The sequence below is a fragment of the Hibiscus syriacus genome, unplaced genomic scaffold (genome assembly GCF_006381635.1).
Source record: "Hibiscus syriacus cultivar Baekdansim isolate YM2019G1 unplaced genomic scaffold, ASM638163v2 tig00002237_pilon, whole genome shotgun sequence".
NCBI classification, from domain to species: Eukaryota; Viridiplantae; Streptophyta; class Magnoliopsida; order Malvales; family Malvaceae; genus Hibiscus; species Hibiscus syriacus.
Window position 1 is genome coordinate 19,659,614 of NW_024061918.1, and position 72,089 is coordinate 19,731,702.

Sequence of the window (72,089 nt, forward strand, 5' to 3'; positions counted from 1 at the left end):
TCAACGGTCTAAACATATTCATAGATCGAGGAGATATGGAGATATGCAGAGTACACACTGATGGCAACATTGTTGATCCCTTGACAAAGCCTCTGGCACAACAGAAGCATGATCGTCACATTGAGTCACTCAGTATTAGATATTTGAGTGATTGGTCTTAGTCCTAGTGGTAGATTGTTAGAGTATGCCCAAGACCAATCATATGATGATTGTATTGACATATTTTATTTATCGTATTTATCAAATAAATCATTATCGTTGTTCACATTTATTGTATTTATGTGCATCAAATAAACTAAAAAATAATAATGTATGTATATTATTGTGATTATTATTAAAAGATCCTTAGTCCAGTATTACTATGGGCATGGATAGTAATAATATGACTAAGGCTAACATGTTATTGATTGATGACAATGAGTTGTCATTGACATAGAGATGCCAAAATTAATACATGAATATATTGTTAGAAAATAATATATTGGATTGACATGCTATGAGCATATGTCTTGGATTATTATGTCATGGTCGCGATATTGCTCATAGTGACAACTATATGTATAATACAAAGACTTGAGATCATTACAATATTATTGTATTTTTTGATACATTTAAACATGCTCCGTAACAGGAAGCACTATAAAGATTGACATTAAACATATCACAATATATGCAGTGGGGTGTGAATGATCGAGATAGGATTTGTCCTTCCAGCATAATAATAAATATATCACAAGCAACTTGATTGAGTGAGACTAGAAATGGATGGCCATGCTCGAATAAGTTGATATGAGATATCACAAATTATTTTCTTATTATAGTCTACTATAGATATCAATAAATAATAGTTGGGCTACACAAGTGTGACTATTCAAACACTTGTGCCTAATCTAGATATAAAAGAAAAAATGATATAATACTTTAAAAGATTTAGTCATAAACATGCTATGTGGAATCATGACTTCCCGTAACTTAGGTAATAATGACATATTGGTAGATTTCACTCATTGCTTGTAATATTAGAATAGTTATATTATTACTACTAATGCTACAGGAACCTACATGGTCACACCCAATGGTTAAAAAAAGAGAGAAACTTATAAATGTGCCACATATGTAAAATTTGATTGTAAATGAATAAAATGTGTATTTAATATTAACACGCATATATATATGTGTGTGTGTGTGAGTAATTTTAATTACACATGAATACAAAATTTAATTAAAATAATGTAATTATATTCTTAACTAAATTGAAATTTAAAAACCCTAATAGCTAGTGCAACACACATATATAAGGGATATGTTAGTCTAGCTGCCATTAATCCCTTTTGAAAATTCTGAAACTCCTAGAACAATTTTAGAGAAAGGTTTTGCACTCGACTGCTTTTCAATCGGGTGAGATGAGTAGAGGTTGAGATAATATTTTGTGGAGGCTAGGATTCAAACCGTTCGTGATCACCATTAGCCACTGTTGTTTTTGTTGATTTTCAAGGAACCCAATGTAAGTAATCGCATCCCTTTCTCCAGATTTCGGATTTAATGTACTTGGATCACTGTTGAGACCATCGTGTTTCCTTTTCGCTACGCCATGGGGGGTGTCGACGGTCCCAACAATAAATTACCCAATGCACTCTGTTATATTTTACTAAATAGTTTATGAATGATTTTAGGTATGAACTGCCCAATGAATTTGTATATGATATTTTGATATGTTAGTATATGTTGATACTTTTGGATAAATGAAAAGTATATGACAATGTTTTTAAAAGCTCGTTGTATGCATATTGAGATTCTTGGTATAATTGGAATACCATGAGTTGGAGTACTAGTACGTAGCACAACATAGTTCATGGTGCATAATGTATTCCTTATTATTAATACAATGATTTGCTCTACAATATGTTTATATGGAACTTTATGTGCAATAGATGGTTACTCAACATAGACTCGTATATCATGCATTCTCATTTATAATACATTGGGTTGTAAATTGAATATGTGAACAATACATTTATATGATTCAAATAAACTAAATATTTTTGTTGAGTATTTGATTTGGCATTGTATGCCTTATATATGAAATGTTGATTCTATAGGTTTTTATGATGAAAGGTTGACTTTAAAATAAGTCACTTTTATATGTTCATATATTCTTATATGACATTTATAGTAGTTTGACTATTTTAAAATTTTATATTTTAAAATGCTCTAATTTTTTATATATGTCTCACTAAGTGTATACTTAGTGTGTGATTGTTTCACGCATGGGTAAAAAAAGGAAAAACTAGAAATGTAAGGAGCGTAGTCGGCATCATGTTTTAAGGATCAGATTGCTCCCACTATCAATATGACATCCCTTGATGTTTTAACTTTAGTAGTTGGCATTTATATTATATGTGTGTTAATTTTTCTCTTATATGGTAATTATAAATTGGTTTGTCCATGTCAAAAAAAATTATAAATTCGTTTGTCGAATATAAAATATACTGACTAATATTATTAGGTATAATTAGAAGTTTACATGAATAGTGATTTACAAAATTATATTTCAAATGCTATCTAAATAAATTTTAAGGTAAGCCATTTTTAGGCAGATTGACTTAGGATATAAAACAGTATTGAACTGCCAAGTTTCCACCTGAAACGAACTCGATTTGAATGTTGAAATATTATATATTGATTTTACGCGATTAAGAAATTTTGGTGAAAAATGTTAAATTGAATAAATTTTAAAAGAAACTAAAATTTTACCCATTTTCGAATATATAATGTTTTGTAAATGTTATGTGACATCTTTGACTCGTATTCGGGGATGGATATGGGAAATGAGTGTTACATAAACCATAACGTGTCGAAAAAGGGAGCCTTCTTGTTTGTAAAACTTTTTTATTGCTTTATAATATTTTTATCATGTGGGTTTTAGAACATTGAGAACAATTTTTGGTTTAAGTGTGGGGGAGATGAATGAATTTTGTTGCTTACTTGTTGAACAGAGGAATGTAAAATATTAATTTAATTCTTGTTGATGATTATGTGACATCTTTGACTCGTATTCGGGGATGGATATGGGAAATGAGTGTTACATAAACCATAACGTGTCGAAAAAGGGAGCCTTCTTGTTTGTAAAACTTTTTTATTGCTTTATAATATTTTTATCATGTGGGTTTTAGAACATTGAGAACAATTTTTGGTTTAAGTGTGGGGGAGATGAATGAATTTTGTTGCTTACTTGTTGAACAGAGGAATGTAAAATATTAATTTAATTCTTGTTGATGACTTAGAAATATCCTTTTCACATTAAAAAATTTATTTGGAATAAAAATTTTCAGTTGTTGAGACTTAGATACCCCAAATTAAAGTTGAGATTGATTTAGGTATTAACTTGGACTTGATTGAAGTTTGAACTTTGTAACCTCGTAAGTGATTTCTTTAATTAATTGCTTGAAGCAAGACTACGTTAGTCATTTGATGAATTTTTAGCCTAATAAGCATACATATTTTATGTTTCATATTTTTTTCATTGAGTGATTATCAAGCATGATTTGATTATTTTTAGAACTTGCTTTGTTATTCATATCAAGACCTCAATGTATAGTCGAATGAATTGAGATGATAAAGGCACTTAGGGATGAGCCATGAACCAAAAAAGTAAACTTTGTTACATAACCACTTTTGAGCGTAAACCTATTGTTTGGAAATTAACCATATTACAAGCCGATAAAATCCTTTTTGTTGATTTCCATGGTTTGAAACCAAATTTGGAGAACTAATTGTTTTCTTTACTTGACTATGCAGAAAAACCTCAAGCAAACAAAAAGAAAATGGAGAAAAAAATGAAAGGAAAGTAATGAATTTGTCTTACTTTCTTAAAATTGTACAAAATAAAAATTAAAAAAGAAAGACAGAGAAAAAAAAGTGTGAAAAAAGGAAAAAAAGAAATCTTTGTTTTTTTCTTCCAAATACAAACAAATGAAAGTTTGATAAAAATAGAACAACAAAGGAAAATGTTATTGTAAGGAAAGCAAGAAGTTATTCAATTCAAAAAGCTCGAAGTCCTTCTCATTATATCTTGTCTCAAGCCCTGCTAAAATTGATTTAAAGACCTTTTGATCTAGGTATTCAACATAATTAAGTGGTGGAGATATGATATATTTGCAAGCCTATGATAATATTTTCTTCATGCTTTGATTTGAGAGTTGTTGTCCCTTAAATACCTTCGAGAAAAATTGAGTGAATCCCTTGTAGGTGTGTTTAATTTGAATCCATCGTAACTTTATGAAAATTTATTGGATGATGATATACTTGTGTTAAGCTCTAAAAATTGAAATGTTAAACTTAAACATTCGCAATTTTTTTTATTTTACCAAAAGAATCTCGGATTTCGAATCTTAATATGCTTGAGGACATGCATAATCTAAGGATGAGGGGAAGTCACATATTTGCATGATTTTATATTTAAATTCCTATATTTTTAGTATTCTAATATATTTCAAAGTCTTTGTTTCGGTTTGTTTCGGTAAGTATTTGATATTTTAGGTATTTGAATGGCTAAATGATAATTCATGTATTAAAGTAGAGTTTTATCCAAATTTGGATACTTCAAAATTTTGACAAGCCTTAACAAGAATTCAAAAAAGAAGAATCCTACTTAAACAATTTTTTTTTACTATGATTAGACTTTGAGTTGTATTTTAATGTAAACACCTTTTCGTTATTGATGTAAATGGCTTATCTTATAAATAGAGCCACGAGAGAGAATATATCAATTCAGATTCATACATTTTTTATTTTTATCTCTCTCCTTGAGTTGTTAACCTCTTTTGTTTCTAGTTAGGGTTTCTCAAGGTTTATTAATACAAGTTCTGAGTGAGATCTTTCAATCTTCAACTTATTTATTTATTTCAAGTATCTTTAATATCTTCAAGGCTTACTGAGTAAGTTTATAATGATTTATAAGATTTGTTTATTTTTCTTCAATTTATTCATATTTATATACAATAATCAATCAGGGTGTTGTTGAAGCAAGTGATAAGTAACCTAGAAAATTGCTTTGAAGGTATGAATTCATATTCTTGATAAGTTAATGGAATAGTACTTTGATAGAGCTATTATTCAGTTTATTTGTCTTTATATACAAGAATCAATCATGACATTCTTGAAGTAAGTGGTAAGTAACATAGAAAATAGGTTTGAAGGTATGTATTCATCTTTTAAATTATTTTTGTTACTTTTTTAATCTACACAAGCACAAACCCCCTCTTATTTATTTATATTGTTAATTTGTAACACCCATCTCTCGTATACCTTTCCGTACACGAGATACAGATGTCACATCACTTTTAAAACAATTTCGCATTTTAAAACTCGTAAAATTTTGTTTTAATTTTTTTAAAAATCACACAATTTAACACAATGATAAAACATTGATTGGAACATATTACTAATACTATCACTTTAAATACATTATAAAATATTTTCTTAAATTCAATTACATTTCAACTAAGTTTCAAAATGAGTATGATTGTACCGGTGTTACTGACGAGTCAACCTTTAATTCATGATAATTGTTGTTGTTGCACTCCTTACTCGGCAAATCTTTGATTATTACCTATGCGTGAAATCAATACACATTATATATTTACTTAGTACTGCATAATCTTGTAAAAGAACTACAATTTATTCATAAGCATGTCCTGACTATCAAAACCATGATAAATCGTCTACTTCTTGAGACTCCTTCACAATCTTTTTAGTCAAATCAATGAATGACGCCGTTTTAGGTCAAAATGCACTGTTAAAAATTTATCCTTTCCTCTAAAGGAATTTAACCTTTCGTCTAACTTATATTATTAGCACATTTCTGCCAAATACACAGTTAGGCATTTAATCTTTTACCCAAAGGCATTTAACCTTTCATCTAGCTAGCATGATTGGCACATTTCTGCTAAATGCACAATTAGGGAATTTAATCTTTTACCCAAAGGCATTTAACCTTTCATCTAACTAGCATGATTGGCATCTTTCTACAAAATGCACAGTTGGCATGTAATCTTTTACTCAAAGACATTTAACATTTTATCTAACTAACATGATTGGCATCTTTCTGCCAAATGCACAGTTAGGCATTTAATATTTTACTCAAAGGCATTTAACCTTTCATCTAACTAGCATGATTGGCAACTTTCTGCCCAATGTACAGTTAGGTATTTAAATCTTTTACTCATAATATCAATTCCACACACATTATAAACATATATCATACATGGTAAAACATACAATAATTTAAACATTTGAGGTGGACTTATTATGAGTTTTCCTCAATCCATATAATTACAATATATGCACTCACCTGATATGCTTCCCAAATATGCTGTAGTGATGTTCAACTACTCGGTAACGTTATCCTTGCCCTTTTTCTTGCTTGATTCGGGAGATTGGTTATAATCTACACAAGCACCCATTTAGTACACATACCATACAAATGTTAGTATATTCTCTAACATTTATACTTTAATAATACTCAAAAGTAAAATTATTTTCAATTTCTATAACATTTTCGTCCTATCTTATAATTCTTGGCTCAATAGTATCGATAGCCATACTATGGTATCGATACTTCTATACTATGGTACCGATACTCCCTTTCAGTATCGATACCATTTCGGCATTCTGGAATCCATGGTATTAATACTTTTCTTTTAGTATTGATCCCCATCAGTATCAATACTAATTGCATCAGTACCGATACCGTTCATCACATTTATACCCATATAAACCTATGGTATCGATACTGTTCTATCAGTACTGATACCCTTACCCAGATTTTCCATTTTCCGCTCGATTTTTTACCCAAATTGGGTCAAATTCCCTTACTTTAACCTCCAACAATACTATTACACTATTCCTTACTTATCTCAACTAACTTTCCTTCATTTAGCTTCTTATAACATCTAAAATCTCCCATGAACATTTCAAACAAGAATCATACCACTTTTTCCAACATGTTTTTTTATCATACCTGGAGCTTCTAATCTCTTATTTACTTATTTGGCAAGTCAAATATACTAATACACATCAATAAAAACTCATATTCCAACCCATCATTCAAAAACCCATTTCCTTCAATCTCAAATAAAACATTCATATCTTAGTTTTAATTTTCTTTAACCCTTCCTTAAGCTTACACATCACTTAAGGTTTTAATACAAACCATAATCGAAAGGAAAAACTAGTTAGATGAAGCTTAGCTTTGGCTATGCAGGAGAGCACAAAGCCACGGGAAGAAGAAAAAGAGAAGTAAATAACTTACTTCTTTCTTTACTTTCCCCTTTCTTAAATCCCTATTTTTTTTAAAAAAATATTTTAAATTCATTTCATTCTAAAGGTCTAAAATGCCCTTTCAATAATCCATTTCTTACTAATTGATCTTACTCAAATCATTCCTTATACTTTAACATCTATTAAATTAAATCCTTAAAATTTTAAGTTCTTTCAAAATAGTCACTGACCTACCATTTGGGGTATTACAATTCTCCCCCTTAAGATAATTCGTCCTCAAATTTAAAGAAGTACCTAAAACGAAAAGGTGTGGAAATTGCTTCCTCATGTCCTCGTCTTTTTCCCAAGTAGCTTCTTATACCTTATGATTCTGCATGTTCACTTTAACTAACGAAATCCTTTTGTTACGCAATTCCTTGTTTTACTTAGCCAAGATTCGTATTGGTTCTTCCTCATAAGTCAAATATGGTCGGATTTCTATCTTTTCAGGCATGATGATATAGGATGGATCTTATTTTTACCTTCTAAACATCGATACGTGAAAAACATTATTGTTCTTGTCTATATCCGGAGGCAAAGCTAATTGGTAAGCTACGAGTCCGACCCTTTTCAAGATCTCATAAGGTCCAATGAATCTCGGACTCAGCTTTCCCTTTCGTCCAAATAGTAATACTTTTTTCCAAGGTGATACCTTCAAAAATACTTTGTCTCCCATTTGAAATTCAATTTCTTTTGTTTTCAAATCAGCATAAGATTTTTGTCGATCGGAGGCTATCTTCAAATTATCTAGATAATTTTTACTTTCTCCTCTATTTCTTTCATCAAATCCGGGCCAACTAGATTTCAATCTTTAAGTTCAAACCAATTTAATGGTGTTCGGCATTTCCTCCCATACAAAGCTTCATACGGGGCCATCTTAATACTCTATTGGTAACTGTTGTTTTAAGCAAAATTCAGCTAAAGCTAAATACATTTCTCATGATCCTTTAAACTCAATCACACATGCCCTTAGCATATCCTCCAATATCTATATAGTTCACTCAGACTGCCCATCTGTCTGCAGATGAAAATCTGTGCTGATATAAAATTGAGTACCCAATGCCTCGTGCAAGGACTTTCAGAATCTTGAAGTAAATCTTGGGTCTCGATAGAAACTATTGATATTGGTACTTCATGCAGCCGAACTATTTCTTTTACATACAATTCCACATATTTATCCATCTAGTAATCTACTCGAACTAAAACAAAGTGAGCTGTCTCTGTTAATCTATCTACAATTACCCATATCGAGTCTTTTTTACCTGGTATCAAAGGTAGCCCTAAAACAAAATCCATTGTAACTCACTCTCACTTCCACTCAAGAATGAATATTGGTTGTAACAATCCAGAGGGTACTTGATGTTCAGCTTTAACTTGTTGACATGTCAAATATTTTACAACAAACTCCGATACAACTCTTTTCATACCAGGCCACCAATAACGACTCTTTAAATCGTGATACATCTTATTCTTGCCTGGATGCATTTCCAAAGGACTATAGTGTTCCTCGTAAAGAATTTATTTCTTCAATTCCTCATTATCGGGAATGCAAAGTCTTCCCGATAATATAAACATCTATCAGCCCTCATTTCAAAGTCTTTGGTCTTTTCTACTTGTACCATCCTCGCCAAATAGTTCTCATCTTGACCTTGCAGCTCTTTTACCCGATCCAAAAGCATCGATTTTAATTTAAGTTCAGTAATCAAGGAACCATCTTTATTTAAAGATATATGCACATCTAAAGCCGTAAAGCTGCAAAAGTCTTTTGACTGAGTGCACCAGCTACCACATTAGCTATTACTGGATGGTAATCAATGATCAAATCATAATCTTTGAAAAGCTCAATCCATCTTCTCTGTCTCAAATTCAGCTCTTTCTAAGTTAGCAAGTACTTTAGACTCTTGTGATCCGTGTAAACATGGCAACGCTCACCGTACAGATAATGACACCAAATTTTCAAAGCAAACACTACCGCTGCCAATTCCAAGTCATGTGTCGAGTAATTTCCCTCATGATTCTTCAACTTTCTTGAGCATAAGCCACTACTTTTCCATCTTGCATGAGTACATATCCCATCATATTATGTGAAGCATCACTATATACTACATAATCTTTACTCGACTCAGGTTGTACAAGCACTGGGACCTCTGTTACTATTCTCTTTAGCATTTCAAAACTTTCTTAGCATTTCTCTGTCCAAACAAAAGGTACATCTTTCAGCAACAACTTAGTTAGCGATAAAGCTAAGATTGAGAAGTTCTTCACGAACCGTATATAATAACCAGCAAGCCCCAAGAAACTTCTAACCTCAGAAACATTCTTTGGGGGTTTCCAATCCAATATAGCTCAGATCTTTTTAAGATCTACTCTTATGCCTTTTGCGGAGACTATATGACCAAGGAAAGAAATCTCAAATAACCAAAATTCGCACTTGGATAATTTGGCATACATCTTAATCTTTCAAAGTATCTGTAGAACTACCTGAAGATGGTCATCAAGTTCTTATCTTAACTTAGAATACACAAAAATATCATCTATGAATACCACCACAAATTGATCTAAGTAAGGTTGGAATACTTGGTTCATCAAGTCCATAAATGTTGTAGGAGCATTAGTCAGCCCAAATGGCATTACCACAAACTTGTAATGTCTGTACCGAATCTGAAAAGCTATCTTGGAAATATCCTCCTTTTCGATCTTCAATTATTGGTACCCTAACATCAAGTCTTTCATAGAGAAAACTATTGCACCTTTTAGTTGATCAAACAGATCATCAATCCTCGGAAGAGGATACTTGTTCTTTACAGTTACTTTGGTCAACTGACGATAGTTAATACATAACTGTATGGACCCATCATTCTTTTTCACAAATAAAGTCGGTGCTCCCCAAGGAGAAACATTGGGTCTGATAAATCCCTTATCAAGTAGCTATTGCAACTAAGCTTTTAATTCTCCTAACTCCGTTGGAGCCATTCGATATGGGGCCATAGAAATAGTTCGGTACCTTGATAAAACTCAATCCTGAATTCCACTTCATGATCTGTAGGTAAATCTGGTAATTCTTGTAACACCCATCTCCAATGTAACTTTACGTATACGAGATACATATGTCACATCACTTTTAAAAAAGTTTCCCATTTGAAAATCCGTTCAATTTTGTTTTATTTTATAAACCATTACCATTTATGTATAATTAAAGCATACTTTAACTTACATTTACAAATAAAAAGAGATGTTCCACATTTTACCATTTATAGTAGTTTAATTCAAAAGTTTTACATAGCGATTTAATAAACCTATTACTTGCCAACTAAAATATATCAAAAGTAGACAGGTATGTCATACTGATACTGATTAGGCGACTCTGACTTAAGGTTCAGTGATCTCCTTACTCAGCTGATATTCAACCTACGCGTGAAATGAACACACGTTAAGTATTACTTAGTGAGGCATACCTAGTCATAAGCAACTTATAAACATACATATAGGGTAACAATTCTAATATCGAGCAACTCTTTACAATTTATTGTAAACCTTATAACTTTTCACCGTTGACGCTACTTAGTCATTTACCCACTTTCTATTCATGTTCATTTATTAGAATGCATAAGTAGTGCCTATACAGAAATTCATCTACTCATGATGAATTCTGTGAGTTTCACACATAGTGCCTGTACGGTGATTCATCAACTCATGATGAATTTCGTGGATTTGCACACAAAGTGCTTGTACGATGATTCATCAACCCATGATGAATTCTGTGGATTACACATATAGTGCATGTACGGTCATTCATCAACTCATAATGAATTTCGTGGATTACACATATAGTGCAGGAACGGTGATTCATCAACTCATTATGAATTATGTGGATTTTCACACAAAGTGTCTGTACGATGATTCATCAACTCATGATGAATTTCGTGGATTGCACATATAGTGTATGTAGTACACATAATACTGATATTAATGCAATATATATATATATTAACAACATATCTTTATAACTTTTAATGTACAACATAAATGCACTCACATGACTTTCCTCGCTATGTAACTAAATATAGTCTTGATTACTTCGACACTTTGCATTTGCCTTTAGTTTTTCTTATTTCGGGAGCTTGGTTCTGATCTAATCAAGCATCCATAAAAACATGTATCATACCCAAAGTTAGAATATTTCCTAACCATTATACTTAAACAATACTCAAAAGAACATATCATTAACTTTCTATACTTTAATCAGTCTATTTTAACATTTCTGGCTCCATAGTATCGATACTACTACCCTAGTACCGATACTTCTATACTATGGTACCGATACCCCCTTCGGGTATCGATACCAAAATAGGTTCAATGTTGCCTAGTATTGATACCCTTACCATGGTATAAAAACATGTATCATACCCAAAGTTAGAATATTTCCTAACCATTATACTTAAACAATACTCAAAAGAACATATCATTAACTTTCTATACTTTAATCAGTCTATTTTAACATTTCTGGCTCCATAGTATCGATACTACTACCCTAGTACCGATACTTCTATACTATGGTACCGATACCCCCTTCGGGTATCGATACCAAAAATAGGTTCAATGTTGCCTAGTATTGATACCCTTACCATGGTATCAATACTACCCTACTATGGTACTAATACCCCCAATCAATATCGATGCCAAAATTAGATTCGATGTTTCTTGGTATCGATACCCTTACAATGGTATCGATACTACCTCGTCGATATCGATATTGATTGAATCAGTATCGATAATACTCAGTAAAGTTTATCCCATTTTAGCCTATAATATCGGTTTTGTTCTAGCAGTACCGATACCCTTGCCCATAATTTTCAGTTTTCAACTCGATTTTCACCCAAATGGTGTCAATTGTTATTATATTTACCCATACCATACTATTAAACTCTTCCTTAATTATCCATACTGGCATTCCTTCATTTAGCCTCTTATAACATCTAAAATCTTTCAAGAACATTCAAATATAAGAATTAAACCACTTTTTCTAATATGTTCTTAATTTCATCTTATACTTCTAATCTTTCATTTACCACTTTGGCAAGTCAAATCTACCAACTAAATAAACACCAATATACTAACATATCATTTCAAAACCCATTTTTTAAAATATCCAATATTTTCTTGATTTTATGGCTTTAATCTCATTTAATACTTCCTTAAGCTTATATATCACTTAAGGTTGTAAAAACAACCCACAATCAAAAGGAAAAACTGATTTAATTGAAGTTTTCCTTTGTAGCTATGGAGAAGACTTCACCCATGTGAAAGAAGAATAAAAAGAAATAACTTTTTGGTGTTTACTTTCCCTTTTCCCCTTAAATTAACACCTTAATAAATAATAATTTTAAATTCATTTTCTTGTAAATGACCAAACTACCCTCTTAATAGTCTATTATCACAATTTAGTGTAAACCATTAATCCTTATAATTCTCATATTTTTAATCGAATCAATCCTCCTAATTTTAAATTCTTTCAATAAAGTCCTTAATTCACTATTTGGGGCACTACAATTCTCCCCCTTAATAAAATTCATCCTCGAATTTTAAAGAAGTACCTGAACCGAAGAGATGTGGAAGTTGCCTTTTCATATCCTCCTATCTTTCCTAGGTAGCCTCTTCAACCTGATGATTCTGCAAAAGCAGTTTAACCAATGAAATCCTTTTGTTACGTAATTCCTTGGTTTCCTTACCCAAGATCTGTACAGGTTCTTCCTCACACGTCAAATCTGGTTGGATCTCTATTTTCTCAGGAGTGATAACATACGAGGGATCTGATTTATATCTTCTAAGCATCAATACATGGAAAACATTGTGAATCTTGTCCATGTCAAGAGGTAAAGCTAACTGATAAGCTACTGGTCCAACCTTTTTTAATATTTCATACGGTCCAATGAACCTCTGACTCAGCTTTCCTTTCGGCCCAAAACATAATACCTTCTTTCAAGGAGATACTTTCAAAAATACTTTGTCTCCCAATTAATATTCTATTTCCTTTCTTTGTAAATCTAAATAGGACTTCTGGCGATCTGAGGTTATATTAAGATTGCTCTGGATAATTTTCAGTTTATTTTCCATATATTTCATCAAATCTGGCCCGATCAGGTCTCGATCTTTCAGTTCAAACCAATTTAATGGTGTTCTACACTTTCTCCCATACAGAGCTTCATACGGGGCCATTTTAATACTCGATTGATAACTATTATTATGCGTGAATTCCGCCAACGGCAAAAACTTATCCCATGATCCCTTAAATTCAATCACACATGCCCTCAATATATCTTCCAATATTTGGTTAGTTCGTTCTGATTGTCCATCTGTTTGCGGATGAAAATTTGTACTAAGTTCAATCGAGTACCCAACAACTCATGTAAAGACTTTCAGAATCTTGAAGTAAACCTTGGGTCTCTATTAGAAACTATTGATATCGGTACTCCATGCAGTCTCACTATTTCTTTTATATACAACTCCGCAAATTTATTCATCGAGTAGTCTACTTGAACTAGAATAAAATGAGCTGATTTGGTCAATCTGTCCACTATTACCCAAATCAAGTCCTTTTTACCTGGTGACAACGGTATCCCCGAAACAAGTCCATTATTACTCTCTCCAACTTCTACTCAGGAATAGATATAGGTTGCAATAAACCGGATAACACCTGATGTTCAGCTTTTACTTGCTGACATGTCAAACATTTGGCAACAAACTCTGTGATAACTATTCTAATGCCAGACCACCAATAACGACTCTTCAAGTCTTGATACATCTTATTCCCACCTGGGTGCATAGTCAAATGGCTATAATGGGATTTTTAACGCGATCCAAAAACATCAGCTTAACTTTAATTTGGAAATTAAAGCACCATCTTCTTTTAAATACAAACGTGCATATAAAGCCCTTAAAGCTGCAAAAGTCTTTCTACTGAGCGCATCTGCTACCACATTAGCTTTTCTCGTATGATAGTCAATAACCAAATCATAATCCTTTAGGAGCTAATCCATCTTCTATGCCTTAAGTTCGGTTCTTTCTGAGTCAATAAATACTTTAGACTTTTATGGCCCGTGTAAACATGGCAACGCTCACTGTATAGATAATGGTACCAGATTTTCAAAGCAAACACTACGACTGCCAATTCAAAATCATGTGTAGGGTAATTTCTTTCATGATTCTTCAGTTATCTTGAGGCATAAGCCATAACTTTCCCCTCTTGCATCAGCACACATCCCAATCCGTTATGAGATGCATCACTGAAAATGACATAATCCTTACCCGACTCAGGTTGCACAAGAACGGGAGCCTCCGTTACTATTCTCTTGAGCATATCAAAACTTTCCTAGCATCTTTCCGTCCAAACAAAAGATACATCTTTCTGTAATAATTTAGTTAACGGCAGAGTTAGCATTGAAAAATTCTTCCCAAATCTCCCTATAATAACCAGCGAGCCCCAAAAAACTCTGAACTTGAGAAACATTCTTTGGGGGTTGCCAATCCACTATAGCTTGAATCTTTTTAGGATCCACTCTTATGCCCACTGCAGTTACTATACGACCAAGGAAATCAATCTCAGCTAACCAAAATTCGCATTTGGGCAGCTTCATATACAACTTCGTTTCATGAAGTATCTGAAGAACCACCCGAAGATGAGCATCATGTTCATCCCTTGAATATACCAAAATATCATCTATAAATAGTACCACAAACTAATCCAAGAACGGTTGGAAAACTCTGTTCATTAAATCCATAAATACAGCATGAGCATTTGCTAATCCAAATGGCATTACTACAAATTCATAGTGTTCGTACCGAGTCCGAAAAGTCATCTTGGAAATATCCTCCTTTTCGATCCTTAACTGATGGTACCCTGACCTCAGATATATCTTAGAGAATACTGTTGCGCCTTTCAACTAGTCAAACAGATCATCAATCCTCGGAAGAAGATATATGTTCTTTATCATTACCTTGTTCAATTGACGATAATCAATACATAACTGCATAGATTCATCATTCTTTTTCACAAATAGCACAGGCGCTCCCCAAGGAGAAATATTAGGTCAGATAAATCCTTTATCAAGCAGGTCCTGTAATTGTGCTTTTAGTTCCCTTAACTCTGTTGGAGCCATTCTATACGGAGCCATAAAAATGGGTTTGGTACCCGGGTAAACCTAAATTCTGAAATTCTACTTCACGGTCGGGAGGAAAACCCGATAACTCTTCCGGAAAAAACTCTGGAAACTCCCTAATTGTAGGGATATCCTACAATCTCACTTCCAGAACTCTAGTGTCTATTACATTAGCTAGAAAAGCTACGCATCCTTTTGACATCATTTTTGTTGTTGTCATGGCTGATATCACATTGGAGGGTGACTTCACTTTATCACCAATCACTATAATCTCGGTGCCTTTCGTATCCTTTAAAAATAGTCATTTCTGGTGACAATCTACCCATCCAGGACGTGGAGACAACCAATCCATGCCCAAAATGATTTCAAACTCATCAAAGGGTAACTCTATTAAGTTTACCAAGAAGACAACCTCATGAATCCTAATTGGACACTTTCTACACACCCGTTTTACACTTGCACTATGACCCATATGGTTTACCACTACCATTTCACAACAAATTTGTTCTAAGGGAATTCCCCTAGTTCTAACCAACTTTTTACTAATATAAGAGTGCGTAGAAACTGGGTCAACTATAACAAAAACAGGCTTATCAAATAGGTGAAATGTACCTGTTATGATCTCCAGATTATCCCTGTCTTCACAAGTCTTTATATTATAAACTCGGGCCACTCCCCGAGTCTATTATCTTTAACTAGACTCATGTTGACCTCTTGAACTCCCTCTTCCTCTATTTCTACTTGGTGAAGCTACCGATCTTTCAGTTTGTACTAGTATATCCCTAGACTTTTACGGACAATTCCGAGTATAATGACCCGCTTCGCCACAAATAAAACAAGTGACAGAAAGTAGTCTACATATTCCCCGATGAAATCTAACATATATTTGACATTGATTACTCCTTTCTTCAAAAGCTCTATCGAAGCTCGTAGTAAAAGAATGGGACTGCTTAGACTTTTTTGCAGATGCAACATCCGTTCTATCAGTATATCGGGAACCCGAGCCTTTCCCTCTCTTAGCATGAGATGTAGATGAAAACATCAAAATTTTTTTCCTATCTGCACACTCTGCTCTACTTCCAATGTTTTCTCTTGAGCTCTTTCAATCGCCTTAGCTCTATTTATCACTTCCTGTAAACAAGGCAAATTCAAGGCCAACATCATCTCTTTCAACTTTGGCCTTAGTCCCTCAATAAACCAATCCCAGAGAGATTTGTCATTAGGGACCACTTCAATAGCGTAACAACTAAGCTTGTTGTATTCAACTTCATTTTCATGCACCACTCGATCTCCTTGTTTTAAATTGAGAAACTTCAACTACATTGATCTCATGAACTGCTGCCCAATATACTTATTTTTAAACTCCTCTTGAAAGAACTTCCAGTTCACTTGCTGGGGCAATGCATACATTTTCGTGTTTGCCCATCATATCTGAGCCGATCCTCTAAGTAACGATACAGATCCACTTAACTTCTTATGATCGATCGGAGCACTGAAGGCTTTCCAACATCATCATCACATCGTTTAACCATAAGTATGCATCTATTGGACTTTCACTTTCTTCTCCTATGAGCTCAAGAGCTACCAAACTTCTTAACTCCTTCGGAATTAGCATTCGCAGTACTGGAGGAGCAAGGGGAGGCGGAGGAGGTTGAAACCTTGTCAAAAGAGCATCAAGAGCTTACATAAAAGCTCCAAACTATGGCAAGGCATACCTTGGGGTGCCCGTGCACTAGCGTTGTCCAACGAAATCAAATGTTCATTATTCTCTTTATAACTTTCACTACCCGATTCGACTATACTCTCTTGACCATCTGCTCTTCTCGAATTCATAGAATCTGACATCTATCATCATATTCATAAAATAGTAATTACGTTAGTAAGGAGAGACATCTTTTATATCCATTCTATATCCTATCAGTAGCCTTGACATCTTAGTGGCATGTAAACTCTTTTTATATTAAAAAAATTACACTTGATTCAGATGAGAATCGACTAAACCTATAGCTCTTATACTAATAAATGTAACACCCATATCCCGTATACCTTTACGTATACGAGCTACATTGTCACATCACTTTTAAAATAGTTTACCATTTGAAAATCCATAAAATTTTGTTTCATTTTATAAACCATTACCATTTATGTATAATTAAAGCATAATTTAACTTACATTTACAAATAAAAAGAGATGTTCCACATATCACCGTTTTACAGTAGTTTAATTCAAAAGTTTTACAGAGCGTTTTAATAAATCTATTACATGCCAACTAAAATATACCAAAAGTATAAAGGTATGTCATACTGTTAATGATTAGGTGACTCTGACTTGATGTCCAGTGATCTCCTTACTCAGTTGGTATTCAACCTACGCGTGAAATGAAGACATGTTAAGTATTATTTAGTGAGGCATACTTAATCATAAGCAACTTATAAACATACATATAGAGTAACAATTCTAATATTAGGTAACTCTTTACAATTAATTGTAAACCTTATAACTTTGCACCGTTGGCGCTACTATGGACATTTACCCACTTTCTATTCATGTTCATTTATTAGAATGCACAAGTAGTGCCTATATGGAAATGCATCAACTCATGATGAATTCCGTGGGTTTCACACACAGTGCCTGTACGGTGATTCATCAACTCATGATGAATTCTGTGGATTTGCACACAAAGTGCTTGTACGGTGATTCATCAACCCATGATGAATTCTGTGGATTGCACATATAGTGCCTGTACGGTAATTCATCAACTCATGATGAATTCCGTGGATTGCACATATAGTACATGTACGGTAATTCATCAACTCATGATGAATTCTGTGTATTTGCACACAAAGTGTCTGTATGGTGATTCATCAACTCATGATGAATTCCATTGATTGCACATATAGTGCATGTAGTACACATAGTATTGATATATCAATGCAATATGTATATACTGATAGTATTTATATTGTTCTTAAGGTGTCAATAACACAGTTAAGAGAAGTATCAATAATATACTGATAGTATCGATGCTACCTATTGTTTTCCAAAGTGATTAAATTTTAGCAAGAAAAATTGGTACTGATACTCAAAGAGTATCAATACTACTTTACACAATAGTATTGATACCATGAAACCCTAGTGTTGATACTGCTTAGGCTAACTGTCTTTAACGACTACTTTATTTAAATATTACAAAGGTAATACCGATAGTCCTAGCCCGAGTATTGATGCTACATGTTTTGTGATGTACATGTGCCCACAGACTACATAATGATGCTTACTTGTTATGGAATGCTTGATGCATCTATATTGTTCATGACTATACATGTTGGCATGCTCATATTATGGATGCATATAGTATAGTAAAGTTATTTATGTGGAACTAAGTTTGTTATCTCATTATTTAGAATGTGTTTTCGTTTGTAGGTTCTTAGGCAGACGTTCAAGAAGATTATCGTCAAGTACAATATTTCATATTGATTGAGCTATTAGAGTACATCTTAAGTATTATTAGTGGACATGTATTATTCATTAACCTTATGTGTATTTTTGTCATAACTCTACTTTGATATGCTTACTACTATTTTGGAATGTATTATTGGGAGCTCCTTTTGTAAAACTCTATATATTTATGTTGTAGACTTACGCATTTATTAATGACTATTGTGGGTATGGTTATTCAGATTGGATTATCGATTTAGAAAAATGATTAGTCACATTGGTGGTTCTATGTTACACTTTATTTCTCCTATTTTTGGTTGGATCATATTAAGGTGTTATAGTTAGGCTATCGATGGTCAGGGTTGGGAGGGTGAGACTGTCGTGAGGTTGAGTAGATGAGGTTGTCCATACTACAACCCTATCGATGAGTCATTATTCATTAATTGGTGAGTAAGGGAGGGTTAAGAATTGTAATTTTGGGTTTAAGATCCAATGAATAGGTTAGGGTATGATTTGGGGGTTTAGGGTTTAGGTTTAAATTTGAAGGATATAATTTAAGGTTTTTAAATTTATTTATTTATATTATATTCTTACATGGAATTAAAATATTAATAAAATATGCCACATCGTGTGAAGATAATGATAAAATAATTCATGTCATCATAGAATGATTAAAATATGAGTAATTTGAAAGTTTAATGATTAAATTAAAAAAGTTTAAAATTTTAGTGACTATTATAAGAGAGAAGATTGAGTGATGAATGGTGTAGTTTACCCTAATAGATATAATTAATTTAGGGAAAATATATTATATTAGTTTTGCCTTTCCATTTAAATCAATAAAATATTCTCATTTTCTAACCAAGTGTGCCACATATGTCAAAAGCACATCTAATTTATTAAATAATTTAAAAAATACTATAATTTTTATAAAAAAAAACTAGATTTCTATCACTAGATAAATAAAAGTTTCTCTCCCGTTATGACTAATGACTTTGATTATTCTTCAATAAGAAGAGGAGGCCCTTACTTTCCATGTTGTCATAAAGTGGCTAATATATGAGTAATTTAAAAGTTGAGTTATTAAATTAAAATTTTTAAAATTCAATGACTAAAATGGGAATGAAAAGATTTTTGTGATCAATGGTGTACTTTACCCTAATAGATATAACTAATATCGGACAAAATAATCTATATTTAAATCGATAAATATTCTCATTTTCTAACCCAATGTGTCACATAGTTCAAAAGTGCATCTAATATATTAAAATAACTGAAGAAATAATATTATTTTTGTAAAAATGTCCGATTTCTATCACAAAATGAATAAAAGCTTGTCACATGATACTCGTGGTTTTAATTGTCTTTTAGTGTAATAATTTTTAGCTTGGAAAAACGAAAAAGAATATAAACTTTATTGTCATAAAAATATCAACAATCAACACTTTAAGAGAAGAATTAAACATATAAATTTCTAAAGATGAAAATAAATTATTAATGAAAATACAAAAAAATCTAAAATATATAAACTCTGATTTCTGAAATGACAAGGATAAATGACCAACTGCTAAGCAATGACCAATCATACCTAGGATATGGAGATCCTTTGAAGTGTTTTTTTTCCCATATTTTCTCCAAGAATGATTATATTCCGGAGGAATATCAGATTGTTTGTTGGTTACAAATGATGGAACTCTAATAGTTTTCTTTATTCCTAGTTTCCTGCAGATATAAGAAACCAAGAAATGAGCCAATAAAAAATAAAGAAACTGGACAAATTTTTCCTTGTAGATTTCAGACTTTTAGACAACTTAACAGGATTTACCTTCTCTTTGAACAATGGCATCCCCAGGTTGAGGCTGCACATTTTGTACTAGCTTCTTCACTCTCCATCCCAACCTCTCTTTGAAGGAAACATACAAGGCTCATCTTGAGTGAACAAATTTCAGATTTTATGTAGTCATTCAATACTGTAATCAGTTTTCTGTCACCAAGACTCGATAACGTACAGTTCAGGGGATACGGTCAATTTATGAAATACCCGACATTTTCGTATTAATATGTTAATGAAATAGAATTATACTTGTGGGCCATGTGAAAATCACAGAAGACGACACACACAACACAAGGATTCAAGGTTTTAGGTGAAGAATATGGGCATTTTTCCAGTTGCCTATGAATCTAATCTACTAAAGCTATTTTTATATTTTAATATTGTATTGTTTGGTTGATTTTTTTGTATATATTATATACAATACAAAAAGGTATGGATATTGATCCAACTCATCTCATTAATATTTGTAGTACAATCCTTCAGTCGATTTCGCTTCATTTAGTTCAGTTTTAATTTCGGTTTATAAAATTTCAATTAAATTCAAATTAATAAGGAGTTCTTATGTCACGTTACCGAGGGCCTCGTTTCAAAAAATACGCCGTATGGGGGCTTTACCGGGGCTAACTAGTAAAAGGCCTAGAGCCGGAAGCGATCTTAGAAATTAATCGCGCACTGGTAAAAAATCTCAATACCGTATTCGTTTAGAAAAATACAAAAATTACGTTTTCATTATGGCCTTACAGAACGACAATTACTTAAATATGTTCGTATTGCCAGTAAAGCCAAAGGGTCGCTAACCAATCAACATTCTCGCTCAAGCAACTTGAACCATCGGTATTTATCCTTTGGGAGACATGATTCAACCATGCCTTTTCGTAAAGGTTGTTCATTAGTGGCTTTGCTTCCACTCCTCATTATTTCTTGCCAAAGAAAAATAATATAAGGAACTCATTCAGTGACCTCAGTGGTCAAAGGAAATGGTGTTTTTTCAAGAAATCCTGGATTCAAGCAGTTGTGTCTGTAGAGTGTGCATTGTCAATGACTAACAAATATTATTAACAGATATTACTTTGTAATCACATCCAGACTATTCAAAAAAAAAATACCATAAGATGGACCAATCGTCCAATAAATATGTTGTTCATCTATTAGGCAAGGCTGTAGATTTCATCTCGTGTATCATTCTCTCAATTCTATTCTCATATTTTGATTGCTGGAAGAGCTGAAGTGCCATACTAAATATCCCCTCTAAATCAACGAATGAGCTTAAAGATTTTTGCAGTTAAACAGATGTCGAACTAAACAACAAGTTTATGTTAAAATATGACCAAGTTTCCAACGTCAACTTGAAAATCATCTAGAAGTTTTTCCTGCAACATAATTGAGTCTTGACCGTCTGCTTCTCACCGGTTTGCACCAGCTCTCTCCATTGGCCATCTTAGCTCTCATTTTCTTGTACTCCCTTGATCTTAGAACTCCCTCTAGAATGTTTATATCTTCACGGATTTCATGTCTAAAAGGAGACGCGAGGCCCAGAAGTATGTCCTGGAAATCCTTCAGTCTCCTTCCTCTTCTCAACTTGATACCAAAATCTTTCGTCAGCGTGCACTTGCTTTGAACAGATTTGATGATACAGAATAATCATCTGCAATGCTTTCTGCCAGTTCCAAAGTCATTAACTCGAATGAATCATAGGAACATTGTGGCCACTCCTTGGATGCCGTCTGATTTGAAGATTCCTGATAGCATGCTGAGTTCTTCGAGGTGAAATGCATAAGTGATTCCGCTGCTATTTGGATCAAATTATCCACTTCAGCCAATTCTTCTCAGTTATCATAACATTCATGTTTTATTTCGTTACTACCGGAAGATCTTTGATCCTGCTCACCTGATAGAGTTTCTGCAACTTTAGATCTCCCATCAGTTCCCGAAAATTGATAAGAATCAGCAAGATTTGAATTACAGGGTTTAATTCCTGATTCCATAGTCCTTACAGGACTAGACTCATCATCTGAAATGCAGCTAGACTTCTCTGATGGAGAAAACCCGTCGGGAAGTTCATCTTCAATGGTATTTCGGATTTTATCAGAGCATAATACATTATCTGCTTCTCCAGTCTTCTCACAACCCGACTGTATAGAAATTACACATTCAGGCTCCAGACCAGGAGCATGACCACTTTGTAGTTTCAGCATATGTTCATCCCTTCCATTCCTTTGTGTTCCCTCCGTGGCCGCCACTCTCCTCGGAAATGTTTATTTGGGGCCTGTATTCAAATGCGGGACTAATAAGACTCGTTTCACATTCATTCCTTCCACTGTTAACAGAACTTCTGTCTTCGTTATTGGAATTAATCAAAGGGTAGACCAGTATGGCACCAACTGAGTGACAAGACGAATCATCAAACTGAACTGCATTAAGGTCCACATATCCCACTCCACAGGAAGTGAACTGCTGCTTTCTGGTGAAAAGGTTTTCATGTGGCATATTTTCATTGTGTTTTAATCCTGCAAAGAGGAGAAATAAAGATATGATAAACACACACAAAAAAATGTTCTTGAAATGAACAAGAAACAAGAATAGAATCGGTACGACAATGCAGCTTCTAATGGTGAAGCAAATTACCAAATACCTTGAACAGAATAGCTCTGTTCTTGCCAGTTGTTATCCCCAACAAAGGAGCTAGTCAACGCCATCTTGTGAGATAAATATTTCTTCGTACATCCTGAAGAAATCGGAGTAGAATTTATCGTAATTTGTGAATCATGCTTCCCTCCAGAATAAGCATCTTCAGCAGTATCAAAAGTTGGATGTTTTTCATCCACATTTGCGGTCTTCTGTAGATTCTTCCAGATCAATGACAATTCCGGAGCAGGCATTAGTTTTCTTGTTATACCGACTTCTCTCTTCATCTTCCTTGTTCCCTTTGGCCACACCAAGGCTTAGAGAAAGCCTCAAATCCAGGGGATCCGAAAAAAGACCACCATGGAGAGAATTTACAGCTATGCTTTCTTTTAAGTGATTCCCAACCTTCACTTTATTTGGAAGATTATCATCGACAAGACTCATATACTGATTAGGCAGACGCTGAAGATCGAAAGGACTTGACTGAAATTTATAGCTATTGCCCTGCCACCCTTCTAACAACTCCAGACTAGAAGACACTCTCGAGTCCAACTGAACAAAATGTCAGATAAAAGGTTAGATCAGTTAACCCATCCCGTGCAAACGAACACAGACGCTTACCAAAAGATGAAATTCATGATAATGCATGAAAAGAAAATGAACTTTCAAGTAGATTTGTCTTAAGATAAAAATAGTTTTCACAGAGTCTTCATGATTGCACCACATCATATTCCCAACCTTCAAAAGTGTTGGGGAAATCGGGTTATTTCCCACACGAACGTAGTTTCAAAATTGACCTAAAATGTCAAGATCAAAACCACCAAAGGTTGCACAGTGGATAAATCTGTCAAACTATTAGATATTGAAACACAATGGAAAAACCAAATAAAAAACAATAAAGGAGAGAACACACCAAATTTACGAGGTTCAACGAGAATATCGTCTACTCATCGGGCACCACACCGGATGATAACTTCACTATATCGCCAATATTAAAACAAATGGAATTCTTTAGAATTCCCAAAGTGGGAGAATGAAGAATACAAGAGGAAGAGAGAACTTGTTTGTTTTGGATGATTTCTAATGAAATACTTAGGCCTATTTATAGTTGAGTTTTAAGGACTAAACTTATAAATAACCTAATATTTTAGGGATCAAACATGAAAAATAAGTTGGCCACCTACCAAAGAATTTTTCAATGTGTACAAGTTAGCAACCAAATATGAAATTCCCATGTTCAAAGTTTGGCCACCAACCAAGATGAAATTTTCAACTTGTCAACTTAATTTCAAGCCAAATCTAACAAATCTCCACCTTGGCTTGAAATTACCAAGCCTACTCAACTTCTTCAACTCCCCAAATTTGTAGTGCCTCTAATTGCACTCACAAGCGTCGTACACCCGAAGGTGTTCATACTTTTAGGATGTTAATCAAGTTCAAACAATGATTGAACTTGATTACTGTTACCACCTTGGTCATCATATCTGCAGGATTTTCTGATGTCGTAATTTTCTGAAGTAGAATCTTTCCTTCTTCAAAGATCTCCCGCACAAAGTGATACCTCACATCGATATGCTTAGTCCTTGAATGGTAGACTTGATTTTTCACTAAGTGAATAGCGCTCTGACTGTCACAATAGAGACTAATGTGACTTTGAACAACTCTCAAGTCTTCCATCAGCCTGTTAAGTCAAATTACTTCCTTTACAGCCTCTGAAACTGCCATGTATTCTACCTCTGTAGTAGACAAGGTCACCGTAGATTGAAATGTAGACTTCCAACTTACTGGGGCTTTAGCAAGAGTAAACAAATACCAGTAGTTGATCGACACTTATTCAAATCACCAGCATAATCGGAATTAGTATATCCAACCACACACTAACCAAGTGCTTCATCCTGTTCAAAAACTAAACCAACATCCACGGTTTGTTGGAGATACCGTAGAATCCATTTCAAAGCTTGCCAATGTCCTTCTCCAGGATCATGCATGTACCTGCTCACAACTCCAACTGCTTGTGAAATGTCAGGACGCGTACACACCATTGCATATATCAAGCTCACAACTGCATTATCATATGGAACTTTTTCCATATACTCTCGTTCTTTGTTAGTTTTAGGAGATAATTGAGAACTAAGTTTCAAATGAGAAGCCAATGGGATACTTACATGTTTAGTATTTTTATTCATGCCAAAACATTGTAATGCCTTTCTCAAATATTACTTCTGTGTTAAACAAAGCTTCCCTCTCTGTCTATCTCTGCTTATCTCCATACCAAGAATCTTTTTGGCCTCACCAAGATCTTTCATTTCAAACTCTTGATTCAACTGAGCCTTTAATTTGTCTATCTCCTTTTGACTCTTCGAAGCGATCAACATATCGTCAACATACAAGAGAAGATAAATGAAAGATCAATCTTTGAGCTGTTGCAAATACACACAATGATCATATTTGCTTCTAGTGTACTTTTGCCTCCTCATAAAGCTATCAAATCGCTTGTACCACTACATCGAATATTGCTTCAATCCATATAGCGATTTGTTTAGCTTACAAACCCATTTCTCACAACCACTATCTTTGTATCCTTCTGGCTGAGTGATATAGATCTCCTCTTCTAAATCACCGTGCAAGAAAGTCGTCTTTACATCAAGTTGAGCTAGCTCCAAATTCAACTGTGCTACCAAGGCCAACAATATTCTAATGGAGGAATGCTTCACAACAGGAGAAAATACTTTATTGTAGTCGATTCCCTCCTTTTGAGCGTAGCCTTTAGCTACTAACCGTTCCTTGTAGCGAACATCTTTCTTGCTATGAGATCCATCTTTCTTGCTATAAGATCCCTCTTTCTTTGCAAATACCCACTTGCATCCAATTGCTCTTTTATCTTTCGGTAATTGAGCCAGTTTCCAAGTGTTATTCTTTTGGAGAGATTGTATTTCTTCATCCATGGCACTTTTCCACTTATCACTTTCCAAGCTTTGTATTGATTCTTGGTAAGTGATAGGGATATCATCATCAACAACTGGAAGAGCATAGGCCACCATATCAATAAATCGAGAAGGTCTACGAATTTCTCTTCTTGGCCTTGTAACTGCAAGTGGTTCTGGTGTCTCCAATGGTTCTTGGGTTTGAACCTCTTCATCTTCTGATTCTTCTATTGGAGTTGAAGAATCAGTTGCTTCAACTTCTGGGATCATCGTCTGCTGAAACTCCACCTGTTTTGGAGTATGCTCCACTTGCTGCAGAGTACTACTTGTTTGGACAGCTTCATTTGTTACCTTATTTACTAGGGAAGATTCATCAAAGGTAACATCTCTACTACAAATTATCTTCTTGGTGTCTAAGCACCAAAAGCGGAATCCCTTCACTCCATGGGTGATTCCCATAAAGAGAGCCTTTTTTTCTCTCGGATGAAGCTTGGATTCCTTCACATGATAATAAGCAGTGGATCCAAATACATGTAAGGAATCATAATCAGTAGAAGGTTTTCCAGACCATACCTCCAATGGTGTTTTACCTTCTATCGCTGATGATGGCAGACGATTGATGAGATGGCCAACATATGCCACAGCCTCAGCCCAAAATGCCTTGCCTAACCCAACATTAGACAACATACATCGAACTTTCTCCAATAATGTTCGATTCATACGCTCTGCCACCCCATTCTATTTTGGTGTATTTCTAACAGTGAAGTGTCGAACAATACCATACTAATGGCAAATGACAAAGAATGGTTCACTTTTATATTCCCCTCCATTGTCCGTCATAAGACATTTGATCTTTCTACCAGTCTGGTTCTCGATTATATTTTTCCATTTCAGGAAAATTCGAAGCACTTCATCTTTAGACTTCATCAGATACACCTGAACTCTTCTGGAAAAGTCATTTAAAAAAGTTACAAAATAATGGTTTCCTCCCAAAGATGATGTCTTTGAAGGACCCCATACATCTGATTGAATATAATCCACAATACCTTTTGTATTATGTATAGTGGTGCCAAACTTCACTCTCTTTTGCTTTCCCAGAACACAATGCTCGCAAAAGTTCAATTTGCAAGCCTTTGCACCTTTCAACAATCCTTTCTTTGCCAGGATTAGAAAGGATTTTTCTCCAGCATGTCCCAACCGCATATGCCACAATTGGGTTGCGTCCAAATCAGCACCTCCGGAAGCTGCTGCAACTGCTCCAATAATTGTACTACCTTGATAGTAATACAAATTATTTTTCCTGATGCCCTTTATTATCACAAGTGCGCCATATGTGACTTTTAAAACTCCATCTCTCATAGTGACTACTGAGCCTTTGGATTCCAAGGCTCCCAACGAGATGAGATTTTTCTTCAAACTGGGCACGTATCGGACATCCATCAGAACTCTGGTTGATCCATCTTGATTCTTCAATCGAATTGAACATATCCCAATAATTTTACAAGCATTGTTATTGCCCATATAAACAACTTCTGCATTTAGTTCTACTAAATCAGAGAACCATTCCCGATTAGGGGACATATGATAGGTGTAACCCAAATCTAATATCCATTCATCTGAATAAAATGTTGTTGGAGAAGCAACCAATGATATGTCAGAGTCATTTGCATAATGCTCTACAACACATGCATCTGGAGTAGCTTTTCCTTTCTTCTTCAACTTCGGACAATCTTTCTTCCAATGGCCTTTCTCATGACAAAAGACACATTCATCTTCTTACAGTCTGGACTTCGACTTTGATCTCCCTCTCCACTTTGGCTTTTGACTTTTTGAGCGACCTCTTGCCACCATGGCCTCCGCTGCTTCGTACTTGCTCTCCTTCTTGGTTTTCTTCCTGAGCTCATAACTATACAAAGCAACAGTTAGATCTTTAAGGGTAACATTATACTTACCATGAAGTAGCGTTGTCTCAAGGTGCTCAAATTCATCTGGAAGAGATGACAACAACATCAAGGCCAAATCTTCATCTTTGAAGGTTTCATCCATGCCCAATAAGTCTGCCACTAGCTCATTGAACGCAGTGATGTGTTCATTCATACTGGTGCCTGGTTGATAATCAAATTTGAGCAATCTTTTCTTCATGTAGAGACGATTCTGAGAGCTTTTCGTTAGGAATTTTTCCTCTAATGCTTTCCACATCTTACTTGCAGAAGTCTCGTTCTTGTAGCCATACTTCTGCTCCCTGGAAAGACAAGATCGAATCGTGCTGCACGCCAAACGATTGATTGTTCCACATTCTTTCTCCTCCATATATTCGGGCTTTTCTTCCTCAATGGCGATTTCTAGACCTTGTTGGAATAAAGCGCCTAACACCTCGCCTTGCCACATGCCAAAATGACCAAATCCATCGAACAACTCCACCGAGCAATTTGCATTTGACATCCTCCTCCTCACCGGTCCGGATGAAGAGCTTGATGTCTCAACTGATCCGTATTTTGGCATTTTAATTCCAACGAACAATATTCAATAGCACGAACTATATCTTTTCAGCAACGGAACCACCAGGATAACCTCAACCGAAGCTTTGATGCCAATTGTTGGGGAAATCGGGTTATTTCCCACATGAACGTAGTTTCAAAAATGACCTAAAATGTCAAGATCAAAACCACCAAAGGTTGCACAGCGGATAAATCTGTCAAACTATTTGATATTGAAACACAATGGAAAAACTGAATAAAAAACAATAAAGGAGAGAACACATCAAATTTACGAGGTTCGACGAGAATAGCGTCTACTCCTCGGGCACCACACCGGATGAACACTTCACTATATCGTCAATATTACAACAAATGGAATTTTTAGAATTCCCAAAGTGGGAGAATAAAGAATACAAGTGGAAGAGAGAACTTGTTTTATTTTTGGGATGATTTTTAATGAAATACTTAGGCCTATTTATAGTTGAGTTTTAATGACTAAACTTATAAATAACCTAATATTTTAGGGACCAAACATGAAAAATAAGTTGACCACCTACCAAAGAATTTTCCAATGTGTACAAGTTAGCCACCAAATATGAAATTCCCATGTTTAAAGTTTGATCACCAACCAAGATGAAATTTCCAATAAGTTGGCCGCCAACCAAGATGAAATTTCCAATTTGTCAACTTAATTTCAAGCCAAATCTAACAAAGTGTTAGATTTATGGCATTTTCTTTCTCATAACACCACTCAAGGATCAGGGAAACCGATAACTTATTATCAAAAACCACTCAAGTGTCCATGAAGGTCAACTTTTTTTTTCTGGGTGATTGAAACATTAATCCAAAAGCCAAAAGCAGCAGGAAGAAACATGCTACAAGAAGTATTTATGGGTAAAGCCTAACAAATTCAACTATCATGGCTTATTCCCCACTCTATACAAAGATATGTTATACAACATTGTTACAAAGATTCAGAACAACACAAAAACGAGCTTTAAAAGAAGCAACAGGATTAAAGGCAAACTTCTAACATCTCAGAAGACAGTAGTTGCTTCAATTACCATGGGAATTGAATTTGTTGGGAGTCCAGTTTCTCGGGGAAATGATTGTGCATTTGCTTTCAATGAATTGAACGTTTCAAGCTCCAGGGGTGTATGATCCTTCATTAGAGTCTTCTGAACTCGATATAAACGATGGAGCTCACATATCTGAAAAACCGAAATCTAGGGGGATAGATTCATGCTTCTTCCATGAAACAATTTGACTTGCACGGTCACATGTTCCACCTTATCATAAAAACAATGAGTTTAAATATAACTTTAAATCGCATGAACTCATGTAGTTTGGGAGCCCTAAAATCCACAAGAACAAAATTTTCAAGCCGAAACCGTAGACACCAAGATGGCTTATGGCTTGACCATGAAAGGGAAATTATTTATAGGCAACAGAAATATATAGCAAACTACAATTAAAAAAGACACAAAGGATACCATGTACGTGCTTTCTGAATATGATTTCCTAATCAAGCATTGTCTCCTTGAAGATATCTTTAAGAGAACTAGTGGCTTACAGTATTGAATTCATCTCAAAATCTCCTGCCAACATTTTTCCTCATAAAAACTGAACAAATACATTAACTGATACCAGATCTGGCATCCTAAATGACGGAGTCATGTAATGATGTTTTACATGGTCCTTTGCTCTCCATCTCTGCATAGTTTCCATAGAGAAAATATGATTATAAGACAGTGTAGTAACACCAATAATAAGCAACAATGATGTGAGATTTTGAAACTGACAGCCATTAAGGAAACCAATTTTGGACAGACACCTGTATAGAGATTCCCGTTTTAATAACTATCAGATAAGCGTTGAAGAAGTTTCATCGGTTTCATGACATGCAAGTAGGACAATTCCTTGCTGACAAATATTTCCAGTTAAACATCAACAAAGCTAAACAGAAATACCAAATGGATAACAGTCATTGCAAGATTTTTGATGCAATTCTATCTAGTTGCACATTTTGCTATAGAACGGTCTAAACTTTATAAATACTTCGAACTGTGTAAAAGTGCCGAAGCAGATTGAATGGTACTTGAAAATTTTAGGACTACTACAAACACAAGCCAATTAACCAAATAGTATCATGATGAAAACATAGATCATTTGGCCGTATGAGGCAGAGAGTTCGATGGCAGGACAAAAGATCTACGCGTTTAAATCAGAGAATATGTAACTAACTTTAGCATCACAAATAAAGATTACATTTTCTCAACCGTTTCGGATAGATCAGTACTGTTTGTCGGATATATTAACTCATATTATGTGAGGGGGAAAAGGTCTTTCATTCCTTCATCTAGAAATAACTGTTCTTCCTTCTCTAGAACGTGATTAAATAGTATTAAATTGCGACCACATGGTACTGTAACATTCCCATTGTAACGTTTTTTAAGGTCATTACGACACAACAAGCAGCATCCGCAACACAAAAATATAATTATTTTTATGAAATAAATTCCGTAGTAACAGCCACACCACAACACCGCAGTCGCAATTTAGTACTATTGAAACCATGCAGATGAATCATACTAAAATTAATGGGAACATTTTGAACAGAGGACATGGAAACCGCGTAGACTTCAGTTTTATAAGCATATAAAAAAAGAAAAACACTGATTGCGAATACATAGAAACAGAACCTCATGTTGAAATCCAATAATTGTAAGCATATCAACATTTAGGAAAACAAAGTCCACATCATAAAAGGCAAACCACGAATCATTAAAGAAAGAGGCAGAAAAAACAAACCAAGACATTAACACATAAACAACAAAGAAACAAAGCTCAAATTTTATCCAGAGATTCCCAGAACTATAAAGAGAAAGAACTTACCAGGAGACAAATAACCCAAACAACATTCCACCATGAGATACATAAAGATAAAAAAAATCTGAAACCGGATTTGGAAAAAACCGGTTTTTTTTAAACTGGATCGGATATTTTAAAACCGGATTGTATAACCGGTTTGGGAAAAAATTGGACGACCGGATTTTTTACCGGATTAAAAACCGGTTTGAAAATAACCGGATAAAAAACTGGTTTTTTATCCGGAAAAAAATCCGGTCTGGGGTTAAAAAATCCGGTCAGGGGTTTAAAAAATTGGATGACCGGATTTTTTACCGGATTAAAAACCGGTTTTTTTAAAAAATCGGATTTTTTCAAACCGAAACCGGTTACACCGGTTACATCATCCGGCCCTCCAAACCGGTTATGATCCGAACCGGTTTTTTGGCTTGGTGAAAAAACCGGATTAGTTTTTATCTGATCCGGATCGAATTTAAATCCTGCTATGTGCATCTCTACTACTCATACATATATTGTTATTCATCTCGCTTTCATCTTGTGTTGCAAAGATGAGGACTAGGGAACATTTACATACCTCTTACATCTTCTCTTTATTTACACATCATTTGATTATCTTACATATAGTTTGTATCATGTCTCATATTTTATTACATATGCCATGATCATCATTGTTACACCCCAAATTCTGGGCTAGTAGTTTTGGGTTTATCTAAGAGGTAAATGAACCCTATGAAATTTATATTTTAAGCCGTTGGGCCGAGTTGGATTTATTTGGGTTGATCCTGGGCCCAATTGGCCCTAAAAAGAATTTTTGGAATAGTGGAAGGATGGGAAGGACCAAGCGGGTATTTTTTCCCGTTTTATAAAGATGAATTCTTTATATTTCCTCCATCTTCTTTTTCTCCCTATGTCCTCCATTTTTTCTTCTCTTCCTCTTCAAATGTCAAGTTTACGGTAAGGTTTGGAGCCCTTTTAATTTTTCAATTCGTTCCTAATTTATTCAACATCATCATTTTAATGTTTCAAGCCATGGGTTTTTATAGTTAAAGAGAAAAGTTGAGAGAAATCATCCAAATCTTCAAGGAAAGGAGTTTGGTTAAGCAAGGGTTTCATTTCGGGATCCTAGCAACATGGTAGTGTATTTCTAATCCTTTGGAGTATTAATCTTTCATAAATTTCAAATATTTCTGAAGATTTGAGTATTTGAGAATTTTAGGGTTTATATTTGATATCAAGATCAAATTATGTTTTAGAAGTTAAAAAGACATTTTCATGCTACCTTAAAACCCTAAGCAACTTAATAAAGCTTCAAAATAAGATTGGAAACCAAACCAAATCATTTAGGATATTTTTTGGGTGTTTCTCGAGCCAAATAAACTATTTCATGGTTCGATTATCGATATTATGATGAACAATATTGATATTGGTTAAATTAGGGGGAAAATTAGGGAGTTTGGCTGGGAGTATCGATACTTCCATCGGAAGTATCCATATTGCCCCTGCACTATCGATATTCAGGGTGATAGTATCAATATCGAGGCCTCAATTTCGTAACAAAATGCATATTTTGTACCGATACTCATAGGGGTATCGATACTTGACCCTAGGATATCGATACTACTCACTTTGGATGGTTAATTTTGACCAGTTTAAGGCTCGTAAGAGGTAAGGATGATTCATAATAATAAGACTTAGTCCGTGAGGGTCATCAATGACCAAATATACTTAGAAGCACTCATAGGAGTGGGTTACAATAGATGTAACTAAATTAAGCGTATTACGTTGAAATATCTTCAGTCGAGGATGTAGACGAATTATTGAGGACGAGGATCATTACAGAGATTGTACCGGCAAGCGATACAAGGATCATGACAGAGATTATACCGGCAAGCGATACAAGGAATAAGTCATAATTAGTAATATTGGAAACCTTGAGCTTTGAAAACGTCAGTGAACCAAGAGGAGTAGGTTATCCTTTTAAGTTCAAAGGGGCATTAAAAGGGAGTTTGTTAAGAGGGAATATAGCATTACTACTCAAAATTGAACCCGAGTCTGGTATCGGGCTAGCAAATAGTACAACCAGTGATAAACAAACCCAATAATTGTCATAGAATCGTGAAGCGTGTAGAGATTTTCTCTTGGGGAAGAGTGACTAATATGCCCCTAAGTATTGATTGACCAAAATAGAGTCGCTTAATAACTAACAACAATAACACAATAATAAACCCCAACATAATGTTCTATATGAGATAATGATCAAGATAGCAACTAGCTAGAGAATAACTTCACTTTAGTGTGTAAAATCATACTAGGATATAGCTAGGTTACCTTAGTTGCCCTAGTGGGGAATTGTTTGTGTGTGACGCACTTCAGGAGCTAGCTAGGGCGTGAGGCCCTAACACTCGTGAAGAATGGGCTAGGGTGTCGATGTTGTGTGGCCTTCGGGCCTTAGATATGGATGTGTGGATGTATCAGTCCAATACCTCAGTTATCAGAAAAGCTTAGCTTGATGTCGTGTGATACCAAGCCAACGCTTTAGTTGAGTTAGAATATTCAATGTTGTGTGATACCGAGATTCCTTCTCGATGATCGACCTGATACTACGTGATACTAGGATATTATTCAATAGCTTAGAAGGGACCTTACTGATGCTATGTGGTGATGGTACCTCCTCTCAATAGGCTAGTATCTGATGATGTGTGATACCAGTGTTGCATTCAAATAATTCACAACTGAGTCAGTGTGTCATTAAAGTTAGAGACTCTTTTGAGGTGTACTCATGGTGAGGCCCTTAGCAAAGGATTAAAGGAAGTGTGAGACCCCTACTTTAGTGATAGAGTAGTAAAGCCTTAAATGAGTAGCACTTGATTTAGGTCATGCATGTCCCTACTGCTTAGTACCATATCTTCAACATGTTTTTGTTTATGAAATTCTTATGTTGCTCTAAATTAGTGATTATACTGTTGGGTTTTATAAGCTCAACCTTCGGATGTTTTTCATTGGCAGGTCAGTAGCTTGAGAAGTTCGTGAAGCACCATCGCATCATGATTTCCAACATTTCCTTTAGAGTATTGTATTGTAGTTTAGAGGCCATGTCTATTCACACGACCTTACTTATGTATTTAGATTTATTAGAAATAGTTGTATTATTTTTTTATTTTAAATTACATGTCATGAATCTTTGATTTTATAAATGTTTTCATAAAGGTGATCTATGTTTTAATAATGATACAATTCAACATGTTTGAAAAGGAAATGAATAAGTTTTAAAAAAATTAGGGGTTGCCTCAATAACTCAATGTGACACTCTAGTCTAGGGACTCGACAGGTTGAGAATGCCATGACAATATCTATTGGCGTTATCAGGTCCAGAGATCCCATCAGTTTAATATAATCACGACAATTCCATTCATTATTCGCACTAACATTTACCCTCTCGACCGAGCACTACTCCTTTTAGTCGATTGAAATCCTAGCCTTGTTTAAAGGTGGATTAGGAATAGTTACTATCTAAAACCCATTGCTTATATTGATCCTCTTTAGTTTCTCTCGAACACTAAAGATTAGCTACTTAGTTTCTCTCGAGCACTAAATATTTTCCTAAGGAATGGCTACTCTATTATCTCCTACAACCTTAAGACATTAAGCACTATAAACAAAACAAATAAAATCATAGAAAAATAACAATCATCCATTGAACTAAAACTTAAACATCCATCGTGAACTCCCACCAAATAAAGCTATTTCATGGTGGGGTTTGAATCATCCATTTAGTAATTCATATAAAAATCATTTATTCATTTCAACCCAAATCAAATGAAAAATAACAGCAAAGGGAAGGAGGAAAAACTGTCAATGCGTGCTGCCGGAGCTCTCTTCGACCCCTACAAACTACCTTAGCTCGCTAACTCCTCTCGCATACATAGCTCACCACTCCTTCGAGCTCATTAATGGAGGAACGCCACTAGAAAAATGAAGGGAAAGAACGGTGAATAAGGTGAAGGAAATGTAAATTCAACTGGAGTGTGTAACCTCTTTCTATCTCTTATGAGGTGACCTTTGATAATAAAAATATCTAAGAGTATTCATGGGATTTTACACTCAAAATACCCATCATACCCCTAGAGTCACTCCTTAGGCATGATATATATCCTCACAAGTGGTAGTGGTCCCCAACAGGTGGTTATAACCATCAGACACGTGCCTTGCCAGCTGCCATTTTGTTAAAAATATATTTTTGTTCTTTTCTACACCAGAAATGCCAAGTCATTTCTATTTGCTTCAGCAATGTGTGATTCCTGGACAATACTTCTCAACTCACCTTTTTGCTTGTTATTACCTGACCACATCTTCCTCCTCTTACTGTACCTTAACAAAATAAAATAGTACAGCACCCGCAAATGCAACTATATGCAACTACATGCATCTAAAATGACCTAAATGAACCTATAAACAAAACAATAACTAACGTGAAAAAGGCCTTAAAAGTAGCATTTTTACGGAGTTATCACACCCCAAACTTAAGCTATTGCTTGTCCTTAAGCAATGTATAGCAATTAACACAAATAGAATGTCATGGCAATTTTCAATAGTAATATAGTTAAGACAAAAATCGAATTTCAACCCACATAAAAATTGGCTTCAACATGCTAGACATATCAAGAAATAAAGTATTTTTCCCTAGGTCAAGATTCTTTGTGGTTGTGTGTGTGTGATTGTATCTAATCTATACTTAACAAATTTAAGCAATTTATAATTAAGCTCCCTAGTTTTTTCCCAGGATTTACTTATTCATTAAGCACATTTATACTCATTTTTTTCTCTCTCTCTTTTTACCGTCACACCTATTATCCCACACTCTAGATGAAATGGAGCATACCTTCAATCATCAAGCTACTTAAGTAGAGTCATCTCGTGACTGCTTTCATTCCCTCATAACCACATGGCTGCCATTTATTAAAAAAGTTCCAGGCACTACCAAGAAAAAGAGGAGTGTTCCTCTTTAGGTATGATGAATCATTTATTCACTATTTTAGACATTAGGGATTTCTTATTGATTTATCATTTCAGTATAATTCAAAAAAATTTAAATTCCTTAATTATAGAGGACATACAATCGTGTAAGAATAATTCACAAAGAATCAAACCCTAAAGTCAGTTCTATCATTATCAACAATCATTTACACTCAATTTCGAGCCTAAAAAGTTCAACATCATCAGGTATCACCAAAAAATTTTGTCTAACTGTCCTACCATTTACTGATGCCATGGCATAATATTATGCTAACACTATTATGCAAATGTTCTACAAAGAACACTACCTCTCTCAAACGTAAGGGAAGCATTGTCCTCAATGTTTGAGACAACTAATTACTTACTTCAACTAAATTTAGTGTTATGAAATGCAAAATGAATGCAAAGGGAGGTACCTTAATTTTTTAATAGTGGTGGTATCTCTTTCGGAGCGGTACGGGGCTGGAATCGAAAGAAGTTGAATAATAGTGGGCGATATTAACATGCCCTGCTGAGGTCTTAGTGCGACGACTAGTCCGACGGGTGGAACGAGGTGCAGGTGCAACAACTTGGTTAGGGCTTGGTTCGGCTGGTGCCACAAGAGATTCCGATGTAGGGGACTGGTGAGAAGGATCTGGGATTGTCTCAGCAACATGAGGGTCATCATCATCGGGCTCAAGAGATGCCTCAACAATAAATGTCAGTAGAATTTCATCTAGGAAACCCGAGAATTGTTTTTCGATGTGGGGAACCATCTCTTAAAACATAGATTCTACCATAACATCCCTATGTTTAACATAACTAGATAAATTTCTTATATCATCATTTAGAGCATGCAAATTAGTCAGTGTCTGCCAGATAGCTTCTTCGAGAGCAAGCAGTCTTGCCTCAACATTGGATGGTTTATCATCCTCAGATTCTCTATTAGCAGTTACGTTAGACTTAGGGTTATCCAAACCAAACAGCAATAACAATCGAGTTGTTGTTGTGGCCGAGACACCAGACAAAACTTCATCAAAACTACTCTCACTAACCCTTTTCTTGCAACACAATGTTGTAATAAGTTTTGGAAAGACCAACGAACTAGCTTTCTTACTTAAGCAATCATGCACTTGTTCAAAAATCATCTTACCCACATCAATAGAATACGTAACCATAATAGAGCGTAAAATCATTAATCGTGAGAGGTTTACCGTTGTGTTATGGGCGGTCAGGATGAGCTTATGCTTCATAAAATGGTTCTACAGTTTTGCCTGTGGAATACATTCCCTATTAACAGAGTAACAACTAATTTGTAGGCCATTCCAAAAGGTATTTGAAAAACACAAATCCTCCAAGAATCCGTCGTAAGTTGCATTGTCGACATCTCTCTCAAAGTTTGTATGTTGATCTTCAATACCCATTACATGAAAATACCAATTGATGGTAGACGATGTGAGACAAATATGTTTTCCTCAGACAAAAATGACATATTGATTTGGTTTGGAAATATTGGCATAAAACTCATTCACTAAAGAAGCATTAACGATACCGGGGCATCTTGCAAACTTGTGTCATTTTAATGGCTCAAAAATGTCCATCACATCTGGCCCGAAACCACCATCTTTCTCATCAGTGAAAATAAACCCTAACTTAAACTGATAGTTTTTTAAAATTTGAAATTGTTCTTTTACTGTATTGTCTACAAATTGTTGAATAATTGTAGCTTCGGCCTCCGAGGGTCTTGTACACACCATTGTTGTACTGATTTGAGAGTGAAAAGAATAAAAAGGTGAGAGTTTTGCTTGCTTTATTGGTGTCGGTGATGGAGGAAAATGAGAGAAGAAGAAGAAGAAGATGAAAAGGAAAAGTTAAAAGAAATAATGGGAAAGATAGAGTGAGTGAACAATTAAAAGAAAATGAGTGAATAGGTTAAATGGGTAGGTGGGAAAAATTAATATGATGTGAAAGGACAATGGGGGGAGATAGAGAAATAAAAATAAGGAAATAAAAAAAAAAGAAAGGAATAAAGTAAAACATTATATTTTCCCCCTTAAATTTTTGTTTGTTCATCCCTTGATAACTGCTCATTCTTACAACATTAGTACTAGTGGGTCCTTGCAGTACAAAACAAATCGTAATTATCGAGGGAAAAAATAAAAATGAAAATAAATTCATTATTTATGCACAATCAACAAAATTCAATGTCCTAGCTGTGAATTTTGGTTTACTGGGCAAGCACACTCAAGCATTGTGCAGATAAAGCACTGATTTGTTACACAAAGGTGGAGCTCTATTGTAATCTTTCAGATATTGACCATTGATTTTAAAGATCATCCCATAATCTACATTTTTATATCAACAGCTCCATGGGAATAAATATGATGCACTTCAAATGGTCCTGACCATTTAGATTTGAGCTTTCTAGAGAAAAGCTCAAGTCTGGAATTGTAAAGTAACACTTGTTGGCCAACATGAAAATGTTTTGGAATCAGCTTTTGGTATCGTGTCACTTTTTAGTCTTTTCCTTTTATATCCTGACATTCTCGTACGCTTATGCCCTAAACCTTTCCATCTCATTGTGTTCCAACAATCTTTGCTCTCCAGCTAATTGAACATCGAAATTTAACCTCTTAATGGCCCAATACGATTTATGTTCTAGCTCGACAGGGAGGTGACAGACCTTCCCATACACCAACTTGAAAGGTGATATGCCCAGAGGAGTATTGAAAGTTGTTCTATATGCCCATAATTCCTCATCTAAATTTGGTGACAAATCTTTCCACCTTGGGTTCACTACTTTCTCTAAGATATGCTTTATCTCACGGTTGGATATGTTTATACAAAAAATTAAGCACGGTTTTGGAATCATTCTTTGATGTCGCAATTGCCTCCACCCATTTGGACACATAATCCACAACGATCAAAATGTATAGTTCTCTACTAGAAGATGGGAATGGTCCCATGAAATCAATGTCCCAAACGTCAAATAATTTCATTTCCAAAATGCCTTGCAATGGTATTTCATTTTGCTTGGATATGTTCCCAGTGTGTTGGCATCGATTGCAGACTTGTAAAATGCTCGAGAATCTTTGAACAGAGTTGGCCAATAAAAGCATGACTGCATAACCTTAGCAGCTGTCCTTGCTCCTCCAAAATGGCATCCACTTGGGGTCGTGTGACAATGATATAGAATGTCTTATTGCTCATCTTCAGGTAAACATTGTCTAATGAGTTGGTCAGCACAATGCTTGAATAAATATGACTCATCCCAAAAGTATAACATACTTGAATTTATTATTTCTCTGGCTGTTCAAATCAAAAGGCAATATTCTAGTAACAATAAATTTAACATGGTCAGCATACAACGGGATTATCGTGGCATATAAGATTTTCATATCTGGGAATTCCTCTTTAATATCTTCAATGTCATAACATTCAAAAATTTTCTCTAGCCTAGATAAATGTTTGGTAACTTGGTTCTCATTACCTTTTCTATCTACAACCTCTAAGTGGAATTCTTGCAAAAGTAAGATCCACCTAATAAGTCTAGTCTTAACATCTTTTTTGTTCACTAAATATTTTATAGTTGAGTGATCAGTGTGAAAAATAACTTTAGTGCCTATTAGGTATGGTCTAAATTTATCAAAAGCAAATACCATGATAAGTAATTCTTTTTTGGTGGTTGTGTAATTCATTTGTGCCACATTCAAGGTATGGCTAGTATAATATATGACATGAAAAATATTACCTTAGCGTTACCTAAAACAGCTCATACGGTATAGTCGCTTGCATCACACATCAACTCAAATGGTGATGTCCAGTCGGGAGGAACTATAATGAGAGATGAGATCAATCGTTACTTAAGCTTAGTGAATGTGCCTAGGCATAATTTATCGAACACGAAGGGTTGGTTGTGTTGAAGCAATGTTCATAAAAGCGTAGAGATTTTAGAGAATCCTTGATAAATCTTCTATAAAAGACAACTTTTTATGCCCTTAACGGAAGTTGGCGGTGACAATTTTTCAATTACTTCAATTTTTATTTTATCCACCTCAATAACCTTGTGAGATATCTTGTGCTCCAATACAATGCCTTCAGCCACCATGAAGTGACATTTCCCCCAATTCAAAACCAGATCAGCCTCCTCACATCTCTTGTGAACTTTTGCCAAATTGCCAAGGCATCGCTCGAAGTTGTCTCCAGAAACGGAGAAATCATCCATGAATATCTGAAGGAAGTCCTCAACCATATAAGAAAAAATGGCTTGCATGTAACTTTGAAAAGTTATCGGGGCATTACAAAGTCCAAAAGGTATCATTTGAAAGGCAAAAGTGCTATAGGGACAAGTAAATGTAGACTTCTACTGGTCCTCTGGTGCGATGGCAATTTGATTGTACCAAGAATACCCATCTAAGAAGTAGTAGAATTCTTTTCCCGCCAATCGATCCAACATTTGATCAATGAATGGTAGAGGAAAATGGTCCTTCTTTGTAGCTTTGTTGAGCTTACGATAATCCATACATATCCTCCATCCAGTGACAGTATGCATGGGTAATAACTCCTTATCCTCATTGGTAACTACGATTGTACCACCTTTCTTTGGAACACATTGGAGAGGGCTCATACATGAGCTATTAGATATAGGGTAAATCACTACAACATAAAGCCATTTAAGTATTTCTTTCATTACAACTTTCTTCATAATGGGGTTGAGTCTTCATTGTGGTTCTATCGAGTTGTCGTGGCATTCTTCTAGCAATATTTTGTGCATGCAAATTGTTAGACTAATCCCCTTTAAATCAACCATAGTCCAACCAAGTGCTTTTTTCTTATACGACAAATCACTTAACAAACTTTGCTCTTGGTTAGTAGTAAGGTTAGAGGAAATAATAATGGGTAAAATATTATCATTACTCAAATAAACATATTTAAGATACCCTGGCAAAGGTTTAAGTCTAGGGTAGGTACATGCAATAACTATGGCTTAGGAGGAATAAATTCATCAAAATTCAAGGGTTCAAAGTTCATACCTGATCTAGCTAGTAGTAGTAAGATAGATTATTCCACCCCAACTGGCAATTTGTCATGCTCCTCCGTGCTTTCATCATCAATTGAACATTCCTTGTCTGCTAGCTGAATGAAATTGTTCTAGCAAATATGTTCGGTTTCTTCTTCGATCAATGAATTCATTTAAAAAAATGCCTTGGCATTCTTCAGGGTCGGCAGCATACTTGAGAGTACAAAAAAACATTGACAGTCACGCACTGATCCACGACTCTCATGGTAAGTTCATATTTTTTTAAATCAACCAGAATATAACCAGTGACTAGGAAAGGCCTCCCCAGAATTATTGGTGCCTTAGCATCAACTTCACAATCAAGCATAAGGAACTCAACTGGAAACAAGAATTTATCCATCCTCACTATGACATCCTCAACTCTCTCTTTAGGTCTAACATGGGATCGGTCGACAGCTTTAGAATCACATATGTGGGTCTCGCATCTCCTATACCAAGCTTCAAGAATATAGATTTCGGCATTAAGTTCACATTTGAACCAAGATCACATAATGCCTTTCCAACGAAATTAGCTCTTATAGAACATGGAATAATGAAGTTGCCCAGATCATTTTGCTTTGGTGGCAACTTGTTCATTGAGAAGCAATATTCTTTTGTCGTGGCAACTGTTTTATACTTCTCAACTTTCCTTTTCTTAGTTCAAATTTCCTTAAGAAATTTAACATAAGTCAGCATCTGTTCAATAGCTTCCAGGAAAGGTACATTACTGTGGAGCTGATCAAGAATGTCCACGAACTTTTTGAATTGAACTTCATCGTTGTCTTTCTTCAGTCTTTACAGGAAGGGTGGTGGGGATCTAACTTCCTTAACTTTGGGAGTCGAATTTTCTTTTACCTTGGCATTAGAATTTAGTGCTTTGTCATGCTCACTAGTATAACCCTCCTCCTTATCTTTCTCGATAATGATTTCATCATGTAATTCAGATTCAACTTGTTCAGCAGTGGGGATAGGATTATCATGTTGTGTTCCCCTAACTTTGACTTATTGATTAATTTTCGTTCCAGACCTAAGAGTCAATACGTTGCATTGCTCTTTTCCAAGATATTTTGTGACTTCAGTGTCACTTGGCAATCTCCCTTACTGACACTCTTGCAATGCCACAACAATCTAACCAAGTTGTCCTTCCAAAGCTCTCAAAGATGAGCTATGGCTTTGATGTAAGGTGCCTTGACAATGAAGCAAAGCTCCTTGATTTTTAATTGATGTAGAATGGTCTTGCATCATTATCTTCATAGTAGATATGAAATCTTCAATTGTAGCTTCCAAAAAACTAATGCTTGCTGAAGATAAGACTCCCTTTTAGCATTTTGCCATGGCATATTATTTTGGTAGCCTTGAGATTCAATATAACTTTGCTGGCAAGTAGGTTGACTAGCATTATGGGTTGTTTGATTACCCCATGAGAAGTTAGGGTGTTGACGCCATCCTGCATTATAAGTGTTAGAATAGGGATTGTTATTATTTCTATTAAAATTACCTACAAAGTTGATGGACTGATGATTGGATGGGCATTCACTCATGATGATTACCTTGAAATAACAGACACGTCGAGCTAGTTGTTTTCGCTTTCTTTACCTCAGTGGAGCGTTGTAAATGTTTCACCATATTAGTGATAGTTTAGAGTTGAAAGGACACCGAGTCATTGGTATCTAACTCAAATGCCCTAGGTGCCTTTCTCCTAGTTCCAAGCCTTGAGGAAGGGAATTGATAGTCATTGTTGACAATTATATCCAAAATAGCAAATGCCTCAGTAGGTGATTTATCCAGTAATGTTCCATTTACCGAGGCATCAAGCATCATCCCCATAGGTGCGTTAAATCCATTACAAAACATAACTACTTGACTCCAATCTTGAAAACCATGATTTGAACACTTTCGAAGCAAACTCTTGCAACGATTCCAACAATCATACATAGATTCATCATCGCCCTGGCGAAAGGATGCTATGCCATTCCTTAGCTGAGTGTTCATGTCTGGTGGGTTATAGTGCAATAGGAAACTTTTGCAAATATCATCCTATGATTCCATTGAACCAGATGGAGCACCACTCAACCAAGCCCTCGCTCGGTCACGCAAAGAGTGGAAATAACTTTAATTTCATCACATCCTCATGCACTCCTTGTTGGTGGAAAAAATCACAAACCTTTAAAAAGTTACGAATATGCTCCCTGACATCTTCAGTTATCATGACCCCAAACTGTCTTAAAGAATTCAATATATTAAACATGACTGACTTGAGCTCAAAATGGGTTGCTTGAATTTTGGGTGCCACAATTCTAGGATTCAGATCATCTAGTGTAGGATTTAAATGATCACGAATAACACGAGGCCTATCAGTAGGTTCAACATTTCGAATGCCTCGACATTCTGATTTCTATCATCTTCACCAATGCTCTGGTTCCCAATTTGATACATATTTTCTCGAGAATGTTGAGCATGTCTCCTTTGTCTAAAAAGTCACTCAATCTCATGTTCAATTGGTTCGTCAGAATGTCTTCTAGGCATACACCAAATAAACTATACAAAAATAAATAAGAAAAAATAAAATACTCTGGCAAAACTAATTAAGTTCATGCTGCCAATTCCCGGCAACAACGCCAAAAACTTGGTGCGTATTGTGAGTACTATAAAATTATACAACTAATGTGCAGGTATACATATCGCTCAAGTAATATAATGATGGGTGAGTATCATCTACAGAGATATTGGTGGAAATTTATGAGTTTGGCCAAATCAAAGAACTACTAAATTGAAGTATAGTTAGTGTGATGATATGTACCAATGGAGAATGTCAAGGCAATATGTATTGGTATGGATGGACTGATAGTATAATGTGGTAGCAAATGGAGATGTCGTGGAAAAATATATTGTGTGTGTAATGAAATGAAATGAAAACGTAAAGATAAAATAAAAGATAAAAAATAGATAGAATGAAATGACTAGATAATCCTCATACAACAAGCTACTACGAGAATGAATGATAAGAGTCACTCGAAAACTTAAGTCTAACCTCTCAAGATGATAACTTTTCTATGTTTTACTTGCACGACATAATTTATTAAAAGTGCCCTATGCTATCTCTAGTCAAGGGACTCGACATGTTGAGAATGCAATGGGAATACCTATTGGTATTCGCATGTGCAGAGATCCCATCAGTCTAATAGAATATGTCACGACAATACCATTCAATATTCGAATCAAAAAATTCATATCAATAAAATCATAACTCAAGAAAATTAGTAAACATAATCATGCTTTCAAAATTAGTTAAAACAAAATAGAAAAAATATAGCGCATAAGGAACACACCTCGTGAAACGGGTCAATCTAAGAGATTTGTTGAGCATAGGTCTTGCTATTATAAAAAGCAGTACAAGATCAACTAATCACAACTTATGTAGACGGATGGATTGGGAGGTACTGGGTCGAGCTTCTAATTTTATCTCACGAACCCGGACCATCAACTATATAGACTCAAATCCAAAAATAATTTCCCTTGTGATTTCCCCTTTTTGACTTTATTACAAAATCCTAATTCTACGTTCGCATGAAACCATTTTCCTTATTTCTTAATTTGTTTTCTTCTCCTTTTCCTTCTACTTCTACCGAGAGTTTTATATCACAAGCTTGGTCTCTCCCATAGCCGGTCAATAGCCTTCATTAACCGTCGGTGACTAACGCGTTGACCATCATCATCGGTCGTCAATCGGGACCCAAAGTACATGGTTTGAATCCCCTCAAGCTCCTAATCACGAATCCGGCCTTCGATCATAAACAAATATCCCTGATCGTCGTATATCTAGCAAAAATCATTCAGTTTTCTCATAGCCAAAACCCACCGATACGCTTCTGCTGACCGTTCAATGTTGTTGGCTTCGAGGTATGAGCTTCCAGGTGACGTGAAGGACATCCCCACCGTTGTGATCATTCGATCGACGTACAAAATGTCAAGAACAAGAAACCCCCAACTCGTCGGCCACTACTTCCTTTCTTTTACTTGTTTTTAGAATTGTTTGGTTGTTGATTCATGATGGTTTGGTTGCAAGTAAGAACATGGTACACGAGTTGAGTTACTTCGTCAGATGTTTGGTGTTGTCAAAGATATCAGTACTGTTCACGTAATAACGACTGGGCGAGTGCTCCCTTGATGGCTCACCACCGTTTGGAATGTAGGATGATTTCTAATGGGGAATTGGTTCAGTGTTGGTCGGTTCTATTATTAAGATGGACTAACCGGTTCAAGTTTTGGGTCAAGTTTAAAGGGTTTACTGCTTCGGCATCAAACTGATTCAACATGTTGAATGCTATAATCGTGCTAAGTTATTCAATTGAATTTATTCTTATGTTGAATGCTATAATCGTGCTAAGTTATTCAATTGAATTTATTCTTACTACCTGGTCATTCTTTCCAACACCCACTAAATTTCAGCAATATATCTTTCAGGGTTGTGTGGTTTTCCAATTTTTTTTATTATAAAAAATAAATTAAAACTTCCACATCACACAAAATGGATAAATCACGTGAATTCTAGAATGTCCCCAAACCAAAGAAGGGCAAATTACAAAAAAAATCCTTTAATTATATCAATTTTTCTTTAGTGAACCTAACATTTTAATTAGACTACTTCTATAAATATCATACAAAATTTTAACCCCCATAATGTGGTGTGACAATTCACCTCCCATTAAAAGATTTTTTCCCTTGAAATTCACCTTCCTCAGAGATTTACAAAATCCAAACTTATATACTAAATCTAAACTTTATTGAATCCTTAGTCTCCTAAGCTTATGTAAGATTTCAATTCTCTCACTGAGCTTTAACCATCGATAGTCATTTAGTTAGCAAAACTCTTTCATTATAACTCAAAATTCTGAACAAAATTTTTCTGGTGCAACAAATCAGATCTTAGTTTGCCTTTTCATCAAATCTTAATTCTTTCCTCCACAAAGATTCTTGGATAACATCTATTCTTCAAAACAAAACTCAATGCCACATTCCTTCATATTAACCTAATATTATTTTACATCAATATGGATCTCAAAATTCTCATCTATAACCTTTATAAACACGATCAAACACGTACACATAAATATCTTAAGATCATAACAAATTTCTACCTTAGCTAACGAGAATCAAATTTCGAATATATCTTCAAAAGGAAGATTGATCACTCAGAATGGGTCAAACAAGTTTCTTATTTGCACAAAATTCATGTTCTCAATAGATTATAACCCCTCCATTATGGTGTGACATGCATGTTATTAGCTTTGGTGTGTCCTCTCTCCTAGATGAACCAATTTCTTTTGTACCCCAAATCATCAAGATTACAGTCAGCTAGAGCAGTTCTAAAGCCTGCCATTTAACGTTCATTGGGGAGAAGACCTCTTTATTTCTTCAAAGAGTCCACAATTTCGATGAAATCACCGACTATACGTCATGTGACATTTGGAGCGTCATTGAGTTGTCAAAGGATTTTCCATGATTTCTTTCCCTTGTTGAATTCAAGCCCCCGTAAAATCCAATGAACCTCCAAGTTTTTTTATCTGCATCATTATTGATTAGTACATCGATATGTCTATCAAAAAGTGAACGGAGGGAAATAACTACATATTTTTTCTGGCTAATGGAGAGTACTACATGTTAGAACCAAATCATAATAAATATGAAAATTAACCATGATTTAATCATGTCAAATCATCAAGAACAAAATACTAGAACGCTGAAACGTACCTGAATTAATTGATAGATTGAAATCTTTGAATATTTCTTTGGTTGTGATCTTTCAAGAAGATAGAATTCTCTTAAGTTTAAACTCTCTAACGGGGATTAGAGTAAATACAAGATTATCTATTTATTAGAGACCATAATCCCTTTATATAGCTGATTTAAGAATCCAACGACTTCAATAGTATATGCACTTTTATGTCCATGACACTTCTACTACCTTACGATTTTATAACAAAATTAGTTACTTAATTTATGTCATATTTTATGATAACAATGTACATTATAAATATTTTCCCATAAATATGAATTTTAATCTAATAATCTTCCACTTGGGCAACATATGTTTCCAGATAAACGTCTAATCTCATGAGCTCAAAATTTTTGATAACTCTCTAAAAGCGTTATCTTTAGTAGCCTTTTACACCCAGGCTTACTTTGAACTTGAGCATGTTTGGGATTAAAATTACTTTGTTTTACACATTTTGCATGATAAGATCGTTGTGGGTTGATAAGGGTTAAAATATTTTTTTCTTTTGAAAAATATTACAATGATGTCGTAGCATTGTAGGAAATGTTGAGCGGATGATGCAGCGATCATCCAAGTTCTAGACGGTAGGGGGAAACTTATGGATTAGGAAATTTTGCTCAAGAAACTATCATTTGGCTGTATATCACCTAAACCGTATACATCTTTTATTGGGAGATGAAATTCCTATCCAAGTACTTGAGCACAAAAAGTGTGACGTTCAAGAGCCTTTCCAAGTACCCAATTCTCCACGTCAAATCATCAAGCACATGGAAGCCTATGTCCTCTGCCAGGGATTGATGAATCATAAGGGAACCTTGTTGAGTAGCTTCAATGGTCAACAGTTCTCCATTCAAGCCCTTTTATTGATAAAGGGAGTGATTTGAATGCTTAAACATTTGTTGGATGATATTATGAATTTCATATTTTGTGTTTACTTTGATACTTATTTTATGTGCTTAGAACTTGATGATTGTGTGTAGAAATACTTATAATTAAATATATAGTATTATTTATTAAATTTAGAAATAATTTCAGTCAATTTGCAATATACCTTTGTGAGCATTGGTGTTGCTGAGTAGCATAATGTATGCTGAAAAGTATGCAACCAATTGATTAGTTTTGTTAATATTTTGAGCCTTTAATTTATTGAAGTGTTGAAAGTATTTCAAGAGGTTTTAATCAACGCTAATTGCATAAATTGAGAATGCATTGTATGCATGATATTTGAAGTTCATAATTTTGTGTCTATTGATCTGATAACTGACCAAGTGCTTCCTAGAATATTGTAGCATGAATTGGTGTTTTTCCTTATTGATTTTAATATTTTATTTTTAGCATCTCTTATACATGATAAATCTTATTTTTGCAATAATAATAGCATTCTACTCCCTGTGGATTCGACATATGCAGTATAAATTTCTACCACTTTATTACTTGAGTGATACATATTCTTGAGTTAAATGATGTAGCATTGGGTTTTTGGCATCGTTACCAGTGAGCATCGGTTTGATTTAGAGTTCTTTTAATTTTGCTTTCTTGTTTGTTTTCGTTTGTAGGTATTCTTAGTTTCTATTTTTACTAGTGTATGCCCTGAAGCAACGAAGAATTAGAGATATTTGGTCTATCAATTTGAAAGAACATTTCTGAGGTGTCAGCATGAAGTTGCTATGGCTGGACAAGGGAATTGTATTTTACCCCAGTTGCAAAATGGGGAGAATGATGAGTTGCCAGCTGACAACCATATCGGAAATTGGATGATCGTAATCACCCTATTCATGAGCATGTGGTGCCGACATTAGATGATCTAAATGCGACCATCGTAAGGCCAGTTATTAATGTTGTGAATTTCGAATTAAAGCCAATTATGTTCCAAATGCGGTAATCTATGTGACAGTATGGATGATCTGTTGTTGAAAATCCTAGGCCTCATTTGAGAGCATTTGTGTAGGTTGGGATTCCTTTTATTCAGCAAGGTGTTCTAGAGGAGGCATTGAAGCTGAAGGTATTTCCTTATTCATTGTATGATAAAGAACGTGTTTGGTTGAGTTCACTGACACCAGGTGCTATAGCATCATGGAATTAATTAGTGTAGAAATTCTTATTGCGGTTTAACCCACCTTATATGAATGCTAAGCTTCGAAATGATTTTACTTCATTCAAGTTGTTAGAAGATAAAAGCTTGTATGAAGCATGGGAAAGATTTAAAGAATTGTTGCGAAAGTGACCTATACATGGATTCCCACATTGGACTCAAATGGAGATGTTTTATAACGGGTTAAATATGCACACTCGTATGCTGGTGGATGCTTCAAAAAAAGTAGCTTTGCTGGATAAGACATACAATGAAGCATATGTTATCCTCAAAAGAATCTCCACCAATGATTTCCAATATCCTAATATATGCAACATGTTTGGTCGGCGTAGTGCTGCAGCAGTGGACTCTAAAGCTTTCAACTATATGACATCTTAGATTTCAGCATTGACTGAAATGGTGAATAAATTGCACAAATCAGGAGGAATTTATGAAGATAAATCATCATATCTTATCACTTGCATATGTAGTGGCGATGACCACCCCCAAAATTCATAGTCTATCTACTATGTATAGAATTATCAAAGGAATCATGATACTTTTGGCAACACATACAATGCAAATTTCAGAAATCATTCTAGTCTTTATTGAAGAATTCATATATTGCCAATCCAAAGGACTATCATATCATTATACTCAATAGAGTCAAATGCCACAGCCACAGGCACATCAATTTGTTGCTCAGCCACAACAAAGGTAAAATGACCAAGGTCAATCTTCAAACTAAACTTCAACTTTAACACATTTTGAAGTTATGATAAAAGAATATATGGCAAGCCAATCTACCTCATTAAGGGCTATAAAGAATCAGATGGGACAAATAGCTAATGCTCTAAATAGTCGATTACAAGGAACACATCCTAGCGACACTGAGATCCCAAACAAAATGGTAAATAGCATTGCAAAGCTGTTACCACAAGAAGTGTAATTCATATTGGGGAACCAATTGAAGAACTAATGGGAAATAATGTCGTAGCTCAGAAGCATCATAAAGGGAAGAGCAATGAAGTTGAGCCTAATTCACATGAGATTCAATTTACATTACCAGATGTAGAGCAGAGTAGTAATTTAGAATCATTGTCAACAGTAACCTCTGCTATATTTGACGTTCATCTGACTTCAATGCCTCAGTAAAAAAAACCAAGAATGCCTCCATCTTTTCCACAATGCTTCAAAAAGAGAAAGGAATATCAGTAATACAAAGCTTTTATTGATTTCTTGCTCCAACTCACAATTAACATTCCGTTGATTGATGCTTTAAAGAAAAACCTAAACTATATCAAATTCAGGAAGGAAGTTCTTTTGAAGAAATGGATACTTGGTGAGTTTGAGATAGCTGCTCTTACTGAAAGTTGTATCGCTATGGCCACAAGTCAATTGCCAAGGAAGCTTAAATATATAGGGATTTCACTATTCCTTGTAACATTGGTGACATATTTGTAGGTAGAGCTTTATGTGATTTGGGTGCTAGAATAATTCTAATAGCATTGTCCATCTTTAGGAAATTAAGGAGCGATGAAGCAAGGCCCATTACGGTTACTTTGCAACTTATTGATCACTCTACCTTGCATCCTAGTGGTTTATAGAGAACATGCCTGTAAGAGTTGACAAGTTTACTTTTCCTATGGACTTCATCATTTTAGATTTTGAAGTAGACAAAGATGTTCTAGCTATTCTTGATTGCCCATTCCTTACCACATGACAAGCTTTGATTGATGTTGAAAAAAGAGAATTAATTATACCCTTAAATGATGAGCATATTACATTTAATGTTTTGAATAATATTTCTTATATAAATGACAATGCTGATTGTTTTTCACTTAATGTGATTGACATTTTTGCACATGAGCATTTAGACTAATGTTATAGTGCTGATACAACCCTACTTGATTTAGTAGTATTCAAAGAATTAATGACTGATAAAGAAGAATAATGTTGTAACAAGTATCTCTAGAACATTAAACGTTTGCAAACGAATGATCATATCTTCATGCACCGAAGCCATCCATTGAATAACCACCAAATCTTAAATTAAAACCTCTACTTGAGCATTTGAAATATGTTTATCTTAGAGAAAATGAGATAATGATAGTCATCGTGGCAGCATAGCTTATAACATCTCAAGAAACTCAACTGATTGATATGTTGAAGCAACATAAGAAAGTTATTGTGTGGAGTACTACTAAATAAAAAGCATTAGTCCATCATTTTGCATACATAAAATTCTTTTGGAGGATCTCAATAGTATCTCAATTGAACATCAACAATGATTAAATCCTATCATGAAAGAAATGGTTAGAAAGAAGATTACCAAATGGTTGAATACTGAAATTATATGCCCGATTTCATACAACAATTGGGTCAGTCCTGTGCAATGTGTTACAAAGAAAGACGATGTTATTGTGGTGAAAATGATAAAAATGAATTAGTGCCTACAAGAACAACAATATTTTGGAGGATATACATGGACTATAGGAAGCTTAACAAAGCAACGAGGAGAGACCACTTCCCATTGCCATTTATAGACCAACTGCTAGATCAACTTGTCGGTAATGTTTTTTTATTATTTTTTGGATAGATATAGTGGTTATAATTAAATTGATATAGTTCTAGAGGACCAGGAGAAAACAATTTTCACTTGTCCATATGGTATCTTTGCATTTCATAGAATTCCATTTAGGTTATGTAATGCTTCAACGATGTTCTAGTGTTGTATGATGGCCATTTTCTCTTATATGATTGAAGATTATCTTGAGGTTTTTACGGATGATTTTTCAATTTTTGGCCAAGTCTTTGAGAACTGTTTGAGCAATTTGGCTGCAGTTTTGGGATGATATGAGGAGACCAACTTAGTTTTGAATTGGGAAAATTTTTATTTTATGGTCACAGAAGGTATAATGCTAGGGCCCCAAATTTCAAGCTGTGGCATCGAAGTGGATAAAACAAAAGTGGAGGTTATTTAAAAACTACCACCTCTTATTAATGTGGAGGCAGTTCAAAGATTTATTGGTCATACTGGTTTCTATAGAAGGTTTATTAAAGTTTTCTCTCGAATTGCTAAGCCATTGTATTCATTACTGGAGCAAAACAAGAAGTTTGTTATTGACGAATAAGTTCTTAAATTATTTTATACAATAGAGAAGAAGCTAGTTAATGCCATGTTATTATGGCACCTAATTGAAATTTTCCCTTTGAATTAATATGTGATGCTAATGATTTTGTTGTAGGAGTAGTGCTGAGGCAATGAAAGGATAAAATGTTTCATGCGATCCATTATGCAAGTATGACATTAAATAAAGCTAAGGTTAACTACATCACAACTGAAAATGAATTACTTGTTATGGTGTTTTCTTTCAAAAATATTTGTTCATATCTGGTAGGCGCAAAAGTGATTGTCTATATTGACCACCCAACACTGAAGTATTTATTTTCCAAGAAGGATACAAAACCTCGTTTGATTAGATGGGTACTTTTTCTATAAGAATTTGATATTGAGATTCGAGATAAGGAGGGATCTGAGAATCAAGTGGCTGATCACTTATCTAGGTTAGAATATGGCAACGCAAGATGGCAACATTTTAGTAATTCCAGATGAATTCCCTAATGAGATCTGTTAGATACTACATCATTACCGTGGTATGCTAATGTTTCCAACTATCTAGTCAGTGGGATGATGCCACCAGTTATTAATTATGAAGGTTGAAGGAAATTCACGAGTGACATAAAGCAATACCATTGGTAAATTCCATATTTATTTAAGCAATATAATGATCAACTCATGCGGTGACATATCCCTGAATATGAACAACTAAACATCTTACAACATTGTCATAGTGCCTCGTATAGAGGATACTTTGGTGGTATACGTATAACACCAAAAGTGTTTCAATGTGGATATTATTGGCTATCAATTTTTAAAGATGCCATTGAGTTTATAAAGCATTCTGATCACTGTCAGCGAACATGAAATATTTCTCGATGAAATGAAATGCCAATGCAACCTATATTGGAGACAAAGTTATTTGATGCTTGGGGATTAGATTTTATGGGTCCATAGCATTATTCATGTGGCAACCTTTTTATTCTAGTTGTTGTAGACTATGTGTCTAAATGGGTGGAAGTTGTAGCTTTTCCGAACAACAATGCTACGATTCTTACACAAAAATATCTTCACTCATTTTAGAACCCTTGTGCTTTTATCAGTAATGAAAGATCTCAATTTATTGGTTATCAGGTTTCTAGAGCATTGGATAGATATGGAGTAAAGCATAAGATTACTACAACAATCATCCACAATCTAATGGTCAAGTCGAAGTGTCTAACTGAGAAATAAAGCTAATTCTTGAGAAAGTCGTAAACCTTTATAGAAAAGATTGGTCACAATGCCTTGAAGAAGCATTATGGGCTTATAGGACCACTTACAAGACTCCATTAGAGATGTCCCCTTATCGTCTTATTTATGGAAAAGCTTGTTATTTACCGGTGGAGTTGGAGCATAAAACTATGTGGGTATTAAAGAGGCTAAACATTGATCTAGATGTTGCAAGCGAAAAAAGAATGATGGAGCCTAATGACTTATAGAAGCTCCAAAATAATACATATAAGAGTTAACACATTTTATAAAGACAAGTGAAAAAAGTGGCATGATCAAAATATTTTGCCAAGGTAATTCATTGCTAGACAAAATATGTTGTTATTTAATTCGAGACTAAAGTTATTCCATGGAAAATTGTGTTTTCATTGGTCTGTACCTTTTAAAGTTCTTGAAGTCTTTCCTCATGGTGTAGTATTACTAAATAATATAGTATATGGAAGCACATTTAAAGTCAATGGACAATGTTTAAAGTATTATTGCCAACAACAAAGCCCCAACATTGCTTCAATCACACTAAGTGACCCCTTATTTTTTTATTTTTTTATTTTTAATAATTCAATTCCTTTTACATTTATTTTTAAGTCCTTATTTTCATTATTTCTTTTTTGTACATGTATTTTTTTCTTTCACTCATTCTCAATCAGCTCTTTCATAATGGGCAGCTCTTCAGATTCTGATATGTGTTCATCGCTGTACTGAAGCCACATCATTACGAGGATAACCAATTATTTCTTACGGTAAAACTCTATCTAAGCTGTTTACCATTTACCATTCTTTCATTTTTCACGTCTACTTTATCCAATCATAACCGCCCATTTAAAATTTATCTTTACCCCTTTATCTTAAGCATTTTAAATTTCAAAGTATTTTTATCCCCTTTTTCTGCAACATAATAACTCCCATTTACTTTATCTTCTTCGTTCCCCATTTTGAAACCCTTGTTACCATCTCCTTCATTTTTATCATCCATCTAAAAACTGTTATGACGCCTAAAAAGTAGTCGAGTTTAATGCTATTTGGTCGTACACCTACTCGCCTCCTACCATATCTACGCCGCAAACATTTTCTCCATCGGAGGAAGTCACTAGATTCATGGACGAAAAACATCAACAACATTATGAAGAAGAGTTTGATGGTCGATATTTTTGTTATGATCAAGGTTTTGATTTAACTACAGACAAGAAGCCTCAAATCTTCGATTGTATTTCTCAAATGGTTACGTAGTGAGGTTGGAGGAAGTTTTGCAACCATCCTGACAACATCAACCAACAAGTAGTCTATGAATTTATAGCAGTCTCACTGATCAGACCAAGCGATTAGTCTTTGTTCGTGAGAAGATGGTCCATTGGTGAGAAAAACCAATTAACAACTTGTTGGGTATTGACGAAAAGCCCTCTCGACATTCAACCTTCATGGAAAACTTAACTGAGGAAGAATTGCAGCAAGTTAGACGAGATTTTTGCTTACTCGATCATTCTTGGACGAGGTCAACAATTGGAGTTAGGACCATAAAGCGATTGGGTCTCTATCGAGATGCATGGGTATTGTTCATTTTCCTTAGCACTCATTTAATGCCAACAATGCATTCCTCTACTATTATTAAGGATCAAATTTTTATTATTCATTCTATTTTAATGGGGAGAAAATTGATGTTGGTAAAATCATTTCAGGTGAACTATTTACTTGTGCCCAGAAGACCTTAGGCTATTTGTATTTTCTATCATTAATCACTGCACTGTGCTATAAAAAAAGTGGTTTTCTTGTCTTTTGATGACTTTATAGAGAATCAGAGCCTAATCATTCCTGTTTTTGTGCGGCAAACACTGCTGAAGGATAAGCTAGACCCCAATAAAGCTCCTGGTAAACTATCTGCTCCCATTGCCACAACACAACTCCCTTCTGTGGACGATTAAACATTAGAGGGATTAAAAACAACTATAACATTTGTTAGTGCTAAGCTGGATCAAGCTATGGCATTGCTGACCCATTCTCTTCTGAATCAGTCTAAGATGCATACTGCCCAGGTTTAATAAAAAAAGACAATGGAGTATGTACTAAAATGGGATCAATGATCAAGACAATGTTCGTAAATCTATTTACAGAGGATGAAGCACTATTCCCTATAATTCCAGTGAAGATATTGGAAGACCTGATGCAGCCAACCATGCCTGATGCTGGCCATAGCTCAGCTAGCACTAACAGTCCTAATGCTTCACAGTCAGGAGCTGAAGAAGAAACAATGGGTATCGATACCATGTTAATGGAAGGTGAATAGGAGGTCGAAGCTGACAAAGAAGAAGAAGACAATGAAAAAAAAAGAGGAGTTAGAGAAAACTATGAAATTTTTACCTTGAGATGAGGAAATTCCAAAAGAAAAAGAGCATGTGAGTAGCGGTCAGCTGCAAGAGAAGGCTACGGATAGAGTTGATGCTCCATCAGAGCAAGTAGTGGCTCAGTTATTGAATCTAAATAAAACTACTGTTGAAGGAAAAGCTATTGCTATTGATGAGATGAAATTAAACGCGACGATGATGATACGTAACGTCATCACTGTTTTAAAACAATTAGCTGGTGCAAGTCCATTGGAGAGCACTCCCATCGCACAAGTCGTCGGTGCTAAGAGACAACAACTAGAAGCGAAGAAACAACTAGATGCTACGACATCCACAACTCCAGTCTCTGATGCTGCTATGGCAAAAGTGATGTCAACGTCGGCTAGTCAAAAGAGGAAGAGCTTGGCGAAGACAAAAACAACAACAAAATGTCTCCGCCTGAATGTTCTTAGGCCGCACAAAAGCCTGAAGAAACCCACTTAGTCCCTTTATCATATTTTAGTTTGATTTACTTGTTTTTTCTTGTTTTGTTGTTCATAATGCATGCATTAAGAACCATGCATCCCTTAGGTTTGGGGTGTGTTGTTAGGTTAAAAGTTACATTTAGGACTATAGTTTCATCTGTAGAATTGAATTGGTAATGCCATAGGATAATTTTCAAGAAACTAATGAAGTTGTTAAGGGAATTTTATTGAAGCCCAATGATGAATATTAATTGAATTGAAATGCTACATGAAAAGTTGTAGAGTTTTTTTTTTCAGAATAAGGATCTTTAGAATTTTTTTAACACTTAGGTGTATGTTTTCAATACTTAGAGAATTTAGAGATTTTCAAGCTATAAAACTCTTATCTTTATTAGATTCTATAGTAAATATTACAACTTTAAAAAATAAAAGAAAAAAGAGAGAGAGAAATATTAGGGAATAAGTTGGGTAATGCTAGTAATAGCTCCAACATAGTGAGAGAAATAAGTTGGAATTCAAACATTGGTAAGGAAATATTGTTGTAGCATTGAATACCTTTAACAAATTTGGTGTGAATTTTTCTAAATTAGCTAAGTATTGATTGGATACATCTAAATTACACACAATACACTCTGTGGATTCTGATTATGAAGAAATAAAATTGTATTTCCATTTTTGAGATTACATATATGCTTCACAACATTAGTTGAGGGCTGAAAAAAGGAACTTCTCTCCTTGGTTAATTTCTTAAAGTTATTATGTGGCATTTTTGTTAGCTTAGATATTTTATGCATTTTTTGCTTGAGGGCAAGCAAACACTTAGGGTTGAGGGTGTTTATAACTCTCCAAAGAAGTTATCTTTAGTAGCCTTTTTCACCTAGGTTTAGTTTGAACTAGAGCATGTTTAGAAGCATTTTAGGATTAAAATTACTTAGTTTTGCACATTCTACTTCATAGGAGCATTGTGGGTTGCTAAGGGTTAAAATAAAAATTTTCTATTGAAAATTGTTACAATGATGTCATAGTATTGCAGCAAATGCTGTGCGGATGCTGCAAAGGTCTTCCAAGCTCCAGACGGTTGGGGGAAATTATGGATTAGGATAGCTGGCTCATGTAGCTATCATTTCAATGTATATCCTCTAAAATGTGGACATTGTTTATTGAGAGATGAAATTCCCATCCAAGCTATAAAAGGGGAGTATTTGAGCAGAAAAAGTGTTTCGTTCGAGAGCCTTTCCAAGTACCCAATTCTCTACGTTAAATCTTTAAGCACATGGAAGTCTAAGTCCTCTGCTAGGGATAGTTTTAGCACAAGGGAAGCTTGCTGAGTAGCTTCAGCAGTCAACGAATCACCATTCAAGGCCTTTTATCGAGGGAGGGAGTGATTTGAATGCTTAAACCTTTTTTGGATGATATTATGAATTTCATATTTTGTGTTTACTTTGATACTTATTTTATGATCTTAGAACTAGATGATTGTGAGTAGAATTACTTATAATTAAATATATAGTATTTTTGATTAAATCTAGAAACATTTCAATTAATTTGCTATATACCTTTGTGAGCATTGGTGTTGCTGAGTAGCATAGTGTATGCTAAAAAGTATGTGACCAATTGATTAGTTTTGTTAATATTTTCAGCCTTTAATTGATTGAAGTGGTTAAAGTAGTTTAATTGGTTTTAATCAACTGTAATTGTATAAATTGAATATACATTGTATGCATGAGATTTGGAGTTCATAATTTTGTGTCCATTGATTTGATAGCTGACCAAGTGCTTCCTGGAATGTTATAGCATGAACTGGTGTTTTTCCTTATTGATTTTAATATTTTTTAGCATCACATATACCTGATAAATCTTACATTTGCAAACTCTAATTATAACATTCTACTCGTTGTGGGTTCAACATCAGTAGCATGAATTGCTACCATTTTTTACTTGAGCGTAAGTATACTTGCATTAAATTCTACAGCATCTTATGTAGCATCAATTTGTTATCATAAAATATATATTTTATAGCAATCTCATCCATCAACTATATCCATATAGGATCAAATTGGCCTTTGTCATAATGATCATGACCTATGGTCACGAATACAAACATAGTTAAATGACATAGATCAATCATTTAGTGTGGCCTATAAATTACATACAATGTTAATTGCACATGTCTATTTCCAACTGTTCCTATTTAAACATTGGTTAGATCAATTTTTACAAAAATGAGAGTGTGAATAAATCAAACAAACTTTATTTTCGTAGAAAATAACTTTAAAATAAATATTATTAAACTGAAGTAACCAAAACTATGTTTATAATAAATGAGTATAAAAGTACAAACTCCCACTAAAACTAAATATCCTTAAGTGATATTACATCCACATGAGCAGTGTGCTCATGAAACCCTTAGGTGGCAGTTCCTTAGTAAGCGCAAAATTATGAGTTTGTACCAATATTCTCTATAAACATATAACCACTCTGAAGTTTCTTTAACAACCAAAAACATAATGTTTATGTTCTTAGACTTAAGGTGTTTATGTTATATATGGAATAAAAGACTGCAACTTAGTTGTCAAAAAAATAACTTAAGTGTTTTTTCTTATCAATCCATGATTACCAGTTCTTGTGACAATTTTTCATCTACTTTCAAAAAAGTCAGAGTCCATTAATCTGATGATCTCTTACGTATTAGATCTTTGATATGTGAGAATGTAACATTTTTTATTCTTAAATGTATCATATGAATCAATTTTCCTGATATCCAACGATCCATACCCAAATTGCATAAATACCTACTTAATATCCTAAAATCATACGCTATGTTTGAATGCATATAAATTGAAGTATACATTAAATCCTTTACTTATTTTGAAGTCTAAGGAACATTTTTTTTTATTTTCTTAGTTTCAAAATCATCCTTATGGCACTAATAAAGAATAAATTGTTTCTTTTATAAATAAATGTTCATTATTTGGTTTACTCCAACAAAACTTATAATATATACAATTGTCAACCAAATTCATCTCGAACCCAATTATTAAGGAATTAAATTCGAAGTTCAGATTGGACCAATAATTTGGTATAGTGTACCATTAAAATAATTCAAATTTACTACCAAAACAGAGTAAATTTGTAATGCCACGAATCATGGATTAGGAGTATTGAGTTAACTCGAGTGTGCCTTAGAATAAATCCATTAGCATTGTAGGAAGTCTTGGACCAAAAGAGCATTGGTTTGGGCTTGACATTAGCCCAATAGATGATAAAAAGGACTTTGTTATGCCATAAACAAAGTTAGGAGGACCAAGAAGGTTATTTTACCATCCTTAGTTTTAAAATCTGGCTTCCATTAAAACTTGGTGATCTCATGTTGTCTTTCCTCTCTTTTCTCGCACTCATTTTTGTTTTTTCTTCTCATTCATATTCTTGTTATTCCTCTTCAATGAGCAAGCAAAGGTGTGAACTTGGTGTCTTTACAACACTAGTTTTTTAGTTGAAGGTAAAAATCGTAATCTTGAACTCCAGAACTTTAAGTGAAGCCACCAATCTATTCATTTCTTAAAGATAGCCAAAAGTGGGTTTAGTTAGGGTTTTAGAAACCTAAGTGAAACTAGCTAGTTTTTAAAGATCCAGACCTCTAGAAATATTTTAGAGTCTTTACTAAGCTTCCCAACAATGTTAGTACTGTTGCATTCATTTTTTACTTAGTGAGAGAAGTGTTGGGATCGTTGGCGCACCCCATGGTGCAGTGAAAACAAAACTCGACGGTCTCACCAGCGATCCAAGTACGAAAAACTAAAATCGGGAGGAAGAGATGCGAATACTTATAGTGGGTTCCTTGAAAAACAACAAGGACAATAGTGAATACTGGTTGTGTAGATCGGTTCGAATCTTAAGCCTCCACGAAATCACGTCTCGGCCTCTACTTAGTTCACCCAATTGAGAGCAATCTTTGTTTTCCCCAAAACTCTTTTGAGAGAAAACGGCTAAAGGTTTTGAGTGTGTGTTGTACAATGGCTGCTAGACCTAACACACCCTTTTATAGCCAAGTTACCCTAATCATATTAGGGTTTATTATTTCAAATTAATTAAATCTATATTTAATTAATTGAAATTAAATATTCAGGATTATTAAAACATATATTTAATTAACTCTAGATATATATTTTAGTAACATACAATAATTGTACATCTTTGTTCGTTTCAATCCTAGGGTGTGACCTTATAGGTTCTTGTAACGTTAGGAGTAATTATTAGAACAATTCTAATATACATACAATGAGTGACATCTAGCAATATATCATTGTCACCTAAGTTACAAGAAAATAAGATTCGACATATCATCTTGGTGATTACTCTTTTATGTATTACATCGTTATGTCTTTTATATCTAGAATAGGAACAAGTCTTGGAATAGTCACACTTGTATAGCCCATCTATTGTTTCTTGATATCTAGAGTAGACTTTAATTAACGAATAGTTTATGATATCTCATATAAACTTATTCGAGCATGGCCATGCGTTTCTAGTCTACTCAATCAAGTGGCCGTGATATATTTCCTATTATGTAGGAAGGACAAATCCTATCTTAATCATACACACCCACTACTATTAAGATATATCAATACAGTCTTATAGAGCAACAGTTACGGAGCTTGTTAGATGCTATTATGTAGGAAGGACAAATCCTATCTTAATCATACACACCCACTACATATATTAAGATATATTCAATAACAGTCTTTATAGAGCAACCAGTTACGGAGCTTGTTTAGATGCATCAAAACAACAACAAGATATATTGGGATAGTATTGATCTCAAGTCTGAGGATGATACATATAATCATCACCATGAGCAATGTTATGACTATCACATAATAATCCAAGACATATGTCATGGTCGTCAATCCAAACATTGTCTCTAACAATATATCATGTAAATTCTGCATCTCTATGCAATACAACTCATTGTCATCAATCAAACCAATACATTGTTCTCTAACAATATAATCATGTATCAATTCTGCATCTCTATGTCAATAACAACTCATTGTCATCAATCAATAACATGTTAGTCTTAAGCATATTATTATTATCCATGCCTATAATAATACTTGACTAGGGATCTTTTAATAATAACAATTATGTCATTATATGGACTTTATTATCTATCAGTTTATGTTAAACACATATATATAAATGAAAATAATAGTGGCACTGCCTTTATTAAATAAAACCGGTAAATAAAAGATTATTACAATCATCATATGATTGGTCTTTAGGCATACTCTAAGAAGAAGTTGGACAAAGCTTCGAGGTAAGGGAAAAGAATAAGCTCACTCTTGGTTGAGCCTTTGGAAGTTCTCAACAACTTAGGATCAAAGGATGCATACTTATCTGTAACATATAGATCATTAGGTGTGTTTTGGTAGGTAACATGAGTTGTGAAGCACATCCATGGTAGATTGCAACTTTTTATGTTTCAGCATGTTAAAAATCCCTTTTCTGATCCCTTTAATTATACATAAGACCTAAATACTAGTTAGGAACCTTAGTAAGGCCTTTGGGTAGAATGATAGGATTTTTCATGCACACAATCAGGTATTTCAAGGCCTGAGTATCAGTACTGGAAGAACAATAATGATATTGTTCTTCAGTCAAGGTAAAAATAGAGTGCTTCTAGAAAGGAGTACCGATACTCATTCATGGAGTATCGATACTGGAGGTTCAGTTTTGATATCAACAGGGTGGTATTGATACCGGGGACACAAATTAGATTCTGGCAATAATTTTAGTATCGATACTCAAGGGAGTATCGATTCACAGGGTAGAGTATCGATACTAAGTTATTTTCCAAAAAATTAAACCTAAATTTTCTATCGATGCTCAAGCCAATACTGTTACCCCAACACCAGAGTATCCACACTTAACCAATAGTATCGATACTATATTTCCCTATCAGAGTACAATAGTCAGCATGTATCGATACCAATATGTGGGTATCGACACCGAAGGTTCAGTATCAATACTAAAGGGTCAGTATCAGTACCAGCAAATAGTTTTGGATAAATAATCCAATAATTAAGGGGTTAGATTTGAGAGGCTCAATAACATCAATATATCAATAAATAAAACTAAAAGTGTGAACAGTAATTAATATCATAATAGTTAGAAATAGTAACGGCTGTGAATACATAAAACTAGCCTTGGTTGACTCTCTGGAAACAATAAGGATACCCGAGTCTCTTTAGCAAAATACAAAAGTCAGTGGATATCCAGCCAGTGCTAAGACACTTCAGTAGTCGACTAGGCGTAGATGCCCCGAGACTCGACAAAGTAAGTTGGCAAGTGTACATTTATGATGGATCTCTGGATCTTACCCAAATACAGAAGGGTATTTTATAAAGGCTAGAGGGGTGTATAAGCTCCAAGATGTAAAACCCTTAACAGTACCATGATGCATATTTCATCATGTTAGATCAATATTACAATGTCTTCATACCTAAGCCACTTATATTCTCATCTAGCAATTGCATGTAGCATAATACAGTTATTAGTGTGGCACTGAGCTCGTATGCTTAGCGTATGGAATGTGTTTCCTTGAGCAGGTTCTTAGGTGATCATTTCATAAGCGTTGTCGTCACCATATATTATAGTTCAACACATATTTTTAGAGTTTATCTTGATTTGTATTAGGGGGCATGTACTATTGTAGACCCTTATGTATTTAGATGTAATTCTATTTTGGTTTTGAACTAAGCGTATTTATTTTGGATTATTTTGGAGCTCCCAACATTTTGTAAACTTGAATTATTATGTTTAATTTTATTTATTTGAGATAGACTTTACGAAATGTGTTACATGCATTTTAAAAGAAAATTATGGGTTAGCCATTTTAATGGCCCTGTGTGACACCGTAATCCATGGATCTTTAAGCCAGAATTGATTAGTGTGTTAAATTTACTCGTATCAGAGCATCACGTTTAGTCGTTCCTAGGATCCACGGGTTAGAGTCAGTCAGGGCCTATATATCTAGATGCCTCTAGAGAGTCAAGAGTACTAAAATGACTGGAATTATGATAATGACCTCCATTTCTTTCTAATTTTAGACAAAACTCATGAAGAAAACTAAATATATAGTTAAGATAGCATAGACGAAAGTCATGCCTCACTAGCAGTCGACATCGGAGATGAGTTCATCCAGGATAAAGACCAACATGAGGTACCAGTACACGCAGGGTAAGAGGCAACCGTTTTTAGGGACCTCACCTTCGTACTTAGGCAGATCACTAGGTCTATACCTAGTACCTTAGCTGCACCACCTCTCCCACCAGTACTTCAGTTCAGCCAATGATAGTGGCCCAGAAATTCCAATAGAGAGGATTTAAAAATATAAGACCACTGAGTTATTCAATTTAGGAGATAATGATCCCATAATGGCAGATCAATGGCTCAGAGAGACCCTCCACACCCTCAGACAGTTAAACCTTACCTCAAAGGGTAAGTTTGAGTGCATCACCACCTTTCTCAAGGGTGACACATTTGTTTGGTATGACCATAAAGATAGCTATGGAGTGAGAGAGACTGACATGTGAGAATTTTCTTTCAGAGTTCAGACAGAAATACATCAGAGAAGCTCACGCCAATGATCTGAGGGAACAATTTGTGCACTTGGTCCAGGGGAACAAACATTGATTGAGTATGGGTGCGAGTTCCTTCAACTCAGAATATACACACATGAGTTGATCTTTATAGAAGAACACCTTTGTAGTAGGTTCAAGGAGGTCCTATATCTCGATAACTTATTGCATCTGGTGGTCGACCCTCATAGGGTCTTTACTAAGTTATCCCGCCAGGCAAAGGCGGTTGAGTGGGTCATTAGAAAAAGGTCCAGCCATACCAGTGAGACTGTGGGGTAGACTATGATAGCCTCTAAACCAATAAGATTGAGACCAGGGATAATCAGGGTTCGTGAGACCCCCAATATTTCAGTCTAGGAGAGTTATTTAAATTTCGAATAGAGGGGGTATATACGAGTCTAGGAGGAATCCCCTAACTTTATCCCCCAGAGCTAGTGCTAGTGATTCAGCGAGGGTCTTCACTCATCCCGTTTGTGATCTATTCAAGAGGTGGCACCTAGAGACATGTCAGTAGCGTTATTGGGGTGGCTTCAGTTGTGTCTCCTTAGACCACTTCGTATGAGATTACCCAATCTTTCAGGGAGTAGCATCAGTACTGAATTAGAGGTCAACATCATTGGTATAGAGGGGTCGATAGCCAGCGAGGGGTGGTAGTAAAATGTTTGAATTGTAGAGCATAGGGATATGTAGATCAGTGGTCGGTGCAGAGCTGAGGGTAGTCTATATATAGTATGCGGTGAGAGTCTGGGAGACATTTCAACATATGTGATATCAGATACATTCCCAGTATTTTCCATTCAAGTTACTGCATTGATAGACCTTGATTACACCCACGCCTATATCTTCTTTGACCTAGTTCAGGAAATCGAAATTCTTATAGAGGACCAAGAGGTAGGTGTTCGAGTATCAAGACCAAGGTCTAGATATCATAGAAGACAAGATTTACAGGCGATGCCCAGAAGAGATTCAGGGGGTATACTTTCCAAGTAGAGTTAATGGAATTATCCTTTGGAGAATTTGATATGATATTGGGTATGGATTGGTTCACCAAGTTGATAACTCCGTAAAAAGACTATATTTTAGTTCTTTTTACTTAGGTTATTATTTGTCTAAATGCCATTTGTCATAGCATATAGTTGCATTTAGGACATATTTGCATGTGGTATATAAGTTTTATCGAGGCAAACTTTATTTGGCTTAACTGATGCTGCTGAAGAGGATGGTTGTTTGTTGGTTGTGTTGATGCAGGGAATGACTAAGGAAGAATTCATTTGCCGAGACAAATCAATTTTATAGGGCTAGTGGAACATAAGAAGACGACAACAAGGACCAGATTTTCTTACCTAGGCAAGATATATCTTACAAGTCTGATGCAACTCAATGAAACTACTGTCGTCACTTTCCCAACTTCAACCTCACGTGCAATCATGCCCTCATTAAGGACATTGAGACCGCTGCTAGCTGCTATATCATTCATAAAATGGGTATGACATCAAGGGTATTTAGGGAAATTATAAGGGCACTAAACCATAGAAAGTCCCACTATAAATACCCCATTATAAATCTTCATAATAGGAATCGAGGAGAGAAGAATATAACCTATGCTTGGAGTAAGTGGTTGTAGAACTTTACTTTTCCACCGTCCCCTACTCGACCGTCTTTGATGCCCTCCATATCCGACATTGTTACAGGAGCGACTAGACCTATGAGAGAGGCTGGTCATTGGACCAGGAATGGTGGTGGTCAGAATGTAACGGAAGAGATATGTTTTTGGGATTTTTTGTTCCTTCGTTCTTTAATTTTATAAAATTTTAAGGGATGTACTTAAAGATTGATTTTTGTGTGATTTTACCACACCATAAACTATCATATTTGGTGTTAGCTGATGCTTGAATTATGTTTTATTCAATTGTTAATGAATGATACAGTTTGTTTATGCTAAGTGTTGTTTTGTTCATTGTTCTAACATTTTGCCGTGACACTGTAAGAGTTTTTGAGAGGTTGCTTGGTGCCACGACAAACCATTCGTAGTCTTTGTAAGAGTTTTTGAGAGATTGACATTTTTCTAGGAGTAGATGCCTAATATCGAGAGAGTTAGGGTGGATCTACATGAACAATGTAACTAATCTTGGATGGTGAGGTTCTAATCCGCCTTAGAGATAAGGAGAGGCTTTCGCTCGACTAAAAAGGGTAAATAATTGAGAAAGATAAGCAAAGGATACAGTTTACGCTGATGGGTAATACCGCAACAATCGTTTGACAAACCAAGGATTGTAATTCATGTCGAGTAATATTGTCGTAGAAAAAGACCTAGAACGCTCTAGTAAATCTCGTCAGGCAGCACAGGCATAACATTCTGAATCATCTTAGACATGAAATAATTTGTCACCGTAGTAAATCCAACTCAAGTGCTCCATTAGAACTCTGATTGTTTGTGTTTTTTCTTAATATATTACACTTGAACAATTTTTTATTATTGCCTTGAAAACTTTCATTTGTTTACCTCTGCATATTTTTATTGTCTCGACCAAACTTTTATGCTCACTACGCTTTATAATTTTTCTGACCTCAGCAATATTGTTTTATTTGTTCATATCATTAGATACTAATCATTTTTCCTTTGTGAATATTATTTTACAATAATTGTAGGACTAGTTTGTAATGCCTCAAATATTGAATCAAGGACTTTATTGAAAGAATTTAAAATCTGAGGATTTATTTAACAAATTAATAAAAATTGAGAATGATTTGAAATAGTGGTTTAGACTAAATTGTAGCAATAGATGATTATGAGGGCAATTTGGTCCTTTAAAGGGAAAATGAATTTAAAATTTATTTTAATTAGATATTAAGTAAAAGGGGGAAAGGAAAATGGGTTACCAAAAGTTATCATTTTTTCTTCTTTCTCTTCCCGTGGAAAAGCTCTCCTCCATAACTAAAGGTGAGTTTTCAATTACTAGTTTATTTCTTCATTTTTGGGTGGATTGTGAAGCATTGAGTATAATAGAAACTTAAGGAATGATTAAAAGGGATGAAAACTAAGTTTGGATGAGATATTAGGGATTGAAGAAAATGGGTTTTTAGTGATATGTTAAAATAGGAGTGTTTATGTATGTTTACTGGTAGATTTGACTTGTCAAAGAGGTAAAGGATATATTAGAAGCATTGGATAGGATTATGAACCCATTTGAAAAAGTGGTGTGATTCTTAGAATTGAATGTTCTTGGATGATGTTAGATGTTTTAAGAAAAAACTGAAGGAAAATTAGTATGAATAATTAAAGAAGAGTTTAATAGGATTGTAGGGTGTAAACATGATGAAATTTGACCCCATTTGGATAATATTCGAACTGAAAACTAGAAATTCTGGGCACGGGTATCGGTACTGATAGAACAGTACAGATACTTTAGGCAAAAATTTGATGAATTTACAATGTAGTATCAACCGATTCAATTGGTACCGATACCGAAGGGGGAGTATCGATACCGAAGGGAAGCTATCAATACCATTTCAAAATAGAATGCAAAAATGGTATCGATACCATTTTAAAATAGAATGCAAAAATGGTATCGATACCATAGCATAGTATCGGTACTATAGAATAGTAGTATCAATACCATGGTAGGGGTATCGATACTATAGAGTCATAAATGTTAAAAATAGGCTGATATTGTTATAGAAAGTTAATGATATGTCCTTTTGAGTATTGTTTAAGTATAATGGTTAGGAAATATACTAACATTTGGTATGATACATGTTTTAATGGATGCTTGAGTAGATCGAAACCAAGCTTCCGAGACAAGCAAAACTAAGGGCAAGGGCAAAGTACCGGAGTAATCAATCTTACATTTTGGATAATAATGAGTCAATCTAGGTGAGTACATTTAATTATGCACGTATATGTTATAGTAGTCATAGTTGTATGATTTATTAATGTAAGTATGGTGATTACCAAATGGCATTAAGTGAGCAAAAACTTAAGAAATTTCATACTATGTGTATGGATTTCTATATGGGCAATTGGTGTGCAAAACTAAGAAATTCATACTAAGTGTATGAATTTTCGTATAGGCACTATATGTGCGAAATAATAAATTCATACCAAGTGTATGAATTTCCCTATGAGAAATGTATGTGAAATTATCAGAAGTTCATAATAAGAAGGTGAATTGTCATATTGATAGTGGGTGAGTAATCCACGTAAATTATAGTAAAAATTATGGGATTATTGCATGGGCACTATAGGTATAAACCATATAATGTATAATGATTGAAATGGTTAATTGATATTATGAATGATTATTATAGTAGAAACTGGTCTAAAATAAAAGATTATATGCCTAACTATGCAGTTGACAAAAAGATGTCAATTATAACATTTAGATGAAACGCTAAGTGCCTTTGAGGCCTAACTGTGCATTTGAGAGAAAGGTGTCAATTATGACAGTTAGATGAAAGGCTAAGGGCCTTTGAGGCCTAACTGTGCATTTGACAAAAAAGTACCAATTATGCCAGTTAGATGAAAGGCTATGTTCCTTTGAGGCCTAACTATGCATTTGACAGAAAGGTGTTAATTATGCCAATTAGGTGAAAGGCTAAGTGCCTTTGAGGCCTAAATGTGCATTTGACAGAAAGGTGTCAATTATACCAATTAGATGAAAGGCTAAGCGCCTTTGAGGCCTAACTGTGCATTTGACAGAAAGGTGTCAATTATGCCAGTTAGATGAAAGGCTAAGTTCCTTTCAGACCTAACTGTGCATTTGACAGAAATGTGTCAATTATGCCAGTTAGATGAAAGGCTAAGTGCCTTTGAGGCCTACCTATGCATTTAACAAAAAGGTGTCAATTATGCCAGTTAGATGAAAGGCTAAGTGCCTTTGAGGCCTAAATGTGCATTTGACAGAAAGGTGTCTTAAATACCGTTGAGTAAAAGAATAATGGCCGAACTGTGCATTTGGCAGAAAGATGTTATTTATGCTAGTTAGATGAACGGTTAAATATCGTTTAGTAAAAGAATAATGGTCTAACTGTGCATTTGGTAGAAATGTGTCATTTATGTCAATTAGATGAACGGTTAAATACCATTGAGTAAAAGAATAATGGCCTAACTATGCATTTGGCAGAAATGTGTTATTTATGCCAATTAGATGAATGGTTAAACACTGTTGAGTAAAACATGAATGGTTAAATACCGGTGAGTAAAAGAGTAATGGACTAGTTGTGCATTTGACAGAAAAATGTCAAATATGCAAGTTAGATGAAAGGCTAAATACCTTTGGGTAAAAGAATAAAGGAATTATAATATATTGTGATTGGAATGGTGCATAAGTGATATGAAGGGATGATATAAATTTATATAGATAATTACAACAATGCATAACTAGTATGAATGGATGTTATAAAGGAAAATGTAAATAGAACATAATGGGTATGAAGGGATGCCCAAATGAAAATACAAAACGGTGTATTAACAGTATTTAAGGTGCCTCCATAATGATTACAAAAGAAACATGATCAATTGGCACCTTGGTGCAATACATGTATAGCGCTTTCATAATTAATGTAAACAGGGCAAATAAAGAATAATGGGGAAAATATACAGAAGGATAGGTATGATGTGCATGCTCGGAATAATTTCCATGATGGTATGAAAGAATTATGGTTTAATTGAGAAAGGCTTAACTGGTCCTTATGAATGATCCAATTTAATTCTTCATTCAGTATACATAAGATATTGTTGTATAATTGTAATATCTTTACAATATTATATGTCGCTAAGTAAATACTTAACGTGTGTTGATTTCACGCGTAGGTAAAGGTAAAGATTAGTTGCGTAGGGAGTGCAACAGTAACAACAACTTTCATCAATTAAAGGTTGAATCATCAGTAACATTATGACAATCTTATTCATTTTGAGAACTTAATTGGCATGTAATTAAACTATAGTAAATATTTTGTAATGTACTTAATTGATAGTTTTAGTATGTTGATTCTATGAATATCATATTTTGTAGTTGTTTGTTTTCTTATTTTTTGGTAGGTTTTTGTCGTTGCATGACTAGGAGATCTATTGACGAACCATTAATACCATTTGACCCTGAGATCGAGCAGTTATTCAGACAAAGGCGACTGCTCATGTGCCAGAGGCTATATGAATCGACTGCAGTTTCAAGCTGATAACCCTATGGAAGATCAAGAAGATCCTAATGTCACTATAAATAATATTCCCAAAATACTGTAATACCACGATCTATACGAGATCACTTAACTTTGAACTCAAACTGGTGATGTTCAACATGCTCAATTCTATTAGTTAGTTTGGAGCATTCCCTAATGAAGATGCTAGACAACATGTACGTGTTTTCCTTGAAGTGTGCAACTCGTTTAGGAAACAAGGTGTGCAAGAGGATGTGTTGAAGCAAAAATTATTTTGTTACTCTTTGTGCGATCGAGCAAAAGCTTGGCTGAGTGGAGTCTCTTTCGGCACAATGAAATTTTAGGCTAACTTATGCAAAAAAAAATCTGCTTCTATATAACCCGCCTTATATGAACACCCAACTCCGCAATGACATTTCAAGTTTTCGCCAAGGAGATGATGAATCTGAGTGTTGTGATATATATAAAAGTTTACTCTATAAATGCATCAGCCACAGATTCCACGGCTGGACTCAAATTGTAATGTTTTATAATAGAGTCAACGCACTTACTCGCATGATGTTGGATGCTTCAGCGAATGGAACTTTTCTTAACAAATCACTCGAGGAAGCCTTTGATATCCTTGATAGGATAGCCAACAACGACTATCAATACCCGTATACAAGGTTTGGAACCGGCAGGAAAATATCTGGGGCGTATGAACTTGTTGGTAAGGATTCAGTTTCTGCCCAACTTTATGCCATAACTAACATGTTGAGAAATCAGCGTTCCAGTGAGGTGGAAGAAGTCAATGGAACTAACTCAACATGTATTTTTTTCCACGGCAGCCATCATGAGAGTGAATGCCTAGAAAACCACGAGTCCATCAATTTTATGGGAAATTTTAATAGAAGCAACAAAAACCATACTTTAATACATACAATCTTGGATGGCGACAACATCCAATTTTTTGGTAGGGTATTCAAGGGAACAATAACAACAATTATGTAGGCAATTCTAATATGTCATGGTAAAACATTTTGGAACCTTCAAGTTTTCAGCATCAACAGATGCCCTGGAAAAATAACAATAAAGGTAATGCATCTTCCTCAAATTCTAACTCCCTCGAAACTTCACTGTAGGAATTTATGGCCTCGACAAAAGATTTCATGGCTTCAACAAAGACCTTGATACATGAACACTCATCATCAATCAAGAATCAAATTACTTTGTTACAAAGCTAAGCAACTCTATTACAAAGCCATAGTACATCACTGAGAGCGTTAGAGAATGTAGTCAGCTAAATTGCCACGACCCTATATTCTCGCCCGAAAGGAAGTCTCCCTAGTGACACTGAGGTCACTAAGCCTCATGAAAAAGAGCAATGCAGTGCACTTACACTGAGGAGTAGCACCCAGATTAATCTTGAAGATAAATTTGGGGGGAAGAAGTATGAAACTTCTCTCCAAGGCATTACATAGGAAGAACCAAGGTCAAGCTGAACATGTTGAATAAGAATACTTACTTGAGGATAAGGAAAAGGATAAAGGATCAACAAGTTAACCTAATGAGGGTAGAAA

The 72,089-nt window shown here is 34.7% G+C and overlaps 3 protein-coding genes, 1 long non-coding RNA gene and 1 other non-coding gene across 5 annotated transcripts; all 5 read right to left on the reverse strand.

Annotated features, from left to right (window-relative positions):
- Nucleotides 1-20,538: 20,538 nt before the first annotated feature.
- LOC120140083 lies at nt 20,539-20,866 on the reverse strand. Its single transcript, XR_005517700.1, has 2 exons — nt 20,741-20,866; nt 20,539-20,637 (listed from the first exon to the last, which is right to left on the reverse strand). It is a non-coding gene; the product is annotated as an uncharacterized LOC120140083 (long non-coding RNA).
- Nucleotides 20,867-22,102: 1,236 nt separating this feature from the next.
- On the reverse strand, nt 22,103-22,944 carry LOC120141293. The gene is made up of 3 exons (XM_039156215.1): nt 22,638-22,944; nt 22,384-22,571; nt 22,103-22,327 (listed from the first exon to the last, which is right to left on the reverse strand). The coding sequence occupies exons 1-3, from the start codon at nt 22,942-22,944 to the stop codon at nt 22,103-22,105; spliced, it is 720 nt and encodes a 239-aa protein (XP_039012146.1).
- On the reverse strand, nt 22,464-23,523 carry LOC120139880. Its single transcript, XM_039154989.1, has 2 exons — nt 23,424-23,523; nt 22,464-23,262 (listed from the first exon to the last, which is right to left on the reverse strand). Exons 1-2 carry the CDS (start codon nt 23,443-23,445, stop codon nt 22,949-22,951), a joined length of 336 nt encoding a protein of 111 aa, XP_039010920.1. The 5' UTR covers nt 23,446-23,523; the 3' UTR covers nt 22,464-22,948.
- A 43-nt stretch (nt 23,524-23,566) lies between these two features.
- LOC120141303 lies at nt 23,567-30,358 on the reverse strand. The gene is made up of 3 exons (XM_039156225.1): nt 30,276-30,358; nt 29,840-29,953; nt 23,567-23,926 (listed from the first exon to the last, which is right to left on the reverse strand). Exons 2-3 carry the CDS (start codon nt 29,942-29,944, stop codon nt 23,567-23,569), a joined length of 465 nt encoding a protein of 154 aa, XP_039012156.1. The 5' UTR covers nt 29,945-29,953; nt 30,276-30,358.
- Nucleotides 30,359-49,601: 19,243 nt separating this feature from the next.
- On the reverse strand, nt 49,602-49,708 carry LOC120143638. The gene has a single exon (XR_005517959.1). It is a non-coding gene; the product is annotated as a small nucleolar RNA R71 (small nucleolar RNA).
- Between the last annotated feature and the right edge of the window lie 22,381 nt (nt 49,709-72,089).

Excerpts from the sequence above, each read along its gene's own strand:
- LOC120139880 (XM_039154989.1), bottom strand. The coding sequence starts at position 23,445 with ATGGCGTTGACTAGCTCCTTTG. Across the intron at positions 23,263-23,423 it reads GGCGTTGACTAGCTCCTTTG|TTGCAGGATTAAAACACAAT; the intron begins TTGGGGATAACA and ends TATTTCTCCTCT.
- LOC120141293 (XM_039156215.1), bottom strand. The coding sequence starts at position 22,944 with ATGCTGAAACTACAAAGTGGTCATGCTCCTGGTCTGGAGCCTGAATGT. Across the intron at positions 22,572-22,637 it reads AGTTGCAGAAACTCTATCAG|AATTGGCTGAAGTGGATAAT; the intron begins GTGAGCAGGATC and ends ATAACTGAGAAG. Across the intron at positions 22,328-22,383 it reads GCATTGCAGATGATTATTCT|TTGAGAAGAGGAAGGAGACT; the intron begins GTATCATCAAAT and ends TTTGGTATCAAG.
- LOC120141303 (XM_039156225.1), bottom strand. The coding sequence starts at position 29,944 with ATGAAGGATCATACACCCCTGGAGCTTGAAACGTTCAATTCATTGAAA. Across the intron at positions 23,927-29,839 it reads CAACAAATTCAATTCCCATG|TTGGACTCGAGAGTGTCTTC; the intron begins GTAATTGAAGCA and ends CATTTTGTTCAG.